The sequence below is a fragment of the Lathyrus oleraceus genome, chromosome 7 (assembly GCF_024323335.1).
Source record: "Lathyrus oleraceus cultivar Zhongwan6 chromosome 7, CAAS_Psat_ZW6_1.0, whole genome shotgun sequence".
NCBI lineage: Eukaryota > Viridiplantae > Streptophyta > Magnoliopsida > Fabales > Fabaceae > Lathyrus > Lathyrus oleraceus.
This window is the reverse complement of record NC_066585.1, coordinates 183845041-183917129: the sequence shown is the minus strand read 5'-3', so window position 1 is coordinate 183917129 and position 72089 is coordinate 183845041. Positions and strand designations below refer to the sequence as shown.

The window sequence follows — 72089 nt, the reverse complement described above, 5'->3', positions numbered from 1 at the left end:
GGTATATGGGCTTGGACAGTGCGAACATCCGATCCTTCAACGACCTTGGCGAGGCCTTCGTCAAGCAGTACAAATACAATGTTGATATGGCTCCCGATATGGATCAATTGAAGGTCATGTCCCAGAAGGACAAGGAAACATTCAAAGAGTACGTCCAGAGGTGGCGAGAGTTAGCAGCACAGATAGTGCCCCCACTGGAAGAGAATGACCAAGATCTTTTTAAAGACCTTGAGTTATTCTTATTACGAGCGGATGACTTCCAACGCTCCTTCTGACTTCACCGAGATGGTGAACATGGGGATGCGACTGGAAGAGGGGGTCAGGGAAGGGCGTTTGACCAGAGAAGAAGGCTCTTCTACCAAACGGTATGGGACGTTTGGGAAGAAGAAAAATGGTGAGACACATGTTGTAACCTCCCATGTTAAACCAAGAAGACCCTCTGTGAGGAGGAAGACCACGCGTCCTGCCGGTAATCAGCACCAGGTGGCTCATATAGCACCTGTCTTCAGAGATAATCAGCAATTTCAACATCATAATAATCAGCAACAACATCCGCAATATCAACAACAACAGCATCGTCCTCAATAGCAGGCCTACCAGCCTCGAAACAGTAATCAAACCAGCACAAGTAAGAGAGGGAAAAGGTCACCTTCGATCCTATTCCGATGATGTATACAGAATTATATCCCTCTTTGATAGAGAGGAAGTTGATTACACCACGAGACCCAGCGGCTATACCTACTAACCCTCAGTGGTGGTACAAGCCTGAGCTTCATTGTGTTTATCATTCTGGTGCTCCCGGCCACGATGTGGAGAATTGCTACCCTTTGAAGACCAAGGTTCAAGACCTTGTGAGGTGTGGCATTCTGTGTTTTGAGGACGTAAGTCCTAACGTGAAGAAGAACCCGTTACCCGAGCATGGGAAATCTGTCAACATGGTCTAGGGCTGCCCTGGCAAGTACGAAGTCAAATACGTCAGTCATATTCGACAATCTCTGGTCGAGATGCATCATTTTCTGTGTGATTATAGTCATTATGAGCTTGACCACGATAGATGTCGAGTCTGTTCTGTTAATCAGAGAGGTTGTCGCCAGGTGCGCAAAGATGTTCAAGAAATGCTGGATGAGGGAGTCATTGAGATCCTTCAAAATAGAAATGTTGACGAAGATGCTGATGAGGTCAACGTTATTTCTCCAGTATTCCGAATACCCGAGCCTGTTATCATTAAGTATGATGGTAGCAAGCAGAAGGCTTCTCCTGCTTTGACCATTAAGCCAGTCGGCCCTGTACAGTATTCTTCTGAGAAGGTGGTCCCCTATCGCTACAACGCTGTAGCATTGGAGAAAGGGAAAGAGGTTCACTTGCCCTCTTCATCTATTGTTAATATCGCCGACGTCAGCGGCTTGACCCGCAGCGGTCGTGTTTTCTCGGCTCCTCCAAAGCCGCAAGCTGATGCTCGAAGGAATGATACCTCTGATTATGTTGAACGCCCGATTGGGAATGCTATGAATGCTCCGAATCCGGCACTTGTTGCTAAACCTGCCTCTACGTTGAAAACTTTTGTATCTGTTGGCCCAAGTGGCAATTCAAAAGAAGATTGTGATGAGATGTTGAGGCTCATCAAGAGAAGTGAGTACAGCGTGGTAGATCAACTTCTACAGACGCCATCCAAAATTTATGTACTATCATTGCTGATGAATTCAGAACCACACCGAGAAGCTCTGCAGAAGGTGTTGGATTTTGTGTATGTAGATCACGACATCACAATTGAACAATTCGACAGTATTGTTGCAAACATTACCGCTTGTAACAATTTGAGCTTTTGTGATGTTGATCTCCCCGAGGAGGGAAGAGACCACAACTTGGCATTACACATATCTATGAGTTGCAAAGATGACGCCATGTCCAATGTGCTGGTGGACACTGGGTCATCATTGAATGTATTGCCAAAGTCCACTCTTGCAAAGTTATCATATCAGGGGCCTCCCATGAGGCAGAGTGGAGTAGTTGTGAAGGCTTTCGATGGGTCGCATAAAACTCTGATTGGAGAGGTTGATCTCCCAGTCAAAATCGGACCAAGTGATTTCCAGATTACCTTCCAAGTTATGGACATTCACCCATCGTATAGCTGTCTTTTAGGCAGACCATGGATTCACGAGGCAGGCGCCGTGACATCCACCCTACACCAGAAACTGAAGTTTGTGAAAAACAAGAAGTTGGTGGTGGTAGGGGGAGAAAAGGCTCTCTTGGTTAGCCATTTGTCTTCCTTCTCTTATATAGATGTTGAGGATGAAGTTGGAACCCCGTTCCAAGCTTTATCTATTGCTGAACCTATTAAGAAGGGAACTTCTTCATTTGCTTCCTATAAAGATGCAAAGTTGGCCATTGAGCATGGTGCAACTACCGGATTAGGGCAAATGATCAAGTTGGAAGACAACAAATCCCGAGCTGGCATAGGTTACTCTTCTGGTGTCTTCAACAAGCAAGGGTTGTTCAAGAGTGGTGGATTCATCCACACTGGTCAAGATGAAGAGGCTGCTGCCATTCTGGAAGAGGATGAAGAGGAGTCTGGAAACTTCATCATCCCTAGAGGGATCTGCAATAATTGGGTCACTGTTGATATTCCAACAGTTATCAATAAGTCAAAGTAATGTTCATTGTGTTTGAAAACCCTTCTCCCATGCCAAAAGGAGAAGTGATGACATTGGTGGCGCATAAATACAATGATATTTTCATGTTAAATGTTTGTTTTTCCAATTATTTTCCCTTTTTGCTTTTTGCATGAAATTGGTGATCACATAAAACCCTAAAAATAAGAATAAAATCAATCTTTTCATCTGCATAATGATTTGCCTTGTTTGAATTCTAAAATCTTTTATATCCAAAATCATTATGCAGGATGATCAAACCCATTGAACATAATGATCCAACACCATCTCCCAACTTTGAATTCCCTGTATTTGAGGCGGAAGAAGATGATGTTGAAGAGATTCCTAACGAGATTACCCGTCTACTTGAGCATGAAGAGAAGGTCATTCAGCCGAATCTTGAGAATCTGGAAACAGTCAACTTGGGGTCTGAAGATTGTGTGCGAGAAGTGAAGATTGGGGCACTCCTGGAAGAGTCTGTTAAGAAGGGGTTGAATGAGTTGCTACGAGAGTATGTTGATGTCTTTGCCTGGTCATATGAAGACATGCCTGGTTTGGATACAGATATTGTGCAATATTTCTTACCTTTGAAGCCTGAGTGCACGCCTGCGAAGTAGAAGCTCAGAAGAACTCATCCCGATATGGCAGTGAAGATCAAAGAGGAAGTTCATAAGCAAATTGATGCGGGGTTTCTGGTGACTTCTACATATCCTCAATGGGTGGCCAATATTGTGCCCATGCCTAAGAAAGATGGAAAAGTTTGAATGTGTGTGGACTATAGCGACTTGAATAAAGCTAGTCCAAAAGATGATTTCCCTTTACCACATATTGATATGTTGGTAGATAATACAGCTAAATTCAATGTCTTCTCATTTATGGACGGATTTTCCGGATATTATCAGATTAAAATGGCACCCCAGGATATGGAGGAGACAACATTCATCACACCTTGGGGAACATTCTGTTATCGAGTGATGCCCTTCGGTTTGAAGAACGTCGGAGCCACGTATCAACGAGCTATTACTACCTTGTTTCATGATATGATGCACAAGGAGATCGAAGTGTATGTTGATGATATGATCGCAAACTCAAGAACGGAAGTTGAACATGTAGAACACTTGTTGAAGCTTTTTCAGCGCTTGAGGAAGTATAAGCTTCGTTTGAATCCTAACAAGTGTACATTTGGAGTCCGTTCCGGCAAGTTATTGGGTTTTATTGTCAGCGAAAGAGGTATTGAGGTTGATCCTGCAAAAGTCAAGGCAATACAAGAGATGCCTGCGCCCAAAACTGAGAAGCAAGTCCGAGGTTTTCTTGGTCGCTTGAATTATATTTCCAAATTTATATCCCACATGATCGCCACATGTGCGCCGATATTCAAGCTCCTCCGAAAAGATCAGTCTCATGGTTGGACCGAGGATTGCCAAAAAGCTTTTGACAGTATTAAAAAGTATTTGTCTGAGCCTCCGATTCTGTCTCTGCCTGTGGAAGGGAGACCGTTGATTATGTATCTGACAGTTCTTGAAGACTCAATGGGTTGTGTCCTTGGTCAGCAAGACGAATCAGGGAAGAAAGAGTATCCTATCTACTACCTGAGTAAGAGGTTCACTGATTGTGAGTCTCGATACTCAATGCTTGAGAAGACATGATGTGCTTTGGCTTGGGCTGCTAAGCGCTTACGCCAGTATATGTTGAATCATACGACTTGGTTGATATCCAAAATGGATCCAATCAAGTATATCTTTGAGAAGCCTGCTTTAACTGGGAGGATTGCCCGTTGGCAGATGTTGCTATCCGAGTATGATATGGAGTATCGAGCCCAGAAGGCGATTAAAGGTAGTATTTTGGCTAACCACTTGGCACATCAACCAATTGAGGATTATCAGTCAGTTCAGTACGATTTCCCGGATGAGGAGATTCTGTATTTGAAAATGAAAGATTGTGATGAGCCTACGCTCGATGAAGGGCTAGAGCCTGGTTCCCGATGGAGTATAGTGTTTGATGGTGCTGTGAATCAATATGGAAATGGTATTGGGGAAGTGATCATTACCTCTCAGGGCACACATTTCCCTTTTACAGCAAGGCTAACTTTCAAATGCACGAATAATATGGCTGAGTATGAGGCCTGCATAATGGGATTGGAAGAGTGTATTGATCTTAGGATCAAGCATCTCGATGTTTATGGTGATTCGGCCCTTGTTGTTAATCTGATTAATGGTGAATGGGAGACGAATCAGCCTGGCCTCATCCCATATAGAGATTACGCGAGGAGGATTTCAACGTTCTTTACTGAGGTTGACTTCCATCATATTCCTCGAGATGAGAATCGGATAGCAGATGGTCTTGCTACACTTGCTTCGATGATTATGGTCAATCTTTGGAATGAAGTTCCCAATATCACTGTGATGCGCTTGGACAGACCAGCCCATGTATTTGCAGTAGAGGAGGTGCAAGATGATAAGCCATGGTATTATGATATCAAGTGTTTTCTTCAAAGCCAAATCTACCCGACTGGGGCATCTGTGAAAGATAGGAAGACTTTGAGGAGATTGTCAGGCAGTTTCTACCTCAATGGCGATGTGCTTTATAAGAGGAATTTTGACATGGTTCTGCTCAGATGCGTGGATAGACACGAAGTAGACCTGTTAATGACTGAGGTCCATGAGGGTTCATTTGGTACTCATTCCAATGGACATGCCATGTGTCGCAACCTAAAAAATATAGTATGCGAAAAAACAACCGGCGAGGAAGAAAGACATGACAGAAGAGTCGCCACCGTGCGTTATTTATCCCAAAAGGAGGGAAAGGAAACGCTCGAAGTAAACCATGGAAAAAAGGAAAGGAAAAGACAAGGTCTCGCAACCAAATCTTGGGTTCGAGAGTCGATTATGCGAAGGGAAGGTATTAGCACCCCTACGCATCCGTAGTACTCTACGGGATCCACTCTTGTTGTTCTTGTCTAAAGGGTGTGTGTTTATTTAATGTACTATTTACTAAAAGAGGGGTCAAAAGGAAATGACTCGCACGGATGTTGCATCCACTGCATACGTATCTCATCTGAATATGAGAATTAGAGTCTTCGTAGCTCGGTTGACCTATGGGTTAAAGATAAGTGTGCTCGCTAAGACATCGCGTCTTATGCCTACGTATCTCATCTGGAATGAGAATCAGAGAAAACCGTAGTTCGGCTAACTACGGGTTAAGGGTTGTGTTTTTTGGGTGAACGACGTTACTACGCAATCTACCGGATGCTCGACCTTTGGAGACTTACTCTCCTGTAGTAGAATGAGTTAACGTGTTCTTAGGAGAAGGAAAATCAATGAGTTTGTTTGTGTTTTAGGGATGCTCATGCAAAAAGGAAGTCCTAGACGAAGGAACCGTGCTACCTTAATTGACATGCAAACGAGAGACTATACGAAGCCTAGCAATCCTATGGGGGGACGATCACACCATACAAAACAAACATGCATAAAGTAAACGCGCCAACGAGGGGGCTCAAACATACGTGGGTAGGGCTTTAGTCAAGAGGGGTCATATCAACCTCGACAAACAAGCCATGGAAAGGTAATCAAACGGGCTCTTAACCACTGACATTGACCGTCAGGGTGAGCAGATCAAAAGGGTAATGAGGATAAGACCTCATAGCTCTTAACCCTGAACAGGGTGAGCTCATGACAAAAAGTGGGGATTCAGAAAGATGGAACCCTCTCCACTGACTGACCGGACAAAAGATCTTGGGCTTTTGTTTTGAAGCATCGACACATAGTGCGAGCATAAAGAACGACACACTAAATAACGGGGGATTGACTACTAATCCCTTTTATCCGTCAATTTCCTCTTCACGGAGGTCTTTAGGCACAAAAGTAAACAAACAAAAGAAAACATTGCCTCCTATTGAGGTCTTCCAGCTAATAAGGAGGTAAAATGCGGGAAAGATGTAAAAGGATCAAGAGATCTACCACACGGATAAAAACCCGAAGTAATAACAACTAGAGAAGCAAGAAACCCGGTGATCTCTCAAGCTAGCATCATCAAAGAAAGCAAGTCAGCAAAGAAATCAGAATGAATCTCCAAATGGTATCCCACAAATAAAGTGGAATACCAAGCAAGCTATCTCTTCAAAAGTCATGTGAGCCCTCACAAAAACTCAACAAACAAGTTAGGATAACCAAAACATAAGACAGATTAGAGAGCAAAACGCAGCGACTGTCGCGATCGCTACTGCATCGCTTAGCGAAGGCTTAGCGAAGCTTCGCTGAAGATTCGCCTAGCGAAGGTGCTAGCGAGTGCCTGCGGGATTTGGGTTCTTCTTTGATAACAGTACGATTTCAGCAACCCCAAACCCTATGGTTCACATTCCAGAAACTAAACGATTAAACATTCAAGGCATTGTTTCACACATTCATGCATATCTAAACTCGTGGGCAAAACCTAACGATACCCACTCTTCCCAATTCACCATAATACCTCATACATTTAGAAATTTCAAATTGACAGGGTAAAGTATTGAGAATAAGGCAAACCTGATTGGAGAGATCGAACGAAATTGATTTTCCTGGTTGGGTTTGCAGAACAATCTTAGGGTTTATTTGAGATGGAATTGGTTCTTTGCAGATGAGTTCCCTTCAGTGTGTACGGAGGTTGCTCTGAATTCCGTTAGCTCTTCTCTGACTATTTTTATTCCAGAGTTTCTTTGGGAGATGGAAGTCTAGTATTTATAACCTGATTTTCGTGGCTTTGTGGGCTCAAATGAGAGAGGTCCAAGTCCAAGATTTTTGTTATATTTTGAAAACGTGTGCGCTTCGCCTAGCGAAGAATTTGCTCGCCTAGCGAGCATGACAGTTCAGATTCGCTAAGCGAACCACGTTGCTCGCCTAACGAGCATGACAGCTCAGGAACAGGCTTTTGCTTCTTCAAGATTAATGTTTTGCATGATGAATAGACCCCATTTGAACATGTTGGAAGTAACTCAAGTCATTCCCTTGTGTTGACTGATCACTCGGATAGAACCCACAGAGTGTCTTAGATGATATTCAAGGTTCTTGGAGCCAATTCTGATGCAATATGAAATGTTAAATGACCTAACAATGAATGCATGAATGAGGTGTAAATCATAATCCCATGCCTCCAGGAAAATGAAGGGTAAATTTTGGGGTATTACAGCTGCCCCTATTCAATCAACTGGAGACCCGAAAAGAAGATAACAATGTCTCACTTTCGAGGTATCAAGGGGATTGAATACAATAAAAGCCTGAAAATTTACACTGAAGTGAAGGTAAGAATACCTGTCAGAATCGGCAAAGAGGTGGTCTTGCAAGAAGAATCCGTCTGGTACGGTGAGAGTCGGTATGAATACCGAAAAAGATTGTTAACCTGGATACCAAAATAAATGGTAACACAGAAATGACCACGGCCTGAATGCCGCTCATCAGTCTGAATATTGGAAATGACTTCGATCTGAGCATCGGGAAATATGAGATTATTAACATCGGTCTGAATACCGGGAAATTGGCTTGAATGCCACTTCGGTCTGAATACCGGAAACCTGGCCTGAATGCCACAAGTTGCATCGACCTGAATGTCGGAAACTTCTTCGATCTGAACATCGAAAAATTGGCCTGAATGCCACTTCGGTCTGAATACCGGAAATTTGGCCTGAATGCCACTTCGGTCTGAATACCGGAAATTTAGCCTGAATGCCACTTCGGTCTGAATACCGGAAACTTGGCCTGAATGCCACAAGTTGCGTCGACCTGAACGTCGGAGACTTCTTCGATCTGAACATCGGAAACCTGGCCTGAATGCCACTTCGGTCTGAATACCGGAAACACTGGCCTGAATGCCACTTCGGTCTGAATACCGGAAATTTTCATGCCTGTCAGCATCGGCAGAAATAGGGAAAATGATAATTGAGGCGGTGCGCGGGCCAACGACCTATGCTGGGGATAATAGGTCACGAACGACCTTCAGTCTGAGCACTGGAAACGACTTTTGGCTTATCACTTAGGATACCGAGAATGTTTTATGCTTTACATGCGTATGTTTGAATTTTCCAATGGCGTAATGCTCCATGAAAATGGAAATGCTACACAATTTGGGAGGATGCAATGCAATATGATTCTACATGCAGGGATGCGAAATGCTTGATTAGAGAGAATGCCAAGCCGAGGCAAGGAATTCTGCTGGGGAAATGATCACCATCTTCTGGACCCTGGCAGGGCTGTTGGAGATGCACAACACAAAGAGCTCCGTGGGGAAATGACCCGCCACACGGTGCTCTAACAAAATACCGAGGTTCTGACTGGGAAGAGAATGGCACTGAAAACATGCTGCTGAGGAAAGCGATAGTGGTTCTGGCAACCATACTCTGCGAGAGAGCCGACTCAGCAGGGGAAGCAAACACCGATACGGTACCGAGATTCTGCTTCAAGGAAAGAGATCATGGATCTAGCGTCGAGATCATCGATCTGGCATCGAACTCTGAGGAGCGGTCGCTTCTGCTGGGAAGATATGGTCTGTCACTGTCAACTCTACTAGGGATATACAGTCTGGCACTGTCAACCCTACTGGGGAGTGTATAACCTGAAACAAAAGCTTGGGGAAGTACAATAGTGAGAGTCTGCTGGGGATTGAAGAATCCAACGCTTGGACCAGCTCTGCAGGGATAATATACCAAATTCCCACTGTTGAGGAAAAACATCCGTGATTATTTGATGGGGACCTTAAGGAAATGCCCCGAGTGTACCTGTTCTGAATAGAAGATCCAAAGCACTTAACATTTACAACAATTTTAAATGTTTATTGAGCACGTACCTGTAAAGCTCTTATGTTTCATGATGCAATGTTTATCAAAAATTCGGACGTCATTTTTGCAAACAAAACAGTAAAATGAAAATGAACACAGAGATGTACTGAATAACATGATTTTATTGATTGAGTGGCCTCTGAATAGGAATTTACATCAGGAAGCAATCCCTGGAAAGAGGTAATTGCATAACGGATAAAAACAGAAATTAATCTAATGGCAATGTGAAATGGATTTCTATCGGGTTCCAATTCTGTTATGATTCGCTCGTCTTCAAGATACTCCAGATGATCAACTTTCCGGAAAAGGTAAGTGGACTGTTTCCTATCCTTCGGAAGTTTCCGGTTATCGACACGAGATGATATTCAGAACTACTCATAACGCAGTCATTCGCTTAATCCCTAACTTTTGCCTGGATCGCCCTTTTTGGGTTTTCAATCCACCGGGATACCCATTTTTTCCTAAGTTGTCTTTTCAGATTTTCAACTTACCGGGTGTACGATCTTTTCATTTTTTTAATCCCTAACTTTTGCCCGAACCTTTTCATTTTCTTGGTTCATCGGGATGCCCATTTTTTTCCTGGACTATTCTTTTTATCGTCCAGCGGGTCTATTTTATGCGAAGTATTTTTTAACTGCGTCTGAGTTCACAGGGGAAATGAAATTTTCACCATCCATAGTTGCAAGCATTAAGGCTCCATCATCAAAAACCTTGGTGACAATATACGGTCCATCATAGTTAGGAGTCCACTTGCCCCTGTGATCTGTTTGAGGAGGAAGGATCCTTTTCAACACTAAATCTCCAACTTGGAAACATCGAGGACGCACTTTTCGATCAAAGGCTCTCTTCATCCAACTCTGATACAACTGCCCATGACAAATGGCCGCCATTCGCTTCTCTTCGATAAAACTCAACTCATTGAACCTTTTCCGAATCCATTCAGCTTCGTCTAACTTGACATCCAATAGGACTCTTAGAGAAGGAATCTCCACTTCAACAGGTAGGACTGCTTCCATACCATACACAAGGGAATAAGGGGTTGCCCCGGTCGATGTACGTACTGAAGTACGGTACCCATGCAAGGCGAAGGGTAGCGTCTCATGCCAATCTTTGTACGTAACGACCATCTTCTGCACAATCTTCTTTATGTTCTTATTTGCTGCCTCAACAGCACCATTCATCTTAGGACGATAAAAGGGAAGAATTGTGATGTTGAATGTTGAAGCTCTGGCACAACTCCTTCATCATTTTGTTATTGAGATTAGAACCATTATCAGTAATGATTCTTTCGGGAATCCCATAGCGACAAATGATTTCTTTCTTGATGAATCGGGCAACCACATGTCTAGTGACATTCGCGAATGATGCTGCTTCGACCCACTTGGTGAAATAGTCGATGGCAACAAGGATGAAGCGATGCCCATTGGAGGCGGTCGGCTCAATCTTTCCAATCATATCAATGCCCCACATAGCAAAAGGCCACGGCGAAGACATCAAATTCAGAGGGTTTGGCGGCACATACACCTTATCGGCATAAATCTGGCATTTATGGTACTTCCGAGCATATTTGAAACAATCAGATTCCATGGTCATCCAGTAATAACCTGCTCTTAACAATTTCTTAGTCATTGCATGTCCGCCGGCATGAGTACCGAAAGAGACTTCATGAACTTCCTGCATTAACATGTCTGCTTTGTGTCTATCCACGCATCTGAGCAAAACCATGTCGAAGTTCCTCTTATACAGAACATCGTCTTTGTTCAAGAAGAAACTGCCTGCCAATCTTCTCAAAGTCTTTCTATCATTGTTGGATGCCCCTGCAGGGTACTCTTGACTCTTCAGAAAGCATTTGATGTCGTGATACCAGGGCTTGTCGTCAACTACCAGTTCAGCAGCAAACACATACGCGGCTCTATCAAGGCGCATAACATCAATCCTGGGAACATAGTTCCACCTAGTCACCTTGATCATGGAGGATAGAGTAGAAAGAGCATCTGCCATCTGATTCTCATCACGAGGTATATGATACAGCCTTACTGTTGTGAAGAAAGTCAATAGTCTTCTCGTGTAGTCTCTGTAGGGGACCAAATTAGGTTGGAGGGTGTTCCAATCACCATTCACTTGATTGATCACTAGAGCTGAATCTCCGAAAATGTCCAGGTTCTTGATTCTCAAATCAATGGCTTGCTCAATACCCAAGATACAAGCCTCATACTCAGCTTTATTATTGGTGCACTCAAAAGTCAGACGAGCGGTGAAAGGCATGTGGGCACCTTTCGGGATAGTAATGACAGCACCAATCCCACTTCCTCTGGCATTGACAGCCCCATCAAACAACAAAATCCACTTTTCATCTGGATCTGGTCCCTCCTCAACAACTGGCTCTTCACAGTCTTTCATCTTGAGGAACATGATGTCTTCATCTGGAAAATCAAACTTCATCGGCTCATAATCATTAATTGGCTGCTGAGCAAGATAGTCTGACTGGATACTCCCCTTGATGGCTTTCTGGGATGTATACTGGATGTCGTACTCTGTCAGTACCATTTGCCAACGAGCAACCCTTCCGGTGAGAGTTGGCTTCTCGAATATATACTTGACTGGATCCATCTTGGAGATCAATAAGGTTGTGTGAGTCAGCATGTATTGTCTCAATCGCTTAGCAGCCCGTGCAAGTGCACAACATGTCTTTTCAAGCATTGAGTATCTCGACTCGCAGTTTGTAAATTTCTTACTCAGGTAGTAGATGGCATGCTCATTCCTACCTGTCTCGTCGTGTTGACCGAGAACACAACCCATGGAATTATCGAGTACTGTCAAATACATAATCAGCGGTCTCCCTGGGGCAGGAGGCATAAGGATTGGAGGATTCTGCAAATACTCTTTTATCTTTTCAAAAGCCCTTTGACAATCGTCATTCCACCTGATAGCCTGATCTTTTCTTAGCAACTTGAAAATTGGCTCACACGTGGCTGTTAGGTGGGAGATGAACCTTGCAATGTAGTTCAACCTCCCTAAGAAACCACGGACTTGTTTCTCTGTTCTTGGCTCAGGCATTTCCTGTATCGCTTTTACTTTGTCAGGATCCACCTCAATCCCTTTTTCACTAACAATAAAACCCAACAGTTTTCCAGATCTCACCCCGAAAGTACACTTGTTCGGGTTAAGCCTCAGCTTGAATTTCCTCAAACGCTTAAACAATTTCTGCAAATTTACCAAATGTTCTTCTTCTGTCTGAGATTTGGCAATCATATCATCAACATAAACCTCGATTTCATGATGAATCATATCATGGAAAAGAGTCACCATCGCTCGTTGATATGTGGCCCCGGCATTTTTCATACCAAACGGCATCACCTTGTAGCAGAAGGTGCCCCATGGGGTTATGAATGTTTTCTTCTCCATGTCTTCTGGTGCCATCTTGATTTGATTATAACTAGAAAAGCCATCCATGAAGGAGAATACCGAGAATTGAGCTGTGTTATCCACCAAAACGTCGATGTGAGGTAATGGGAAATCATCTTTAGGGCTAGCTCTGTTCAGATCCCGGTAGTCGACACACATTCGTACCTTTTCATCCTTCTTAGGTACCAGAACGATATTTGCAACCCATGGCGGATAATCGGTGACCGCTAGAAACCATGCGTCCAACTGTTTTTGCACTTCTTCCTTTATCTTGACAGCCATCTCTGGTCTTGTTCTTCTGAGCTTCTGCTTGACTGGAGGACAACCCTCTTTGAAAGGCAAGCGGTGTACCACGATGTCTGTGTCAAGCCCGGGCATGTCCTGATAAGACCAGGCGAAGATGTCAACATACTCTTGCAGCAATTCAATCAACCCCTTCTTTACATCGTCTTTCAAAGCAGCCCCTATCTTGATTTCTTTCTTGATGTCCTCGGTGCCAAGATTAATCACTTCAGTAGACTCTTGATGCAGTTGAATGGCCCTTTCCTCTTGCTTTAATAGCCTGGCAAGCTCTTCAGGGAGTTCACAGTCTTCATCACCCTCTTCTTCAGTCTGAAAGATTGGATTTTCAAAGTCGAAGTGAGCCATAGCAGAACCATTATCGATAGGATCCGGTGATGTGCATCTGCATGAGTGATGGTATGTGCTTATGAGTGTGAACAAGAAGTGGAAACTAACCAAATATTGCCAAATGTATATTTTTTAAAACTGCAAAAATAAAAAGACAGTGAACAAAATATTTGAATGCAAAAAGATGTCCTTTATTTAAGATAAAAAAATGCAAGTATCCACATAGATGAGCCCTACAATGAGTCATTACGCCCTGGGCGGAACGTAAGACTTGGATATGCATGAATAAACAAAGAAAATTACTCCTTCAGAAAAGTGACTTGGACAATCTCCTCAGAAGACCAATTGCGGAGAACTTCACCCGGGATCCTCGGACGCACCTAGTTATCGATGTCGCAATCACTATCCCCATCTTCTTCGTTGACCGCAGAGACCTGGCCAATATCCTTGACAGATTCGACTTCTCCTTCAACCATGTTAACATTCGCACTACCATGCTGCGGCATGGGATTGTTGACGACATTAGGAGCCGGTGCAAGGTCGATGGCCTTTGAATCTATGAGGTCCTGAACTACGTGCTTAAAAGCTTTGCAGTTCTCAATATTGTGGCCAGGTGCCCCAGAGTGGAAGCTACACCTAGCGTTGGCGTCGTAACCCACCGGAAGTCTACCAACGGGAGGAGCCAGAGTGCGTAACTGCACAAGTTGTAATTGTTGAAGACTAGAAAGCAACTGAGCGTACGACATTGGAAGAGTGTCGAAACGCCGGTCCATCATCCTTTGCCTCTGTTGATAGGCGGGCCTGCTACCTGGTTGTTGTTGTTGGTACTGAGTTTGCTGACGTTGTGGTTGTTGTTGTAGTGGTGCTGCAGCCGGAATGGTCACAGCCGCAACATACGGTTGTTGATGATAGTTCTGAAAGTTATTCCTCCGGTTACCCTTGTTCTAATAAGAAGATACGGCATTTACATCCCCTTTTCTCCTCTTCTGTCCCTGAATGAACGGCTTCTTCACCCCTGATGAAGATCCACCTCCACTTTGGATCTTGTAGGTCTTCAAATAGTTCTCCACCCTCTCGCCGATAGAGACTACATCAGCAAAGTTGGAGGCATTGCAACCCACCAGGCGCTCCAAGTAAGGTCCGGGCAGAGTATTCATGATCATGTTAGCCATTTCCTTCTCCAACATAGGAGGTTGGACACGGGAAGCTGTCTTCCTCCAGCGTTGGGCGTATTCCCTGAAGCACTCATTGCTTTTAAGAGACAGATTCTGAAGTTGAGTTCTGTCCGGAGCCATGCCTGCATTATACTGATACTGCTTCACGAAAGCCTCAGCCAAATCCCTCCAATAGCGGATGTGGGCTCTGTCCAGCCTCATATACCATTCCAGGGATGCCCTAGCTAGGCTGTCCTAGAAAAAGTACATAAGCAACTTTTCATCGTCAGAGTATGCAACCATTTTACGGAAATAGGCTTGCACATGGGTCTTTGGGCAAGAGTTGCCACTGTATTTGTCAAATATCGGGACCTTGAATTTCGGTGGCACCCTCACGCTTGGGACCAATCCCAAGTCAGCAACGTTTACTCCTAGAGGATTCTATCCTTCCACTACCTTCAACCTCTCTTCCAGTCTCCGAAACATAGGGTCCATACCATGACTCATACCAAAGTCCTCCTGAAGCAGGGGGAATTGATCGTCCTAATCATCATGAGTGGGTTGTTGACCGGAGGTGACATGTAGGATCGGGGTAGGCCCCAGTCCACTGGGTCCGTTAACCTCTCCAGCTGGAGGATTAGTCAACGTCTCTGGTTGAGTAGTGGCGGGATTCCTATGCATCATCTGTCTGAGCTCTTGTTGTCCCTGAGCCACCCCTTGAACCACATCCATGAACTGATTCATGCGAATCTTCATCTCGGCGAGCTCTGCTTGTAGGCTTTCCATTGCTCTCTAGTGGTTTCTGCGGGTACCATACCGGTGAATGCCTGAGTCAGCTATCCTGCTAGTGGAACACCAAATAATATGAGAACACCGCAGCGGTACCTGTTATGCAAGATATGCAAATGAATATGTAAATGCAATGGCATGTTTATCCATTCCAACGGGTATTCTACCCCCTTGATTCCAGTCTCACATCAGACAGAAAGCGCAAGAAAACCGAGTTATGGATAAGCTTCTGAGATCAAGGAAAACCATCATATAAATGAGTTCAAGAAGGGAAAGGCCTTAGCCAACAGTACATCAAAAAATGATCTCCACAACAAGCCTGTGGATCATCACTACATACAATAAGTAAAGAAAGGAACAAAAATCAGGGATCAGCCTCCTGTATACAACCCATAAGGACTGCTCCTCACTTCAGCCAATAGTACCACTGTGTCAGGATGATCTGGAGATTCTGTCAAACGCCGGATAAGCAGATTCCTCTTGTGAATAACTCCATCCAACTCGTTGATGTGCTCTCTGTAGTCATTCCCATCATCTTCTCTGAATACCTCTTCAAGTCTGGACTTCTTCAAACCTGCCAGCACCTTGAGTTCTTCAATCTGTTCTTGAGCTTCGTTGAACTGATCTGTGATATAACCATTGGTTGAACGGGCGCATAGAAGTTCATTGTTCTTCTCCTTCAGCAAAATCTTCAACTTCTCCATTTGACCGGTCAATTCAGCCACCATCTCTTCCTCCTTTACCTTCCTAGAAGCTGAAAATGTATCCCATTGCTCTTGCCAACCAGCTAGCTTACCAAGAGCATCTGTTAACTGATGTTTGACTCGCCTCAACTCAGCACTGGATGATCTCAGGGCTTCGTCTGTCTTCCTGAAGAAATCCACCTCCCCAACTAATTTCCTCTCTGCTTCCTCTTGCAATCTGACAGCTTCCCTCTTCTGATATTCTGCCTCATGGAATTGATGCATACAGTCTTACAGCTTTACACTTAACTTTGGGTTTTTAGTTTGAAGCTCCTCCATGGCATTTTTCAATTTGTCATACTCCTCTCGGCTCACCATGGTTGACTGCTCAGGAGTAGGTGGATGCAAAGGTTCTTCAATAGGAAACGGCAGACCAAACTCTTCGACTCTTTCTTGAAGCCACTCTTCATACTGAGGATAAGTTCTACAATCTCCTTTTCCAAGCATAGTTCTTCCTCTCTTGATCACCTTGAGCCAAGCCTCAGCTGCCTTACGGGATACAGTCAAATCAGATGAAGAATGAAAAAACAGGGATTCTTCCACATCTTTTTCCAAAGGCGGAGTTCTTAAAGCATATCCAAACTGTCTGACTGCTAGAGAGGGATTGTAATTGATTCCTCTTCTTCTCCCTTCCAACGGTACATTCAGGAAGTTCCCACAACTATGAATAATATCTGCCCGAAGCAAGCTCTGGTCTGACCACCAAGAAATATCTTTAGCTCTTAACCCCATCAACCTCTTCGACCAACTCGACGATTCCTTGAAATTAATGAAGGCTCCTGACCTGGGTAGGTGAGAACTGAACCACTTATAAAACAAAGGCGCACAACAATTCAACAATCCTCCCTTTTTATTCTCATTCATGTGATGCACTGAATGAAAGAAATCTCCTAACAAGGTCGGCACTGGATTTCCCAACACAAAGAGGCGTATTGCGTCTACGTCTACAAATTTTGCAACATTAGGAAACAGGACAACCCTGTATATGCAAAGAGCCAACACAGCATTGAAACCCCTCTGATCACCATCCTCAAGCTTCTTCTTTGCTTCTCCCACTAAGAAACTCAAATGAAAACCACTGACTCCTCCCTTCTGACACATATTAGCCTTCAAGGCTGATTCCCCCAAATATGTGGCTGAAGCAACCATGTTGAGATCGGGCAGAAACTCGGAACTGTAGAATAGCAACTGCGGCTTGATAGGAACTCTGAGAAAACTAGCAACCTCCTCCAAAGTAGGGACCAGAATATAATCCGGGAATGTGAAACACCTCAATGGAGGGTCATAGAACTGCAGCAGTGTGAAGAGAGCATCATGTTGATCTTTGGAGAGAACCGTAACGAAGCTTAGAATCAAACCATAATCCTTCCGGAATCCTTCTAGAGAATCATGATCCATCAACTTCATCAGCTGTTGAATAGGCTCCAAACAAACCACAGGAAATTTGTAGGCGACATGTCTCTTTCTGCCAATATCCATCTTAAGAGAATCGGAGAAACCCGACCGGAATCAAAAGGAAGATGTAAACCCCTAGGAATAGATAAACATGTGTTAAATGATATGAATGCAAATGATGTGATGCAATGCAGTGACATACAAATCAAGGTCACTGTATCTGCTTGAATATTTGTTGGGTCGCACTGTCTGAAGAGAAACCCACTGAGGAATATAATACAAGATCAGAACTCTGCTCCAGAAAACCGGGTTGGTTGGAGGTTAAGGTTTTCTGAATTTAGCCCGCCCCTCACTGGTAGGTTCTAAGAATAGAAGTTCGTCAGCTTCAGCCCTTCAGTCGAGAATAATACGTTTACCACTGAAGGTTTAGCATTATTATGGGATAAAAGACCTCCACTGACTCCCCTCAACAGGACATCCTAATAGCAAGTTCCCAGTCTCGGGGTCCTCGGATTGATCAGCGAGAATGCGCCCACCAGAGCTAACATAAACGCGTCTCATAGGAGAGGCCTCAACTGAGTTCTCGGGAAATGGTCACCAGAGTCGACGATTTCTAGAGGAACATCATGCCGTTACGGAACACCCGTAGGACAGAATATATCCAAAAGAAACCTCGTCTGAAATGTGGGTCTTCATGAACGACTTAACGTAGCAACATGCCACGCAAGCCTCATGACTATCCACTCTAAAACCTGTGTGTACGCTCAAGCCTGGGTAATGGGCTTATCTCTCATAGAACATCCCATCCCAACAAACAAACAAACAAACCAACAGAGCCAACATACACAATAATGATATGTACACAATGCAATAAAGCAGGTAAATACTGAAAAATAAATAACTGTACAAAAGAATGAACACTCAATAAACAAGAAACCTACAAAAGCTAGGAGAGACTCGCATAGGGAAACTCACTCCCCAGCAGAGTCGCCAGCTGTCGCAGCCTAAAAAATATAGTATGCGAAAAAACAACCGGCGAGGAAGAAAGACATGACAGAAGAGTCGCCACCATGCGTTATTTATCCCAAAAGGAGGGAAAGGAAACGCTCGAAGTAAACCATGGAAAAAAGGAAAGGAAAAGCCAAGGTCTCGCAACCAAATCTTGGGTTCGGGAGTCGATTATGCGAAGGGAAGGTATTAGCACTCCTACGCATCCGTAGTACTCTACGGGATCCACTCTTGTTGTTCTTGTCTAAAGGGTGTGTGTTTATTTAATGTACTATTTACTAAAAGAGGGGTCAAAAGGAAATGACTCGCACGGATGTTGCATCCACTGCATACGTATCTCATCTGAATATGAGAATCAGAGTCTTCGTAGCTCGGCTGACCTATGGGTTAAAGATAAGTGTGCTCGCTAAGACATCACGTCTTATGCCTACGTGTCTCATCTGGAATGAGAATCAGAGCAAATCGTAGTTCGGCTAACTACGGGTTAAGGGTTGTGTTTTTTGGGTGAACGACGTTACTACGCAATCTACTGGATGCTCGACCTTTGGAGACTTACTCTCCTGTAGTAGAAGGAGTTCACGTGTTCTTAGGAGAAGGAAAATCAATGAGTTTGTTTGTGTTTTAGGGATGCTCATGCAAAAAGGAAGTCCTAGACGAAGGAACCGTGCTACCTTAATTGACATGCAAACGAGAGACTATACGAAGCATAGCAATCCTATGGGGGGACGATCACACCATACAAAACAAACATGCATAAAGTAAACGCGCCAACGAGGGGGCTCAAACATACGTGGGTAGGGCTTTAGTCAAGAGGGGTCATATCAACCTCGACAAACAAGCCATGGAAAGGTAATCAAACGGGCTCTTAACCACTGACATTGATCGTCAGGGTGAGCAGATCAAAAGGGTAATGAGGATAAGACCTCATAGCTCTTAACCCTGGACAGGGTGAGCTAATGACAAAAAGTGGGGATTCAGAAAGATGGAACCCTCTCCACTGACTGACCGGACAAAAGATCTTGGGCTTTTGTTCTGAAGCATCGACACATAGTGCGAGCATAAAGAACGACACACGAAACAACGGGGGATTGACTACTAATCCCTTTTATCCGTCAATTGCCTCTTCACGGAGGTCTTTAGGCACAAAAGTAAACAAACAAAAGAAAACATTGCCTCCTATTGAGGTCTTCCAGCTAATAAGGCAGTAAAATGCGGGAAAGATGTAAAAGGATCAAGAGATCTACCACACGGATAAAAATCCGAAGTAATAACAACTAGAGAAGCAAGAAACCCGGTGATCTCTCAAGCTAGCATCATCAAAGAAAGCAAGTCAGCAAAGAAATCAGAATGAATCTCCAAATGGTATCCCACAAATAAAGTGGAATACCAAGCAAGCTATCTCTTCAAAAGTCATGTGAGCCCTCACAAAAACTCAACAAACAAGTTAGGATAACCAAAACATAAGACAGATTAGAGAGCAAAAAGCAGCGACTGTCGCGATCGCTACTACATCGCTTAGCGAAGCTTCGCTGAAGATTCGCCTAGCGAAGGTGCTAGCGAGTGCCTGCGGGATTTGGGTTCTTCTTTGATAACAATACGATTTCAGCAACCCCAAACCCTATGGCACACATTCCAGAAACTAAACGATTAAACATTCAAGGCATTGTTTCACACATTCATGCATATCTAAACCCGTGGGCAAAACCTAACGATACCCACTCTTCCCAATTCACCATAATACCTCATACATTTAGAAATTTCAAATTGACAGGGTAAAGTATTGGGAATAAGGCAAACCTGATTGGAGAGATCGAACGAAATTGAATTTCCTGGTTGGGTTTGCAAACAATCTTAGGGTTTATATGAGATGGAATTGGTTCTTTGCATATGAGTTCCCTTAAGTGTGTACGGTGGCTGCTTTGAATTCCGTTAGCTCTTCTCTGACTATTTTTATTCCAGGGTTTCTTTGGGAGATAGAAGTCTAGTATTTATAACCTGATTTTCGTGGCTTTGTGGGCTCAAATGAGAGAGGTCCAAGTCCAAGATTTTTGTTATATTTTGAAAATGCGTGCGCTTCGCCTAGCGAAGAATTTGCTCGCCTAGCGAGCATGACAGTTCAGATTCGCTAAGCGAACCACGCTGCTCGCCTAGCGAGCATGACAGCTCAGGAACAGGCTTTTGCTTCTTCAAGATTAATGTTTTGCATGATGAATAGACCCCATTTGAATATGTTGGAAGTAACTCAAGTCATTCCCTTGTGTTGACTGATCACTCAGATAGAATCCACAGAGTGTCTTAGATGATATTCAAGCTTCTTGGAGCCAATTCTGATGCAATATGAAATGTTAAATGACCTAACAACGAATGCATGAATGAGGTGTAAAGCATAATCCCATGCCTCCAGGAAAATGAAGGGTAAATTTTGGGGTATTACACCATGGCTAGAAAGATGTTGAGAGCAGGCTACTATTGGCTGACAATGGAGTCTGACTGCTGCAAATATGTGAAGAAATGCCACAAGTGTCAGATTTATGCGGATAAGATTCATATTCCCCCGACACTTCTGATGTGATTTCATCACCATGGCCTTTCTTCATGTGGGGAATTGACATGATCGGCATGATAGAACCGAAAGCGTCCAACGGTCACAGATTTATTCTCATAGCAATTGATTACTTCACCAAGTGGATTGAAGTGACATCGTATGCTAATGTGACCAGGAAGGTGGTCGTGAAGTTTATCAAGAATCAACTCGTATGTCGTTATGGTGTGCCAGATAAGATCATTACTGACAATGGATCTAATTTGAACAACAGATGATGAAAAAGCTGTGTAGCGAGTTCAAGATCGCACATCATAATTCTTCTCCCTACAGACCCAAGATGAATGGGGTTGTTGAAGTTGCCAATAAGAACATTAAGAAGATTATCCAGAAGATGGTTGTTACGTATAAGGATTGGCATGAGATGCTGCCATTTGCTTTGCATGGATATCACACATATGTCCGCACTTCAACAGGGGCAACCCCTTTCTCTCTTGTTTATGGCATGGAGGTTGTGCTCCCATTAGAGGTGGAGATCCCAACAATGATAATCTTGATGGAAGCCAAGTTGACTGATGCTGAATGGGTTCAGAGTCGTTATGAACAGCTGAATTTGATTGAAGAGAAGAGATTGACTGCCATGTGCCATGGTCAGTTATATCAGCAAAGGATGAAGAAAGCCATTGATAAGTAGGTCAAGCCTCGTGTGTTCCGAGAGGGTGACCTTGTGCTCAAGAAAGTTTTGTCTTTCGCGCCCGATTCCAGGGGCAAGTGGACTCCAAACTATGAAGGTCCATATGTTGTTAAGAGAGCCTTTTCAGGCGGTGCTTTAATACTTACAACTATGGATGGGGAGGATTTCACTCGTCCTGTGAATTCAGATGCAATCAAGAAATACTTCGCCTAAAAATAAAAACATAATAGCTCGCTAAGTTGAAAACCCGAAAGGGCGGCTTAGGAAAAAATGAGCGTCTCGGTGGATTGAAAACCCGAAAGGGTGATTCAGGCAAAAGTTAGGGACATAAAAAAATGAATATATATCCCGCTAGATTGAGTACCTCACCCTGGGGAAATCTAGGCAAAAATTAGGAATTTTGCAAGTAACAGCATCCTGACAAGACTTTGTTCCACAGAATGTCATCTGTCAGAGCTTCTCGCTCAGTCATTATCAACTGAAGCTTCAAATACATCGGATTCAGAATTGGTGGAGAAATGGTCATTATATTCAATGTAGCCCTTTTCCAATATATATCACCAATTTCAAATTTGTAAAGATCTATGGAGTCTTGCCATTTGCAGACTACCATTCCATCAAATAAACTTGAGCCTTTATCCAATTATTTGCACTCTTATTTGTTTTTCATTCAACAAATATATTGCATATTTTAATTGAGAAATATCATTGTTTTAAATTTTTTCTAACTTGTTTTTAAACAAAGTGAGCATTCACAATGATAAAAGGACACTGGGGATGTCTTCCTCCGGAGCCTTTTATGGTTTTTCTCCCAAGCAAGGTGTTTGGTAAAGATATTCAGCCCTCCTTCCTCTTCAGCAGATGTGATCTCTTTGGTAGGGAAATATTTGATGATCTCTGGAAGTTTCTGATTGATGGTTGTTCCCCAGAGATCCATCCCCTCCTCTGATAATTCCCCCCGGTAGAGTTGCTTCTACAACGGAGTTCATCTGTGCGATGATCCTGTCCCTAGTTGGAATGGTTGATATTCATTACCCTGCAAAGATCTTTATTTCCTGGTATCTCTTGGCCCTCATCAGATTGGATATTTTTCCACTGGGCCTGGATTTCTCTCTTGAGATGTAGTACCGGATGTTTGTTCATCGTTCGTTGAACCTGGTTGTGTTAAAAATGGCTGTTTGTCAGCATTCATCATACATAAACCATGCATATATGCATAATTTTAACATTCAAATATTCATGTTGCATTCTTTGCCATATATCTTTGTTTGTTATCTCCTGCTGGTTGGTAATGTTTCCCCAAAGCAGATGTTTGTGTCTGATCTCCCCCTATAGAGTCAGCCCCATAAGCAGAAAGTGTTTATCCTTTCTTCCATAGTCCCCACCGAGTTATGTCCTCGTGGATGATAGTTGTTTCTGTTTCCTCCCAACACATATATTGGGATGGAATTCCCCATTGAGTTATATCCTCATAGGGACAAGTCTTGTTTCATCGTGCCTCTCTAGTTTGATCCTAGATCGGATTCTCGTGTCTTTTTCCTGCGATTCCCTGTAGTTCAGATGAATGATTGCTCAGTAACCAGTAATTATCCATCTTTTCCACGAAGGAGTCTGTTGGTTTTCTACCTTTATACCGGTAGTCATAAACCCGATTTTATCCCCTTGCAGAGTTAACCTTATTTTCATTCATCCTAACCGATGACGACTACTCTTCCGTGGTTTTCTACCCAGTATCTGGTAGATGTAATCCCCCTTGACGATTATCTTTATCCAATATTCGGTATTGATAGTCCTTCACTCTTTTTGAGTATATCTCCTGGTAACCGGTGATATATCTCCCGGATCATTGCATTTGTCAATGTATCCCCAGCGAGTCATCTTTCATTTACTGTTTGACGGTAATGATCGTTTCTCCCTTTGATTGGCCATCATTTTATACCTGGTTTTCGGTATCCCCGATGTCTTTTCTTTTCGGTCGATTTATCCTTTATTAACCCAGTAACCGGTTGTGGATAATCTTCCATGCGAGTATGTTATCTACGTTTTGACGGTAATAGATAATATATCTCATTCACTCTTTGGTCGAAGTCTTCTGTTCTTCCCCAGTCGAGTAAGATTCGTATCCCCTTTCGTAGAATCGAATGCCCATCCTGTAATCGAGTTTTCTTTTTAGCCCTCTTATTGGATGATGAGTGTCTTGGGTTGGTTGGTCACCTTTTATATGCCCAGTAACCGGTATCCCTGGTGTTCCTTCCCTTCTGCTCCCTATTATGACTTTTTGTCCCCCTGTGGAGTCAGACCTTCCTGAGTTGAAGTATACCTTGTTAGGTTATCCTCAGATGTTTTCGGATGTTTGATATCTCTCACCTTTATACCGGTCTTAGATATTCATTCTCCCCGAGCGTGTTGTTCTCTCACCCTTATACCGGTGTTTCGATCACATGTCTCCTTGAGCTTATTACCCAGTAACCGGTAATACCTCATCCTGGTGCTTCCCCCAGAGGAGTCCTGTTTGGATATTTCCCTAGCGAAATTCCTTGTGGGATTCCCCCAGTCTGAGTCCAGATTTTTTATCCGAGGTATCCTTTGTGGATAATTCCGCTGTATTGGCATATTCCCCAATACATGCATCTCTGAGTCTGCTCGAGTCCTTCCATTGATTTATTTTCATGGAATCTCTCTCGTGTCTCAGCAAGTTCTAAGTCGTGACCTGCTCACGCATTTTATCTCCTTTTCTATCCCTATAAGAGTCCCAGAGTCTCTGTCCCATGGAGTGAATTACTCAAATGGATTGCCAGTTTCTCCGGATTTCTTTTCTTCTTTGCGGACACATATCCCCACAAAGTATTACCCTTTTGCATACATACATCTGCATCATGAGGTCTCTTAGGGACAAAAATTTTATCTGCTTTTCTATCCCTATAAGAGTCCCAGAGTCTCTGTTATTATTTTAAGCCCATTCTACCTCGTCGAGAAGAAGATTTTAACCTTCACTTCTCCGGCTAGAATGACCTTAAATAGGGGCATCTGTAAGACCATAATTTTGGCCCTAAGATCCCTCATGGCATCATGACATTGCATTTGCATAGCCTCAAGGATCATAAGTATCTTAGTTCCCTTTGCCTTTGGGTGGGATCTCTCTTGTGAGTGGTTTGAGATCACCAAGCATGCTTGAATTGTATATCATTGTTTTTCTCATTTTTATCAACTAACCAAAAGCACAAAAATATGTCACTAACATTTGTAGCTTGAGCAGTCACAAGGTCAAAAAGCTTCTAGGAGATACTTTGTGCAATGATATGGTCAAGAGAAGATGAAATCAAGCATGGTAATGGTTCCCAAAGCTCTAATCCATCAAATAGGCCTCCCAAGTATCTCAATTCATCATTTTGATCAAAGCAAGACAAGGGGTTTGAAGTTTGTTTCCCAAGGAAACCCTAATTCATCTGATTATCAATAATGCCTTGCCCATTAAGCAACCTCAACCCATGGTCAAATACAATCAAGGGAAGTTCTTTATTCATCATTTAATTAATATTTGAACTTATTTGAGTGCCCTCAATCATCAACTCATCAAGATATGAGTTGTGGACTTGAGAAGTTGATCAGTCAATTCATCTGACTATTTTGAAATGCATTGAGACCTAACGTTTTATGTAGGTCAAATGGAGATGACCCCAAGAGAAAAAATGTTCTTAAGGACAATATGAACAACTTTCATGTTCATCAAAATTTTATTTGAAGCTTGGAAGGTCATCATCCATTCCAAAACATTATAGGTCATTTTGACTGAAACCCTAATTTTGGATCAACTTCCCAAGAACATAACTCATTCATTTTTCATGATTTTGAAGTGAGACTTAATGCATTGGAAAGATTATTGTGTCTAATTCAAATGTTATGTTTAGAAAAATTCCAAACTCTCAAAATAAATACATGTGATAATGCAAAAATTATAGGTCACTTTGGGCCAAATGCATTGAAATGTGAAAAAGTCCAACTTTAAGTGCCCATAACTTCTTCATTAAAAATCCAAATGATGCAAAATTTAAGTCCAAATTGATTGTCTTGAAAAGATATACAACTTTCATGTTGAAGATCTTATCATTTAGAGCTTGCATAATCGAAATAGAAGGGCCTTAACGTTGGCCAAATTTGGAAACTTCACATATGCATGCTTTGCACCCTACACTTCAAGCTCAAATTTCACTAATTTCCAAGGACCAATTGGAGTTTTTATCAACATAGCATTTGTTCTATATGCAACAAGCTTTATAACCATTACTCATAAGGTTGCATTTGGAGTTTGGAAGCATCATTTTCGAAGACATGAAGAATTAGGTGCATTTTTGAAAACTTGATTCAATTGCCATGCATGAGCTGATTACACCTAAACTGCACGTCTATTTCATTCATTCATGATCTCATCTTGCCAAGCCATGTGGAATTGGACCCTCCATGCGCCTGTACAGGCCCATGCATGGAGGCCCTTTCCATTCATGCAAATTTGAAGTCACACATTCAGCATTGCTTACAGCTCTTTCCATCTATAAATACCATGCCATAGCTCTTCAATTCTTCTACCTAATGGCGCCTAAATCCCTGCTGAATTGAATCCCCACACATACCAAAGGAACAAATTTCATTTTTCTCTAAAAATTTCAGATCTGAAATTCAATTGCATTGGTTGATTTTTAAGATCTAAAGTTCCTAGACCTTCTTCATTTGATCCATTGAAGCTTCTATTTGCAAAAGGAACCAAAGAGAGTGACTCAATTCTTCATAATCCAAATGTTTTGCTCAACTGAATTTTTCTTCGAATCTCATCATACATTTCTCCATTTGCCTTGATCTTGTGTTGTCTGAAGTCCTCTCTATAGAGGCATCATTATTGTGTGCTTAATTGTTGGAATCGAGCAAGTTCAGTTGAACACCACCAAAGTTCCATCTCTGATTTCTCTCTTAATAGGAATTTAGAATGGAATTGAGTGGCATAGGAGTAATGTACATCACTCCACCTTTCGAATGGTGCCTAGATCTTGCATTTTAGTTAACATTTTTTGACCTGTAAATTTTGGCCTTCGCCGGAGCTAGCCGGAGAAGACGGTGGCGCTGGCCACCATCTGGTCTCCAGATCAGATCAGGACCGTCCATGTGCGTGTCCAGATTAGATCTAGGCCTCTCATTGTTATGACTTTTTATTAAGTAGTGTGTGGTTGCATTGACCTTGGAACACATTGGACGCGCGCTTCTGGATGCTTGAATCTGCCAGCTCAATTAATGAGCTCAGATCCAAGGGCTCACGCTTTTCCGTTTATTTTAATTCTGATTTTATTTCCATTTTATTTTTTAATTCCATTTCATTTTCTAAAATCCATAACTCTTTTATTATTGGTCCAAAAATTATGGGACCAATTGCATTATTTCTCTTCTAATTTCTAGTTTCTAAATATGATTTTTAATATTTTTTATTTTATCATTTGCTATTTTTTAGTAATTTTCTCTTTTTTGGTTATTTTTAATTCATTTTAAATAGTTTTTGATATTCAAAAAATACAAAAATATTTTCTCAACCTCTTTGAATGATGATAGATCTATGAAAAATATTCTCATCAATTTATTAATTGATTTGAGATTTATTTGAGATTTTAGTTCAATTAGGTTAGTTTTAATTCATTTTTAATTGCTTAAAAATAGTTTTTGACTTTTAAAAATGCTGAAATTTTTTGTCAAACTTTGTTTGACCTTGTTGAACTTGGGATAATTCACTTGGACTTTTCAAAGTTGATTTGAAGTGAATTTGAGGTTTGACCTTTCTTTAATATTTTAATTCAAGTTTATTTTCAAATATTAAAAATGGCAAAAATATTTTGTTTATTTCTTGACTTCCAATCTTCATCTTACTTTTGTTTTCTATTGTTTGACCTTGATCTTCCCTATTTTTGATCAACATTTGTTGATTGGTACATTCCATTTCATTTAATGCACTTATTTCTTCATTTCCATTATTCATCTTCTTTTTCTTCTTCTTTTCTTTTTGATCAATGAGTTAAAGGTTGATAGTTAGCATTGATTAGGGAGGTTTAATCTTCCTTGATTCAAATCTAATTCATCTTGATCAAATGATCAAGTGAATGGCTTTGCATTAAGGATAGATTGCTTTCTAAATCATGCAAAGGACTTAAACCAATACAAGATCATTTCTCATCCTTCTTTTTGGCATGGCAAGTTGTTGGAGTTTGATTCACTAATCAAGACCTCTAACTTGTGTAGTTTCCTACATTATTATTGATCGGCCTCAGATAGTTGTGAATTCTACATAAGTCCAATTAAGATTGCTTAACATAGCGCTAAATTTGCCTTATGACACACTAACTACTAACACTAATCATTAACTATTAACATTTACATTTTGCTCTTTACTATTCTTGTACATATTATTCATTTGATTTTTCCTTTGCTAATTTGAGTACAAGTTTATGTTAATGCAATTTTCCTTTTGCTCGCTTGAGCACATAATTGTGTATATGTTTTTGTGTGCTTGTGTTTTGTTTTGATTGTTGTGGACCAAATGCAAGAAATGGACAATTGGACTTAGATCTTAGGACTTTCCCTATGCAAATTTGGAGTCAAAGAGCAACTAGGCATTTGGGCCTTTAGAATGCTATAAATGTTGAAGATGGATTAGAAGGACCAAATCTCTAAACCCACTATTGTCCATTCTTGATTTACTTCATGGAACTTTTGATGTGTGTGCTTTTGTGCTACGGAATTCCATGAGAGATCAAATTGAAGAACCATTGCCATGTTCATCCAAAAGTGAAAGATACAAGATACATTGGGGATCTTCTAAGGAGCTTGTTTGATTATGTTGATTGTTTGAGCTTACTATCATTTTGCTTGCATATTCCAAAGGATGGGAGAAACTTGGATCATCAATATGATCTCAAGAGAGGAACTCCATTTGTGGTTTTGTTTCTTATCCCTTATCTCTTGTATGATTAGGACCTTAGCCATTCTTCTTCTTCCCTCCACTCTAACCCAATCCAAAAACTCTTTGTGCAAACATTTAACACTTTTTTTCAAACATTAGAAACCTAAGCCTTATGCTTTTGATTTTCAAACTTTCTTTTCATAACACTTATTTTGAATTGAACTTCTAAGTCAACTTTGACCATATTTTGTACATACTTTTCATTGGTAAATATAACTCATTCAAATACTTTTGTGGTTTCAATGGCCACCCTCTTATTAAAACTTTTCATAACCATTAGCTATTAGGTTTGAGTTCTCCTTGAGGTAGATATAATACTCACCTATATCCTTAGTGATGGAAAATGAGTCTTCCATGCTTATTATAGGGTTAACCCCTCACTAGCATGCTAAAGCTATCCTCACATGGTGGATTTGTGGTTTTTAGGTTGAGTTTTCTCCCTTGGATAACAAAAGACCTTAAGGCTTTTGGACCAACTAATTCACCAATTCATTTTTGAGATTTTTTACCCCGAACTACGAGGTTTTGATCCTAATCTTTTTTTAAGATGGTATGTAGGCAATGGGTATATCCATCCAAACACAAAATGTAAATAAACTTGTATATTGTTTTCTCACCTCTTCAATCATGTTTGCACAAACAATTTTTCACAAAATACCAACCTTACAACAAGTATGAAAAGGGCTCCCTAGGAGTACCTAGGATGTTTTGGGTGCTTGAAACTTTCCCATTGCATAACCAACCCCCTTACCCCGATCTCTGACATTTTTATTAGTTTTTGATTCGATAAAACTTTTAGGTTTTTGTTCGCTTTCTAACCATTCCTTTGGATAAATAGAAGTGCGGTGGCGACTCGACTTGTATGGTTTACCTTGGATTTAGTCAATATCTCTAATGGTAACGAATACCCCGCTACAAGTCAGTATCAGCAAGAAGAGTGGGAATCAGATTCTGAGCCAGGAAGATGTGAATAGTAGCCAAGTTTAAGCACTCCTCCATATTCAGAAACAAGACAATCCCATAGATAAGTAAAGATAGATTGGCGTTGAAGTTCGTCCATCTCCCAGCTTTAGCGAAGGTAATAACTTTGTCTATGAGAAACTTAGAGGTGAAGCCATGGATTCCACCTTTTGGTTTCAGGTTCAGTTCTATTTCCTTCTTTCCCATATGCAGAGCTTCAGCAAGATCTTGGTATTTAGGAAGTTCCTTAGTGCGGGTGCAGGGCACTTGGTTCTTGATCCTAATACCCAGAATATGAGAGTACTCTTCCAATGTCGGCGCTAGCTGGTAATCATGGAAAGTAAAGCACCTTAGTGGTGGATCGTAGAACTGCACCAAGGTGTGCACAGCGGTGATGTTGACCTAGGTGTTCAGAATACCCAGAAGGTTACCATAAGCTTCCTTGAAAGCATCTTTGTGAGTCAGATTTAAACGTGCCCCAAGTCCTCTCAATACAGCCAACTGAGGTTCCACAAACTTGTAATTATGGATGCTCTTTCTCTCAGGATTCATACTTCGCTTCAATTGCTTGGTAAATAGTCTGGACTCTTGGATTCCTGGAAAAGACATGCATATGCAAAAATTTGTCATGATGAATGATAATGTAATGATGAGATGATAATAAGTCACATGGATTCGAAACTCTGGAAAGTTCTGGACAATCTGTAAGTTCCACATGTTTCAAGCCCAAAAGTTCGACGTAACATGAGTATCAAGGTAGGTATAGTCTATGGTTTCCTGCAATAAAAACCCATATCCCCCTCACAGGTGTGGATTATGCTCCAAGGTGGTCCCTAGAAGGTCTCCCAGAGTCATCGACTCGAAATGGTAATACCCTGTTGTAGTGAATACTCACAGGACAAAATTACTTCCAATTTAATCTAGTCTGAGTGTGGTTCTCGTGACACCCCACGCACGAAACACAGGTGTACATAACTATCCATTAGTCTAACCTATATGTATACTAAGCTCGGTTACAGAGCTTTCCTCTCATGTAGTCTAACCCATCCCAACAACAATGTAACAGATATATCCATAATATAAAGTGAATAAGAAATGCGATAAATAAAAGCGAGTAAAGCTATAAAGGTAAACACCTAAAACTAGCAAGGGAACAACCTAAACTAGGCTCGACTCCTTTTAGCGACTAGGAATCACTCCAAGTAGCGAAGTATCCCCAACAGAGCCGCCAACTAAAGCTAGCGGAAATATACCCGAACGTATCACACGCTCGAACATATAACAGAGTCTCCATCGGACTTTATTTATCCCCAAAGGGAAGGGAAAACATCGATAAAACCCGGGGGAAAGAGATATACTAGGTAAGGAAGTCGGTTATGTAAGGGGAAGATATTAGCACCCCAAACATCCCTGGTACTCCATGGGAACCGTTTTGATTGTTCTCGCTTGAATATGTGTTATCTAGAGATTACTCGCAAAAGAATAAGGGGAAAGGAAGGGAAATAGATAAAGTGCTCGGTGAGGATTAGGGCCCTCATGCCTACGTATCCTCATAGTGCAATAAGGAATTCAGAGCTCTGTAGTTCGAAGAACTAGTGATGGAAGATGAAAAGGAGTGTGATAGAAAATTGGTATGAACTAAAAGATTGTGTTGTTTGAACTCCAACAAGGGGTGAAGACGTGAACCCAAGAGTAAACAGGTATGAACCGACAAGTGAGGGCGTAGAGCACTTATATCACTATACTGGAACAACCGGAAAGAGAGGAATTAGGTGTTTGGGATGAGAGTCAAACAAATCTTGGTTCACAAGGAGGTACAAGATGGAGCACAAAGATATAGTGTATTTGGCTCAAAGATGACTTTTATGAGCATGTGATATGAGGATACATTATAGGTCATTTTTTACCTATACCTTTGAACAAGTGATTTTTCCAAACTTTCAAAATGCATAACTTTATCATTCTAAATCCAAATTACATGATATTTGGTTACCATTTTGAATTTATTTGAAATAGCTACAACTTTGATGAAGACACTTTTCTCATTTGAAGCTCACATAAAAAGTTAAGCAAGGTGGAATATTGAGATATATGGCTTGACACTTAGAAAAAATTTTAACATGTTGAAATTTCTAAACTTCCACCTTCAAATTCACCATGATCCAAGTTCCAAATGAAAAAGTGTTCAACATCAAACCTTTTCCCCTTTGTCTATGCTTTCTAAACAACACAAGTTCATGCATTTTGGATGAAGTTTTCTATATCTGGGCATGGCTTTAATAGAGCTACATCATTGGAGAAAATCAAATGTCCAAAACTCCACATATCATTGCCTTGCCACTCAAGCCTCATTTGAACTTCAGAACAGTTGGATATGGATCAAATTGGATTGCTTCATGGGCCTGTACACACCCATACAAGCTTGTGCATGAAATGTCCAAATTTAGCAATTTTTCAAGTGTGTAAATATCAGTCCCAATTGCTATAAATACAGCCCCTTGGAGCTCAATTAAAACACATCTTGCGCGCCAGCTTTGCCCCCCAATTCAAACCCTCACATTTCAAAGGAAAACTTGAGAATTTTCGACTTGAAAACTGAGTTTGAATCTCACTGCTTGGAGATTCTCGAGTGTGATCAGATCAAGTTTGAAGCAAGCAACATCAAGTTCTGCATAGAATTGAAGGTAATTTTCAAAAAACTTCATCTCTTCGATTCTCACTCAATTCTTATCAATTCTCTTGGATCTTTGGTTATCATAAGTCCTACCAATGTAGGCAAGAAGATTGAGTTGCCTAGAGGTCAAATCGAAGCAACTCAGTTGATACACCTCAAAATTCAACTCCTCATATCTTTCTATATATGTGGAGTTAGTTAAAATTGAGGTCAGATTCGTGCTCTACGCCATTTTTTCTTTCAGATCATGTCCTCCTTTTTCATTTTCTTGATGGTGATGACTGAACCAGTCCGGTGGACCTCGCCTGAGAAGGTGACCGGAGGTCCAGCGCCGGTGGTGTGCTGGACAGGTTCTAAGCCATTGCAATCTTTCAGATTGTTTTAATCTCACGTGTTGGTTTTAATTACCATCCCTGCAGCGCATTGACTTAGGTCTATTATGGAACGCGTGCGCTGATCCACTTGATCTGCCACCTCAATTAATGAGGGAGTTCAAGTGGTCCACATTTTTTTTTATTATTTGAATTTCATTTTAATTTGTTTTATATTTATTAATTCATATTAATTTTAATATTGATCCATAAAATATGAGAGTTTCACCAAAAAAATTCAAATATTTTCCTCTTTCATATTTTGAATTAAAATTATTTTTTGGATCATTATTAATATTTTTCATAATTTAATTGATTTTTTGAATATTTTTAATTGTTTAAAAATACTTTTAAGACTTTAAAAATTCTATAAAAAAATCTCCAAGGTCCTTTGACCTATGAAAAAATCTCATGGCCATTTCTTTGGTGTTTTGATGAGGTTTTAGGAATTCGACAAACCATATTTAAATTAAATGCCTTATTTTAGTATTTTTAATTTGAATAAATGTCAAATAATTGTGCTGACCTCTTGTGATGATTTGTGCAAGTTTGACTTATGTTGTTGAGCCTTGGTCAAGGTTGATTTGACTTTGTTAAGTTAATATAGTTGCATTTAGGGGATTGATGGAATGTACATTCCATCTCCCAAAATGAATGAATGATATTAATTTGGTAAAAGTACTCCTTTGACCAATTTGAGTTTTGATCCATTCCGCTCCCTCTTCATCTATTTCCCATTCTTTATGCATTTATCTCATTTGGTCTATGATGTGTCTAAATCCTAACGCTAGTTGATTGCAAAATCAACATAAGTATGGATGAGATTACGCCACCTCTTTTGCATATTTTGTGTGTGGTATGTTTCATGAGCATAGTCCATTATACTATGTCTCTAACATGCATTAACACCAAAATTCTATTGCCCGACCTCAAATAGTTGTGACTTCTACATAAGTCCAATTACGATTGCTTAACATAGCGCTAAATTTTGACACAAAAGGCATATCATTATAGTTAGTGAGATTGTAAGTCTCCCCTCTTTCATGGTATTGTGTGGAAACTTGGCCTTTTTTCCTTCCTTTGGAAGATATCTTGGCTCAAGGATCCATGCTTGTGATAAGTGGGTTGAGTGTTCTCCAAAGAATAACTTAAAAATGAAAAGCAAAAGAAAAACAATACTAACTTCTAACTCATTAACAACTAACTTTTAATTTCAATCCATTTACTTTAATGTCATTTAATTTTTTTTTAGTCTTTTATTCATTTGCTATTATTCATACCATTCTAATTGTTTATGTTAATGCCATTTTTCACTTTGTCCACTTGGACCATATTGTGTGATATATCTTGCTTGTGTATATTTTGTTTGTTTGTGTGGTCTTTGACCATTAATGTACATAATAAGAACGAAAGCCCTAAAAAACTTTTGTGTGGACTGTTGGCTTTATCTTGGACAAATTGGACTTAGAATTTAGGCAACATTCCTATGCTAAAGGACTTGGCCAATGCCAACTTTTGTGAAACCAAGTGCTTGCAATTTGAAACTTCATATGTTACATCTTTGAAGACCCCTTTTTGAGTTTATCTACAACATGATCATTGTGAAGTTGTTATTTTGAACATGTGACTTGTGGAATTCATCTGCTACATGGGCTAATTGAACAAGATTATGGAGTGGCTAAGCTTGGATGTGGCTATCTTTATTTGATGCCTTGCTCTTCAAGATTGATATAATTGTGCATTGTGTATTGCTTAATTCTAAATGTCCAAGGGAATTTGGGTTTCTATATGACATTCTTGTCTATTGGATTACTATCCATTGGTCAGGTCTTTTCAACTCTTAACTTTTAATTTTGTGCATAGGATTAGTCTCTTCATCTCCTCCCCCATTCCTTTAATTTAAAAATCTCTCCCTCTTTTTTAAAAATCTTCTTTGTTTGAACTATTTTTGTTCTAAACTTTGACCACTTTGCAAACTAGAAACTTTGGCCTTATGCCATTGCATTTTTTAAACTTCTTTTCTTAATCAAACTTGTAAATAAACTTAATTATACTTGACTTAAACTTTAAAAAAGCCAAAAAGAACTAATTCATTCAAACCATTTTTAGGCCTTTGTGCCTTTCAAACTTAACTTTTTTGTTAAAAGCAACGCATCCATTTTGAAATTTGTATAACAAACTATGAGACTTTGATCCCTCATTTTATGTTGGTACGTACGCACAAGTATGAAGGTCTTGTCAAACACAAAAATATAATTAATGAATTATTTTCTTATCCCCCCATTCTATTTGTTTGTATACATCCATTTTTACAAAATACATATGCACACAAAAAAGGGCTCCCTAGGAGTACCTAGGACACTTTGGGTGCTAACACCTTCCCTCTGTGTAACCAACCCCTTTACCTGTAATCTCTGACTTTTTATTAGTTTTGATTTGAAAACTTCTTACTTTCGGGTTTGGTTGGTACTTTTCCCTTTTCCCTTAGAAACAATAAAAGCGCAATGGCGACTCTGGTTTTATTGATCTCTAGCTTATCCATAGCTTGATGATCATGAATTTACCGCTACAACTACCTCAGTCGAATTTTGATAGATGTTGCAACTAGGTACAATATTATTGAAAAACTATGCATATGCCTGTACTCCTCATGTATGAAATTAAAGCAATATATAAAACCAGTTGATGTTTATGTTTTGTCTCATTATTATGTTATTAAACATATGTTGTCTAAACCCATTCTGCATAGTCGCATTGGGAAATGGGCACTAGCATTAACATAATTTTGTTTTACGTATAAGCCTTTGAGGGCTATGAAGGGCCAGATAGTAGCAGATTTTCTCGTGGATCATGCCATAGTCGCACCTTCACTAAATATGGTTGACACGAACCCTTGGCGGTTATATTTCGATGGGTCAAGCCATAATAATGGAACAAGAGTTGGGGTATTAATATTATCCCCACAAGACATTCCGACGAAGTTCAAATGTAAAGTCAATGGAAAAAGTTCCAATAACGAAGCAGAATACGAAGCCCTAATAACTGGTCTTAAAATCCTGAGAGATTTAGGGGCCAAGAAAGTAGAGGTTAAGGGAGACTCGGAATTGGTGATTAGATAAATCACGTAAGAATACAAGTGCATTAAAGAAAATCTGTTGATTTATTTCGCAATGGTGACACAACTATTAGAATGCTTCGAGGTCATCAGCATTAGGCATGTGTCAAGGATAGAGAACCAAGAAGCCAACGAATTAGCACAAATCACCTATGGGTATAAGGTATAGAAAGCAAAACTCAAGGATTTTATTGAGATACAGGAAAAGGTGGTGTCGAACGTCCCGCCGTCACCTAATATGGCAATCCCAAAAACTAGGGGGGTAGGGGACTCTGACAACAGCTTCAGCTGCGACAGCAGTTTCAGCTGCGACGAATGTCTCGAAATTTTTTGGAATTTTTGCAAGAAAAAAATTTTTCCATTGAAAATTTGTCGCAATCATATTGGAGAAGACCAATCATAGAGTACTTGGAAAATCCAGTCGGGAATACTGACAGGAAAATCAAGTACAAGGATTTAAGTTATGTACCCTGGGAAATGAGTTGTTGAAGAAAACTCCAGAAGGAATATTGCTCAAGTGTTTTGGAAATACAGAAGCTTACTTGGCCGTATCTGAAGTACACAGTGGAGCCTATGGGGCACACCAAGTAGGCCATAAGATGAAATGGTTGTTATTCCAACAAGACGTTTATTGGCCCAGTATGTTAAAAGATCGTATCGAGTTTTCAAAAGGGTGCAAAGAATGTTAGATCCATGCGAGTGTCCAACACATACCAGCAAGTGAGCTGCATGCAATTATCAAGCATTGGCCTTTTCGGGGGTGGGCATTAGATGTCATCGGTAAAATTCTATCGGCCTCATTGAAACAACAAAAGTTTATTCTGGTCGAAATAGACTACTTTACAAAATGGATAGAAGCTATCCCTTTGGTAAAAGTAGATCAAGAGGATATGATCGAATTCATTCAAAAGCACATCGTATATAGGTTTGGCATTCCCGAAACCATTACCACATATCAAGGTTCAATTTTTGTGGGACAAATAATGCAAGAATATGTTATCGAAATAGGCTTCAAGTTGGTGACTTTTACACCTTATTACGCCCAAGAAAATGGCCAAGTCGAGGCAGCCAACAAAGTAATAATTAGTTTAATTAGAAAACATGTTGCAAAAAAACATAAGAATTGACACAAGACACTAGACCAAATTTTGTGGGCTTGTCGAACATCCCCAAAAGAGGCGACGAATTCAACGCCTTTTCGTCTGACATTTGGGCACGATGTTGTGTTACTAATAGAGATCTATTTACAATCAGTCAGGGTGCAACGCCAGAATAATATCCAGGCGGAACAATATTGGGATTCGACGAACAGACTGATTTAGACAAAGACGGGTTGGCCGCAATAGACGTATTGATACGATAAAAGGCGTGTGTGGCCAGAGTGTACAACCAAAGGGTTAAAACGAAAACCTTTGCAGTAAATGATTACATTTGGAAAGTAATTCTACCTATGGATCAAAGAGATCGAACCTTAGGAAAATGGCCTCCAAAATGGGAGGGACCGTTTCAAATAATCTGAATGTTTACGAACAATGCCTACGAAATTCAAGAATTGGGCATGGATCGAAGGATCTTAAGGGTAAATGGGAAATATTTGAAAAAATATAAATCTATGGTACAAGAGATTCAAATCCAAACATAGTGAAAATATTCATTAAATTGTTTAAAAAAGCCAAGATGGCATACAAAGTGGTCAACCGACCTTACAAGGACTACTACAAAAAGAAAAGTCAAGTGGGAAATCTAGATTTAAAATCCTCAAAAAAGGTCGTCTCATGACCGATTCGACTGTCAAGAAGGCTATTCTTCCCCCACAGCTGCTTAATATTGTCCTCGATCTTAAGGGCCTTTTTGTCATGTGAAATCCCTTTCAGAACTCATGGTCGACGACATCATGAGTAGGAAGCGGTTCGGTCGTATCTAAAGAAGATTTTTGTGCTTCTACTTCAATAATATTCTTGTTAAGTTCGGCTATTTGAGCTTGATAGTCAAAAATTTGTTGATCGAAGGCTTGTTGGTGGCTGAGATGTTCTTGTTTCTTGGCCTCAAAGTCACTGAGTTTCTTCTCACACGCTTCACTGAAATCCCACTCAAGCCTTATCTCGTTGATCTTGGTCTTGATCTGAAAATCAACATTTCAACAAAGGGCAAGATCCTTGACCAATTGGGTGAAGAAGGCTTCGAACTCAATCAAGTATTTGACAGCCAGGGCAGGAAGCTCATGAAGGGAAAGTTTGTTGAGAAGCTTAGAGATGTCGCGTGCCAGACTTTCTTCTTCTTCGAGGACAATTAAGAATTTGCGCTCAAATAAATGATCTTTTAGCTGCTGAAGTTTGAGTGTGGCGGTGGCGTCTATCCCTGATGAAGGTACAAAAGTCGAAGAAGAAGGCTAGGTCTCAATTGAAACTTGAAAAAGTTGCTGCAACTTCCTTAAAGCTTCTGCCGAATTTTGTTGCTTCATAACCAGAACCTCTTCCGGAGTCAAAGTATTGGTAGAGATTCCTTTTCTAGCAACAATCAGAGGGGATTGAGTTTGTTGTGCAGCGAGATGTTATTGAGCCTCAGGAGACACGCTTTGAAACTCGTCTTGTCTTTGAGAACTCAAGATAGCCTAAGCTGCTTGATTGTCGACCCTTGCTTCAACTACGGGCTCAACTAGAGTCGAATCGGTCACATGTTCCTAGAATCAAGAAGTCAGAACCCACGTCAGAGAGTAAGTTCGTGAGTTAGTAAAACAAAGAGAGACAAATACCTAAGAAGCCACATGTGATGGAGATACATGAGGACTTCTTTCTGGACCATGAGGGGCAAAGACCTCACTAAGATCATCTAGAACTACGGGCTTCGTGGTCGAAGGAGCGAACCTTGAATGGGGGTTTCTTAGCTTCGACTTTCTTTTTTCGTGCCAGAGTAGGTGGAGTCGCTGGTGACACCTTCGATATTGGGAAAATGTGCGAATGCACACTGCCATCGAAATCTTCATTATCGACCAAACGGACCTCTTCAGGAACCTGAGTCGTAAGACAAGTGATAGGGTAACGAAATTATTAAAAGATAAAGCCTCATGAAACATTGACACTAAGTACCTTCGACTTTGGAGTCGACGGCGCCCTTTGCCTTTTGGAAGGTTTGTCAAGGGTTGGTTCAGTTGTTGGAACCCTTTTTCGACCCTAACAATAGAGAAAAGGAGTGGTTATTTTTGCTCTTTATAAATAAAGGAAAGGCGAGAGAATAGTGGTTACCTTTTTTGTTGGGACTTCGTCGGCGTTGGTAATTTGGGTTGTTGCATCGGAAGCATCAGTAGACGGTGGTGGAGGCGGCATTCCGCTAGTGATAGCGGAAAAGGCATCAATCATGTGTTGAAGAAAGAGATCACTAGAAAAGGCTTGACGTTGGCAGTTGTAGCGGTAAATTCATGATCATCAAGCTATGGATAAGCTAGAGATCAATAAAACCAAAGTTGCCACCGCACTTTTATTGTTTCCAAGGGAAAAGGGAAAAAGTACAAACAAAACCCAAAAGTAAGAAGTTTTCAAATCAAAACTAATAAAATGTCAGAGATTACAGGTAAGGGGGTCGGTTACACGGAGGGAAGGTGTTAGCTCCCAAAGTGTCATAGGTACTCCTAGGGAGCCCTTTTTATGTGCATATGTATTTTGTACAAAATGATGTTTACAAACAAATAGAATGGGGGATGATAAGAGAATTCATTAATTATATTTTTGTGTTTGACAAGACCTTCGGGCTTGTGCCTACGTACCAACATAAAAATGAGGGATCAAAACCTCGTAGTTCGTGATACAAATTTCAAAGTGGATGCATTGCTTTTAACAAAAATTAAGTTTGAAAGGAACAAAAGGCCTGAAAACGGTTTGAATGAGTTAGTTCTTTTTGGCTTTTTGAAAGTTTAAGTCAAGTATAATTAAGTCTCTTTACAAGTTTGATTTAAGAAAAGAAGTTTTAAAAATTCAATGGCATAAGGCCAAAGTTTCTATCTTTTTACAAAGTGGTCAAAGTTTAGAACAAAACTAGTTCAAACAAAGAAGATTTTTTAAAAATGAGGGAGAGATTTTGAAATTAAAGAAATGAGGAGGAGATGAAGAGACTAATCCTATGCACGAAATTAAAAGTTAAGAGTTGAAAATATCTGGCCAATGGGTAGCAACCCAATAGACAAGAATGTCAATAGAAATCCAAATTCCCTTGGACATTTAGAATCAAGCAACACACAAATGCACAATTATATCAATCTTGAAGAGCAAAGGCATCAAATAAATATAGCCACATCCAAGCTTAGCCACTCCATGATCTTCTTCAAATTAGCCCATGTAACAGATGAATTCCACAAGTCACAGGTTCAAAATAACATCTTCACAATGACCATGTTGTAGATGAACTCAAAGGGATCTTCAAAGATGTATCAGATGAAGTTTCAAATTGCAAGCACTTGGTTTCACAAAAGTTGGCATTGGCCAAGTCCTTTAGCATAGGAATGTTGCCTAAATTCTAAGTCCATTTGTCCAAGATCAAGCCAACAGTCCGCACAAAAGTTATTTAGGGTTTTTGTTGTTATTATGTACATTAATGGTCAAAGACCACATAAACAAGCAAAGTATACACAAACAAGATATATCACACAATATGGTCCAAATGGACAAAGTGAAAATTGTGTTAACATAAATAATTAGAATGGTATGAATAATGGCAAATGAATAAAGACTAAAATTAAATGACATTAAAGTAAATGGATTGAAATTAAAAGTTAGTTGTTAATGAGTTAGAAGTTAGTATTGTTTTTCTTTTGCTTTTCATTTTTAAGTTATTCTTTGGAGAATACTCAACCCACTTATCACAAGCATGGATCCTTGAGCCAAGACATCTTCCAAAGGAAGGAAAAAAGGCCAAGTTTCCACATAATACCATGAAAGAGGGGAGACTTACAATCTCACTAACTAGAATGCTATGCCTTTTGTGTCACAAATTTAGCGCTATGTTAAGCAATCATAATTGGACTTATGTAGAAGTCACAACTATTTGAGGTCGGACAATAGAATTTTGGTGTTAATGCATGTTAGAGACATAGTATAATGGACTATGCTCATGAAACATACCACACACAAAAAGAATATGCAAAAGAGGTGGCCTACTCTCATCCATACTTATGTGGATTTTTCAATCAACTAGCCTTAGGACTTTGAGATATCATAGGCCAAATGAGATGAATGCATAAAGAATGGGAATGAGACGAAGAGGGATCATAATGGATCAAAACTCAAATTGGTCAAAGGAGGACTTTTACCAAATTAATATCATCCATTCATTTTGGGAGATGGAATGTACATTCCATCAATCCCCTAAATGCAATGATATTCACTTGACAAAGTCAAATCAACCTTGACCAAGGTCCAACAACAAGAGTCAAACTCAAACAAGTCATCACTATTGGTCAACACAATTAATTGACATTTATTAAAATTAAAATACAAAAATAATACATTTAAATCAAATATGGTTTGTCAAATTTCTAAAACCTCATCAAAACACCAAAGAAATGGCCATGAGATTTATCATAGGTCAAACAAGGTCAAAGGACCTTGGAGAAAAATTTTCAGAATTTTTAAAGACTTAAAAGTATTTTTAAACAACTAAAAATAATCACAAAATCAATTAAATCATGACAAATATTAATAATGATCCAAAAAATAATTTTAATTCCAAATATGAAAGAGGAAATTATTTGAATTTTTTTGGTGAAACTCTCATATTTTTTGGATGAATTTTAAAATTAATATGAATTAATGAAAATAAAAGGATTAAAATGAAAATTAAAAAATAGAAAAAAAATGTGGACCACTTGATCTGCCTCATTAATTGAGGTGGCAGATCAAGTGGTGGAAAGCACGCGTTCCATGGTACACGCTAGTCAACTCATCCACACACCTGGTATTCACAATAAACGCTCCAGATTAAAACGCTTTAAAACAAATCAATGGCTCTGAACACTTCCAACTCATCGCCGGAGTCCGAAGGCCGGTCATCTTCTCCGATGACCCAGTCCAGACTGGTTCGATCATCACCACATCAAAAATGACAAAAAAGGACATGATCTGAAAGATAAAATGGTGTAGATCACGAATACCACCTCAATTTTAACTAACTCCGCATATATAGAAAGATATGAGGAGTTGAATTTTGAGGTGCATCAACTGAGTTGCTTCAATTTGACCTATAAGCAACTCAATCTTCTTGCCTACATTGGTAGGACTTCATACAACCAAAGATCCAAGAGAATTGAGTAGAATTGAGTGAGAATCGAAGAGATGAAGTTTTCTAAAAATTACATTCAATACTATGCAGTTCTTGATGTTGCTTACTCCAAACACGATCTGATCACACTTGAGAAGCTAGCAGGAAATGATTAGAGAGGTTGTAAGGCTTTGGATCCTGGAGTTCTTGAATCTCCAACAGTTGAGATTCAAACTCAAATTTTAAATTGAAATTTCTAAGGTTTTCCTTTAGAATGAGAGGGTTTCAATGGGGGGTAAAGTTGGCGCGCAAAGTCTTGTTCAAATGAGCTCAGAGGCCTTCTATTTATAGCCAAAGGGAATGATATTTGCACACTTTAAAATCTGTCCAAAATTGGCAATGTGGATGGCACAAGTGCATGGGCATGTACAGGCCCATGATGCAATGCATTAAGGTCCAAAATGATTCCAATTGAAGTCTGAATGAAGCTTGAATGGCAAGGCAATGTGAACTGAAGTCTGTACAATTGATTCTTTCCAATGATGCAACCCTGTTAAATCCATGCGCAGACCTAGAAATATTTATCCAAAATGCATGAACTTGGGTTCTTTGGAAAGCTTGGATCAAGGGGAACAAGTTTTATGTTCAACACTTTTTCGTTTGGAGCTTGGAACATGGAGAATTTTGAGGTGGAAGTTTGAAAATTTCAACATGTTGAAATTTTTTCTAAGTGTCAACCCATATACCTCAATATTCCACCTTACTTAACTTTTTATGTGAGCTTCAAATGAGAAAAGTGTCTTCATCAAAGTTGTATCTATTTCAAAGAAATTCAAAATGGTCACCAATTTCATGTAATTCGGATTTATAATGATAGATTTATGCATTTTTGAAGTTTGGAAAAATCACTTGTTCAATGGTATAGGTCAAAAATGACCTATAATGTAACCTCATATCACATGCTCATAAAAGTTGAATTAGCTCTCACTCCAAACATAAAAGTTGAATTAGACATCTTGAATTTGATTTTGCAGCTTGGAAATATTTCATCTCATAAAAAATGAGCAAGTTATGGCCTTGGGAAGTTGACTTTCAAATTAGGGATTAGACAAAATGACCTATAATGTTTCAACATAGAAAATGATTTACCAAGAAAAACTAGCTCTAGGTCTCAACATAAAAGTTGTTTAGAATGTCATTTAGAGTAACGTTTCTCTTGGAATCATTTTCATATGGTGAATATTGTAGGAGATAGGGTCTAGGGAGACCCAGTTTTGATTAGATGAATTCATCTGGCCAACCACCATCAACCAACTTGCTAACCTCCAATTCTTTTGACTTTCTTGGATCATGGTAGATCATATATGCATAAGATAATGAATTTTTAAGTGTACCTTGAGAAACTTGATCAATTGGTGAGTTATCTTGTTGGAGAAGTCACTCAAGATACCCAATCAAACTAGGGTTTCCAAGGCAAATCACCTTCAAATTTTTGAAGAATACTTGATTAATATGACATGTAGAAATCACGGGGACTCATATATGATTCTTATAACCATTATTGGATCAATTCATGGTTGTGCTCTTTGTCATGAGGGTCTCAAACCCTATATATGAATTTGATAGATCAATGGAGATCATGCCCCACCTACAAAAGAGTTTGGCAAATGAAAAGACATATTTTGGTATTTTGGTTAGTAAAATGATGATATACAGGTATGATACAATCACATAGTGCTTGGTGATCTCTCCCAAAACAAACCCAATGAAAGAGGGGTAAGGAGGATGACAAGGTATGATCTCAATGCTAATGCTTATGATGAAATTGCATGAGGGATCTTAGGGTCAAAATCGGGGTCTTACAGTAGTCAGCCCACCATTCATCAAAATCGACGGTTGTGAAAAACGATTATTGGAACTTAAACACGGGTAGTTCAAGGCGTTGAGTGGATTTGTGGAAACATGTGCAAGCTTTATGGTCATCAACGTTTAATGATTGACCAGACCATCCAATGTCATACCAAGGGTTTTGGAAGCATTTGACTAAGGTCGAATTGGCGAGCCACCCAGTTGGGTTGGTAACTCATGAAGCCATACCCCTTCGACCCCGCTTTAATCCTAAAGGATAGCAGCGTGGGGGTCGAAAACGCACTCTACACGGTACTTAAGTGCGCTGTAGATTGAGGGGAGTCACCTGGGAATGGATTCTTAAACCATTTCGAGCAAAAGCTTCGATCCATGAATGAAGCCATACCTGGAGCAAAGTTGTCAGCCTCGATGAACATGTTGAGGTAATTCATGAAAAGATGTTTGTTAGGGGTTTCTTGGCATGTCATCAGGGAAAGTCTTGCTCCTTCAACTGGTCGGTTCTCATTTAAACGCATGATGCGCTCCGACACTAGGGAGTGGTACAAAGAAGCCAGCAAAAGCTTACCTAGAGAGACTTGTCGACCCTCATGGATTTGGATCGCCAGACTTATGTAACTTTTGGCTATCTGTATTGAGCCAGAACAGAAAACATAATATGAAATCCATAATGTTAGAAAAGCGATATGCTCTTCGTTAGAAACTTCAACAAAATCCTTGTTGTGATAATCTTCGATGTAGTTTTGGAGGTTAGCACGATTGAACGAAAATGTGGTCTCCGTCAGAAGTGTGGGGTCGAAAGTTTCGCCCAGTGGCGATAAGCCTGTAATAGCCGTCACATCAAAGAGAGTTAGCGTCAACATGCCACATGGAAGTTGGAAAGTATTAGTCGAACCTTCCCAGAAGTACATCGAAGCCAGCAACATGCAGGGTTGATTCGGTGAGCATGCCTTGAAATCTGGATAGTGTCGAAGATCTTCGCGCTTCTCCACTGATCTTGGCGTTTTTGTTGGACTTTGTTAGGCCAAGCTAAATACTCTTTTTTTCCTGGGGTAAGCATCGATCTGAAGACTCTTTCCTTTGGGTCCATGAATCTGACGTCGATAATTCCATCTTTGTCAAAAGCTGGAGGAGCAGCAGGAGCGTAACCAGAAAAATAGCCTTGAACCATTTTTGGTTTAGATTTTGTGTCTGGGTAAGGTCCGTGAAATGCAACCAATTTGTCGTCAACAACAAATGGAATGAGCATCTGGCGTTGCCGTATTTTTACCACTGCCTCAACAGTAGAAGTAGGTTGAGGAATACGTTGCGTACTTACCATTGCAGTAAGTTGAAATGCAATGGGGTTGTTGCCAGTGTTGAAGGTGGTAACGTTTTTGGTACGAGTGGAGGAAGCCATTGCTATGAAAGATGAAGAAAATTTTGGTAAGACTAAGATTGCTATGAGAAGTTGCAAAAAGGATGCGCTGATGAAGAAGCAGGAAGAGAATTATGAGGGTGAAAATGGTTACTTATAGGCGAACCAAGTGATAATGAAGCGTCATTCGATTGACAACTGTCCGACTAGGGGGTAGTGGGAAAGTTAGTAGCTTTAGTTGAAATCCCACGACCTAGGAAGTATCTCATAATGATGACAGTTTATCTGGGAAATCGTAGTGTAGGAAAATCATCATTGCACACAAAAAACATCATTAACGATTAGATGGTCAGTCGAAATTTGGAAAGTCAAAAGTCAAGCTTCTTGGTCGAAGCTCCTAAGTTGAAACCAACCTTTTCGGGGGGTAATTTGTTAGCTGGCAAATTTTGACTTGAACAATATGCAGCCCGGTCGACCAATGGGAGGTCGGAAGTAGGATCGACGAAGGGAAAACCAAGAGAGTTGGGTCGACGAAGGAGACGAGTCTGTCGAAGTCGAAGGTCAGCTTACCATGGGGGAATTGATCGTGGAAAGCGGAGAGTGGGAAGTTACCAGCAACGTGGATGACAGACTTCGACACGTGGCACATAATGAATGGGTTATAACCTCATAGTAGTTATTTCTTACTATTATTTAAGTAGATGCATTTTCATTTCAAAAGGTGGCATTTTTAGCATTGCAATAGGAATACACTTGAAGTATCAAGTGTTAGAGAGAAAAAAGTTAACTTCCTGAAAAATGTACTTTTGCTTCCACCTTTATTTTCAAGTCATTTAACTTGTCAAGTTATTTTCATTTGCTTCATTCATTTACATTTGTATCTTGTCTTTTATCTTTCCTTACTTTTACTGCATTTCTAGTTTGCAAAGCATTTCACTTATTGTTCAAATATTCCAAACACTTTACCAACAAAACCACCATATACTTAACACGCATCGGTCTAGGACTTTGTAGTCGGCCCTGTAAGTAAACCTCTATATGAAGGTTAGAGATTGTTGCATAAACAGACTGGTAGTGTTTTCTCGTATGTAGGAGTAGTCACCAAGTAGTGATAAGAACCAGGTAACGAGTACAACAAGATAATTGTTTTATCTTCATCATCAATCTTCACCCCAAGTCTTACTAGATCGGTGATTATGTTGTTAATGACATTGTCATGTTGTTGCAAATTGGATATTTTCTGCATCTTCAAAATATATAGTCGCTGTTTCACAAACAATTTGTTCATTTACGTCTTTGATATATAATGACTCTTTAATAAAAAATGATCACATTCATTATCTTTTATTTTCGTTTCTCTTATCTTATAATTAGTCTACAATAATACGTCTAAAACTCTCATACTTCTCGATTACCTATCCACAACATACAATTGACCCTAAAATCCGTTTGAAATTTCTACCTAATTTCGTATAATAACAATATTATCATTAATGTATGAATTTATATTGAGAGTGAGACCTATGTCATGTATAATTATCTCAAGTGAAAAAAAGCATAAGGGAAACGAATAATTAAAAAATAGTCTCATATTTAAAGTTGCTAGCCAACCACATCTATCTATCTATGATGGTACATTTCTCGTATTCTTGTACTTACTAAAGGTAAGAAAAATAAGATCTTTTATCTACCAAGAAGAAATGCATTGATATTTATTGGGTTACGTGGCTTTGTATGGTTGCATACAGCTAATATATTTCCAGAAGATTACGGTCACACTCACCCGGAAAATGATGCTTGAAACCATGATAGCTTGAAAGTTAACTTCAAATGTAACATGACACAAAATTTTCAAAAGGATGTGAAACAAAACAACATATATGTACACAAACAACGTAGAGAAATTTAACTAGATAATGATATGCACAAAAAAGAGGGACACGTAGCAACAGTGACAACCAAAGGACGGTACCAAATCCATTTGACTTCATCTATTTCTCACTCTTAATTTCTATTTATACATCAACAAGAAAGTGCACTCATTCCATTGAGTTCAGTTGAGTCTCATCTCATACAATACAAAATCTAACTTTATTTTTCTTTCTTTTCTCACGTCTCAAAAACTTCTCCCTCTTTTCTAACATATCATATTCTTGACGCAAACTCTCATTGACCAATTATCACACACTGCCATGGGAAGAATACCTTGTTGTGATAAGAATGGTCTCAAGAGAGGACCATGGACACAAGAGGAAGACCAAAAACTCATTGATTACATCCACAAACATGGCTATGGAAACTGGAGATTACTCCCAAAGAATGCTGGTAAATATACTTACATATGCAACATGTCATGAATCTTCATCTTAATTATTTTCTACCAAAAAATGGACATTATTGAACTAAAGTGTTTGATTATTTTTGTTTGAGCTATAGGGTTACAAAGATGTGGAAAGAGTTGTCGTCTTCGTTGGACAAACTATCTACGACCGGATATAAAGCGAGGTCGATTCTCTTTTGAAGAAGAAGAAACCATAATTCAACTACATAGCATCCTCGGCAACAAGTAATAATCAAACTCACTAGATTTTAATTCATATGCACTGAAATAACACCGACATAAAATAAATTATATAGCATGAGTGAAATATATATATTATTATTCATTATGATTAAGATATTATATACTATACTTATGATATATATATATATATATATATATATGATTTTTGTGACTAAACTATATGTTATTGGAATGTGTAGATGGTCTGCAATTGCTTCTAGGCTACCGGGAAGAACAGACAATGAAATCAAGAATTATTGGAACACTCACATTAGAAAAAGACTCTTGAGGATGGGAATTGATCCAGTGACACATAATCCAAGACTTGATCTTTTGGACCTTTCTTCTATCCTAAACTCATCTTTTTATGCTTCTGCTTCACTGATGAACCCTGAGATTCTAAAGTTGGCTGCATCACTCTTCTCCTCTCAAAATGGACAAGAGAATCATCATCAAATTGATCAGAATCAACAAATTATCTCACACTTGGTTCAAACTCAAATTCAGGACTCCATTCATCAAGAAGCTTACAACAAATTGTTGAATCCAAATCCACCTTGTGATAGTTCAATGCTTTTCAATCAATCACACTTGGTTGAATCCAATGAGAATCTATATTCGTCACCAGTTTTACCTGAGTTTGGCTTCCAACAACAACATGAACATGCTCAATTAAGTGATTTGCATTGCAATGGAATTGCTTCAAGTACTATAACAGATGATTTTGTTCATCAAATACCAAGCTATGGAAATGATCTAATTATGGAACCTCACATATCAGAAACCTCAACATTTCATTCCAATAACATCAACGAAAGCTTCAACTTCGCTTCGGTTCTATCTACGCCTTCGTCAAGTCCGGTACGGTTGAATTCGAATTCGACGTATATCAATGGAACCAGCATTGAAGATGAGACAGAAAGCTATGTTAGCAACAACATGTTTGAATTTCAAATTTCAAACATCTTAGGTGTGAATGAGTTCATGTAATGTGGATAACTATGGATTGATGTTGATTGATACATGTAACATTTGTCTAAACCTTTTTCAGAGTTGATACTTTGACATTGTTGATTTAGGCTTTGGCTGTATTAGGAAGTATAAGAAAGTCTTCATCACTTTCAAATTATTGAACTACATTTAAAGTTTCAATTATTGCTATGTTACTGTATGCATCTGTTTTTTTCTCATAAATTTAGAAATTGGACTCCTTTGAATAATTAGTTTACTTAAATAAAGCAATGAACCAATTATATACATTACATCAGATCAAGACATGAGTATCTTTACCAAACAAAAAAACAGCCTATATAAAAATCCAAATTTGTAGTGTCTAATTAATCCATAAGTAAATTAGTATATGTTCGGATTGTTTAAATGAATTTGGATTAAGGGGGCGCAAAAATATGTTTAGCTAAACTATACTATTCATTTAATTTATATTAAGAAAAAATATATAATTTTCCCGTATATTAAAAACAATAGTTAAATATATTTAATTTTTTTATTTCATGTAAAAGATATAACACAGTTTATTAATACATCTATATCTTTAACTAAATCAAAGATAATAATAAAATAATAATTTTATAATAAAGACATTAAATACAACTAGATTCGTCAACATTTATATTTTAAATAAAAAAAATTAAGATTTTTTGGTTAAGATTGAAGAAAGTATTATTAAATTGAACTGTATTGCATAAGAAAAAACCAAATCATTTTAAGGATTGATAAGCTAAATTATTTATTTTAAATAGTTTAATTAATTAAATAAATTTTCAATTTAAGTTTGAACCATTTTAACCTCTCTAGTCAAAATTATTTTTCAATTATTTCAGATAAATACTCTCTCTCTCAATTATTTGTTAAATGAAGTTTAAATGAGTTTGAAGACCCTCGTTTTTTGAAGTAGGTTTCGAAATTAGATTAAAGCTTATTTAACAAATTTGATATTAAACATTGTATTTACAGCACATTTCATATATTTATACTGTATTAAAAATTTGAATACGTAATTAATTCCTACAAATTAAATATTCAACTTAATTCTCATATCGTGATTATTAGTTTTAGGTGATTTTAAAAAGCTCTGAATACATTCAAACATTCAAACAATACCAAACATGCACTAATTTTTCCTCTCATATTGGAATACATTCAAACTTCATGTCTTTTGTAGGGTTTATAAATATATTGTTGGCTCAATGCTTGACAACAAGGTGTATGTCATTTATATATTAATATTCAATAAAGTGTCTGCTATTTTATTCTATTCTATACAATTAAGACTCATTTTTCTGTTTAGTTTTTCCTTGTGAATTGTGATGCTACTGTTATAGATATTCCGACAGCAAAACCGGCTGGGAGTAGGTGGTGAAACGCCGGCGGGTGGACACGTCATGTGGACACCTGTCCAAGAAATCTGTAATAACTCTCTTTTTTCACGTACTACTGATAACTGATAAGGAATAAAGTATTATTAAAGTCAACGATTTTGCATGGGAGGCTTTGACCAAAAACATTGTGTGCATACGTGGCCATGCACCAGTGCTGACACAACTGTCTGTGGGGACCCTCATACAAGCCAAGATGCTTTTCGTATTAAAAATCATGGCGTACTTCTTGTGTGGTTTTTGTCTTTTGTTTTTTAATTTTGCCTAGGTTGATCGGTTTCTTTTTGGGGAGTTAGAATTCAATGGGTTGTGATAATTCGCCAACGAGGCATCAATAATACACCAAAAGTGGACCCCGCATGGGATACTAAAAATCAAATACACAAAAAAAATCAATCATATTACTTTTAAGATATTAATTGAGATTGAGTGTATAATATATATTTATGGGCTCAAATAAGGGTGACGTCAAAGGTGATAAAAAATTAAAGTACAATAATAGATTAGTATGCAGTGGACATGAATATTTTAAAATTTGTAAAAAAATTTAGGATCAACAACAAAAATAAGACGGTAAATCAAACAAATAAAAACATAAGAACACTGATATTTTTAATATGAAAAACTCCTTAATATGAGAGTAAAAATCATGAGTTGTCCAGACCAAGGAAATAATTCCACTATAATCAATTAGGGGCACTAGAGAGTCTTAAGGTGATTCACAAACAAGTGCTAACAATTGCAAATCACAAAGAAAACTAACTTACAAATAATAATCAAAAAGTTGAAAATTTTCTCAAATCTGCAGCTTCAGTGGGAAGCAGATAACTCTCATCTCAGGCATAGTTTTAAAATTTTGAATTGTCAAAAGTTAGACACATGTGATACGAATATGGCCTCGCAATTTGAGTTCGATCTGACAGTTAACGAATCGGGGATCGTCAATTTAGTGAGACTGGTTGCAGAAAAACGGGAATGAGTTTCTCTCCTCTTTTATCTCTTTTGAATCTTTATTTTCTCTATATCTCTCTCTCAATCATAAATTGATCTTCTCCCTTTAAATAAGTGAGACAAATGGACTAATCATATTTGAGTATTTCTCCACATAGCAAGAGAGCTCAAACCCAACAAATATCCCCCCTCACAACTATGTGGAGAAAATCGTCAAATTGACGATATCACAACAAGCTTCAAATTTCTCTCTTGGTAATATTTTAGTCATCATATCAGAACCATTATCATCTATATGAATTTTAGTTAACTCCAACAACTTAGCATTAAAAAGATGACATATCCAATGATATCTCACATCAATGTGTTTTGACCTATTATGAAAATTCGGATTCTTACCAAGATGAATAGTGCTTTGAGTATCAACAAATAACACATAATTATCTTGAACAAAACCAAGATCCTGAAAACATTTCTTCAACCATAGTAACTATTTTCATGCTTTGGTAATTGCAATGACTCAGCCTCTGTAACAGACTGTGATATACACTTTTGAAATATATACTGCCAAGTCACAACTTCCCCTGCAAATTTAATCGTGTAGCCCGAAGTGGACTTTCTAGAATTAATGTCTCCAGCCATATTAGAGTCAAAGTACCCCACTATAGTAGGCTTATCTCCTCCAAAACAAAACCTCACAGAAGTAGTACCGGGAAGATACCTTAAAATTCATTTTACAACATTCCAATGCTCTCTACCTGGATTTAACAAAAAATTATTGATTGTACCAACACCGTGTGTTATATCTGGTCTAGTACACACCATTGCATACATCAAACTACCCACAACAGACACATAACTAACACATTTCATGTCAAACGCTTCATATTCACTTGAAGGACTTTGATTAGAACTCAACTTGAAATGACTAGCGCGAGGAGTGTTTACCGCCTTAGAACTTCCCATTTTGAATCTTTGCATCACTCTTTCGACATAATGTTACTGTAACATCCAAAGTTTCTTCTCTTTTCTGCATGCATGATTCGAATGCCAAGAATTTGTTTAGCTGCTTCCATGTCTTTCACGGCAAATGGGTCTCTCAATTGCTTCTTTAACCTATTAATGTTAGAAAATATATTTCCCTATAATAAGCATATCATCAACATATAAGAACAGGATAATGAAGTCATCATTAGAAAATGTTCTAACCAAGATGCAATGATCTGAAGTAGTCTTGTGGTATCCTCAATCACAGATAACAAACTCAAACTTCTTGTACCACTGCCTTAGAGCTTGCTTCAACCCATATAAACTCTTTCTCAATATACAAACATGCTCTTCTTTACCTTTAACTTAAAAACTAACGGGTTGTTTAATGTAGATCTCTTCCTCCAAATCACCATGAAGGAAAGTCATTTTCACATCCATTTGCTCAACTTATAAATCAAGAGTAGCAGTCAAACTCAACACGATTTTAATTGATGACATTGTTACAATAGTTGAGAAAATATCATTAAAAATCAACACCTTTTCTTTGACGAAAAACTTTCACTACTAATCAGGCTTTATATCTTGGAGACTTAAGAGTTTCTCTCATGTTTAACTCTATAAACTCTTTTGCTTCACAAAGCCCTTTTGCCTTTAGGCAGTTTCACTAAATCATAAGTGTGATTATCATGCAATGATTTCATCTCATCATGAATTACATCCATCCACTTTCGATTTTCATCACTTTCCATGGCCTCTTGAAAACACTCGAGCTCACCCTCATCAGTCAAGGTCACATACTCATCATAATTATATCTTTTAAAAGGTTGTCTCTGCTTGTTAGACCTCATAAGTTGAACTTGAGATGATTCTGGAGCTTCACCAATATTCTCATCATGTGACATATCACTCTCCCCTTCACCATAATTAGTTGGAATATTTGCCTCATCTCCAAGTTGTTGATCATCAACATAATCATATGGCTCACCATTGTGATCATCACCACCATTAGCATCCAGATTATGACTAGGTAACCGAACTAGATCAACATTAGACAAACTTATATATTTCTTAGGTGTAGTATTCTCTAACTTATCAATGTCTTCAATAGTTATGTCTTCCATAAACACCACATTGCGGCTTCGAATAAGCTTTTTCCCTGCAGGATCATATAACCTATAACCAAACTCATCTTGCCCATAGCCGATGAAGATACATTGTTTTGACTTTGCATTCTACTTAGATCTTTCATCCTTTAGAATATGCACAAAATCCTTACAACTAAAGACTCTCAAATGATCATACTTGGCATTATTTCCAAACCAAATTTTGTCTAGAGCTTCATTGTTCAAAGCAACAGTAGGATTGAGATTAAGAACATGCACTTCCGTGAAAAGTATATCTCCTCAATAAAGATTAGGAAACTTAGCTTCAGAGAGAATACACCTTACTCCCAATTAGTGTTTGATTCACCCTCTCTGTTAAACCATTCAATTAAGGAGGTTTATGAGGAGTCTTTTCATGTGCAATACCATGTTGCTTGCAATAGGAATCCAATGGTCCACAATACTCTCCACCATTGTCTGAATTAACACATTTTAGCTTCTTGCGTGTCTGCCTCTCAACCAAAGCATGAAATTCTTTGAACTTTTACAACACTTGGTCTTTTGTCTTCAAGGCGTAAACCTATAGTTTCTTGCAACAATCAGCAATTAAGGTAACAAAATGAAGTGCACCACTAAAGGATTTTACCTTTAATGGATCACAAACATTAAAATGTACCAATTGAAGCAACTTTGACTTCCTTGAGGGAGGATGTCTCTTGAAAGATACTCTAGTCTGTTTACCAGCCATGTAATGAGAACACTTCTCCAAATCTACATTATTTAATCCAGGAAGAACATCCTTTTTGGCCAAAACATTCATCCCCTTTTCACTAATATGACTAAGTCTTCGGTGCCACAAAGATGTTTTCATGTCGATAGCATTCACATGGTCCCTAGCAACCAAAGATTTTGTCCAATATGGTTTAGAAAGCTTTTCCCCTCTAGCCACAACCAAGTTACCTTTGTTGATTTTCCACTTTCCAGAACCAAAGTGATTATCATAACCACAATCATCTAGAATATGCACATATATCAAATTAAAGCGGACATCTAGAGCATGGTTGACACCTCTAAGCAACAATTTCATTCCAATGTTGGTTTTCAAGCAAACATCTTCAACACCAATCACCTTAGATACACCATCATTACCCATCTTCAACACTCTAAAATCACCAGAAGTATAAGATGTGAAGAAATAATTCCTTGGTGTAGCACGCAATGTAGCACCACTGTCAATTATCCACATGCTCTCGTCTGATACAAGATTAACAGACTCATGATCATAGAGAATAACAAGATCATCACTAGTAGCAGTAGTAACACGATCATTATCATAATCTACATGGTATATTTGTTTAAACTTACCCTTCTTGACTTTGTTATCTCTTTTCCACTAATAGTAATACTTTTGTATGTGTCCTGTTTTGTGACACTAATGATAGTTCAGATTCTTGTATCACGACTTGGACTTGCTTTTGTTATTCTCTATACCACCCTCCAGTTATTTTTAAGAACTTCTCCCCCTATTTTCAGTGACAAGTACCTCGGGTTGAGATGAAGAACCATGTGCTTTCCTTCTGATCTCCTCATTAAGAATACCACCCTTATCAATTTCCAAAGAAACAACACCTCTAGGAGCAGAACTTGTGATAGAAACCCGAAACATCTCCCAAGACTCTGGTAAAAATAACAATAGAAATATTCCTAAAAGTTCACCATCAAATTTAATACTTATTCCTAACATCTGATCAAGGAGTCCATGAAATTAACTCAAGTGATCTGAAATAGAAGTCTCTTCCTTATACTTCAAACTTATGAAGGTATTCAACAAGAACAAATTATTATTCCCTAATTTAGAGGCATACAAGGACTTTATCTTCTCTCGCAAATTTTTTTCATGTGTCTCATTAGCAATATGATTATAAACATTATATTTTATATATTGTCGAATCAAACCACATACCTGTTGATGTCCAAACTCTCATTCTTCATCAGACACAAAATTTGGCTTTGCAGAACTAAAAACGGGTAAATACAATTTCTTCACAAATAGTTAGTATTTCATCTTGCCCTTCCATAAATGGTAATTATAACCATTCAACATTCATCTTTGTATCTGACTCCATCAGTAAAACAAGTAAAAGAGCCCTTAACTAAGAGTTATGATGCCACTCTGATGGAAAATTAAGACATAATAATAGGCTAATACGCAGCGGATATAAAATTCTCCAGACTTGTAGGAACCTTGAGGATCAACAACAAATATAAGACGACAAATCGAACAAATAAAGGCACAAAAGAAAACTGATATTTTAACGTGGAAACCCCCTCAATATGAGAGTAAAAACCACGAGTCATACAAACCAAAGAAATAACTCCATTATAATCAATTAAGGATACATAAGAGTGTTAAAATGATTCACAAACTAGTGCTAACAACAGCAAATCACAAAGCAAACTAGCTAACAAGTAAGAATAAAAAAGCTGGAAAATTTTCAAAAATCTCCAGCTTCAGTGTGAAGCAGATAACTCTAATCTCAGACGTTGTTTTGAAATTTTGAATGTTCAAAAGTTAGATACATATTTTATAAACATTGACTTCCTTGAGGGAGGATGTCTCTTGAAAGATACTATAGTCTGTTTACCAGCCATGCAATGAGAACACTTCTCCAAATCTACATTATTTAATCCAGGAAGAACATCCTTTTTGGCCAAAACATTCATCCCCTTTTCACTAATATGACTAAGTCTTCGGTGCCACAAGATGCTTTCATGTCGATAGCATTCACATGGTCCCTAGCAACCAAAGATTTTGTCCAATACGGTTTAGAAAGCTTTTCCCCTCTAGCCACAACCAAGTTACCTTTGTTGATTTTCCACTTTCCAGAACCAAAGTGATTATCATAACCACAATCATCTAGAATATGCACATATATCAAATTAAAGCGGACATCTAGAGCATGGTTGACACCTCTAAGCAATAATTTTATTCCAATGTTGGTTTTCAAGCAAACATCTTCAACACCAATCACCTTAGATACACCATCATTACCCATCTTCAACACTCTAAAATCACCAGAAGTATAAGATGTGAGGAAATAATTCCTTGGTGTAGCACGCAATGTAGCACCACTGTCAATTATCCACATGCTCTCGTCTGATACAAGATTAACAGACTCATTATCATAGAGAATAACAATTGAAGCAACTTTGACTTCCTTGAGGGAGGATAAAAAAGCTGGAAAATTTTCAAAAATCTCCAGCTTCAGTGTGAAGCAAATAACTCTAATCTCAGACGTTGTTTTGAAATTTTGAATGTTCAAAAGTTAGATACATATTTTATAAACATTGACTTCCAAATTTGAGCTTGATCCGATGGTTAACAAATCGAGGATCATCGATTTAGTGAGACTGGTTGCAAAATAACGGGAATGAGTTTCTATCATATTTTGTCTCTTTTAAATCCTTATTTTCTCTTTATCTCTCTCAAACCTAAATTGATTATCTCTCTACTTAAATAAGTGAGACAAATGGGCTAATCATTGTGTCGTTGTTAGAAAATTTTCTAATGATGACTTCATTATCATGTTGTTATATGTCGATGATATGCTTATTGTAGGGAAAGGTATTTCTAACATTAACAAGTTAAAGAAGCAATTGGGGGAGTCATTTTCCATGAAAGACATGGGAGAAGCTAAACAGATTCTTGGCATTAGAATCATGTGTGACAGAAAAAAGAAGAAACTTTGGATGTCACAAGAACACTATATCAAAAGAGTACTACAAAGATTCAAAATGGAAAGTTCTAAGGCAGTAAGCACTCCTCACGCTACTCATTTCAAGTTGAATTATAATCAAAGTCCTTCAAGTGAAGATGAATCATTTGATATGAAATGTGTTCTTTATATGTCTGTTGTGGGTATTTTGATGTATGCAATGATGTGTACAAGACGAGATATAGCATATGTTATTGGTACAGTCAGTAGGGTTTAGGTCCAAACACAATGATGTGAGATATCATTGGATATGTGTTGTTTTGGATGCTAAGTTGTTAGAGTTAGCTAAAGTTCATACAGATGATAATGGTTATGATATGATGATTAAAGCATTACCAATAGGGAAATTTGAAGCTTGTTTTGATATTATGATTAAAGAATTACCAATTGGGCTCCCTTCTTATATGGAGAAAGGCCTAGGAAACTAGGACTAACAAGAAAAATAACTTCAAGGGCATGATTGCAGTGATGAATAATAATTTGCACCAATAGAATGGTAACAAGGGAACCCACAAATGAGATTGAACTTTGAACCAAAGAGTAAACTGGCGTCTTGGACGAAAAAGAATGAATTAAATGTATGGGTACGATCCAAACAACTCTTGGTTCACAAGGTAGACTGCCATTATATCGTCCTAAAAGGGTATATACGGGGCCCAAAAGAAAGTAAGATTGGGTACAAGGAAAGTATATCACTTGTTGGGGAACAAATAGTTCGAGATCAAAGAAGAATGGTATCTTGGATCCATGAAGGAATATACTCTGAACCGAAGAGTAACCAGGCGTCTTAGCCAAAAAAGAATGAATTAAATGTATGGATACGATCCAAACAACTCTTGGTTCACAAGGTGGACTGCCGTTATATCGTCCTAAAAGGGTGTACATGGAGTCCATGTAGAAGTGATATTTGATCTCAAGAAGATGGTATTGATTGATGAATGAAGAAAGAAGGATTAATAAATAAGATAACTCACGAAGAATATGAATTCTCCTGCCTACGTATTCTCATTGTGCAATGAGAAAGTCAGAGCTTTTGTAGTTCATCCTACTAGTGGTGTCAGCAAGATGAGGCAAGATAAGTGATTGATTGATAATAGAATGAAAAGAAGACTTGTAAGTCATTGGATATGAACCACACTAAAGTTTATGAGTAAAGGTGAATACGATGAGCAACTGGGTCATGTGTCTCGTACCCAAAGATATCTAGAATGAGTTAATGGAATTCTCCACTCTCATCCATTCTTTACTACTGAAGGCTCGTGGAATGTAATTCTTATCCTAACTTTTAAGTTGCTTGGGAATAATATTTGTTGCTCCCTGTGATGATGAATGCCTTATCAATCATTCAATTCGTGCTGCATTAAATTCTATGAACAAAGGCGAATACCTTGAGCAACTGGGTCATTCCTCTCGTACCCAAGGATACCCTGGACAAGGATAGGAATTCTCCAATCTCATCATTCTTTGTTGCTTAAGTCTCATGGCATATAACTTGAATTATGATTGATATTTGTTGATAGAGTCTTCTGCTTGTTGCACTACTTGTTTTGTGAAAGGAGATACTTGTCAATCATATGATTTGAATTGTGTTAAAGTCTATGAATAGAGGCGAATATGATGAGCAATTGGGTCATATGTCCCGTACTCAAAGATATTCAGAATGAGTTAATAGAATTTTCCAATCTCATTCCTTATTTATTGCTTAAGGCTCATGCCACACAATTTTAACCTTGATTAACAAGCTCTTGAAGAACCACATTTGATGTGCCTTGTATGATCAACTACTTGATATGACTGGGGATGGCTTGATTGAGAGTCTGACTTGAGGCTTCGAGCTCCACAGCTTACAGAAAGAGTCTTATTAAGTGATCAAGGGTCTTTTGATCACTTGAATAGATTGTGGGATTATACAAGATCAAAGGATTTAGTTGATCAAAATTGCTTTTGATCAACTTGAATTGAGGGTTTGAATTAGCTTGAAAATTATGACTAATCCTAATCTAAGGTAGAATTAAATTCGCAGGCTATTCCTAAGGGGAACATGCATTTGTTAGTCAAAACTTGATTTAAAACTATTTAATTCTAAGTCTAAATCCATCCTAAAGGAGCGTGTATTCACATGGCTAAAATGGAAAAACAAACCCTAAAGGGGGGCAAAATGATAAATTCACAAATTATTAACATTGAATTAAAATTCTAATCATGAAAATTCTAATTATTCCTAATATTCTAACCTTCTAGAAGATTTTCTAATTATCTAATTACTTCTAATTCCTACCAAAATCTAATTAACTGAAAGCTAAACAAAGCTAAAAATTCATTATTTTCTAACATTTCTAACAGATTTCTATTAAACTAGTCAAATTTATTATTCTAATAAAACCTATTAGACTAATCAAGGCTCTAATTAATAATGAAACATAATTGAACTAATATCTAATTAACCTAAAAATAAATTGAATTCTAATAATCTAATTACTACTAATTACACTCTTCATTTCTAATTGACAACATAAAAAACAGCAAAGCCCAAAGCACAACTAAACAAAGGCCCACACAACAATGCCAACAGGGGGTGTGGATATGAACCTGAACGTGGGCCTCAAAGAAGAGGCCCACTCATTACTACCATCATATGGAGGGGGTGTAGGACTGAATGGTATGGTGCAAGAATGAAAATCCATGGGCCAAAGTGTAACAGGGGCACAAATCCAAGCATAAGCGAGATAGGGCAAGGATTCACCTCAAGCAAACTACAATCCGAAGCTGCAAGCGCGCGGATTTTAAACCTTGACCTGAGACACTCTTCCGCCGCATCAGAAATCTCCTCCGGCGGCGGAGGAGGTTCAATCACCAAAAACAACATACCAAAAGAAATGTCTTAACTCACTGATCCTTAATCTAAACCAAGATATTACCAATTCCTCTCTAAATGCACGAATCGAGAGAAACAAGATAAGAACCCTAGATCTCAAATTCAAAATCAAATGCCATGGAGTAATGAAATGGAGTCCAAACCATAGGGGTTTGACTCATCATACAAAGGTCTACATCATAGCAAATAGAAATGAGCAAGAATAAAGACTTTCCCCAAACTTCGAAGCGGAGATATGCTTCGGTGTTTGTTGTAACTGAAGAAGATGAAGCTCAAGGAAATATCGGAGAATGAAGAGTATCCAGGTACTGTGATTCAAATTATCATCTTGTGTATAATTCCCCTTTTTCTACCTCTTTTGTAGGATCTGTAATGGCTTGGTGTGCTCTATTCAATGCGGGAGAGGATAGTGATGGTGAATTGAGAGGATTAAGAGTTATGATGATTATGCAAGGATTCGTTTGCAGAGAGAAAACAAAGATGATTGAGAGAGTTATGAGAGAATTTCAAGGTGATTTTTTGGAGAATCATTGGTGAAACAAAAAATGGTGATTGAAGATGGATTTATAGGCATCAATATTAATAGAGCTTAACTCTGTTAAGTTGGTCTATGAGTAAATCAGTTGGATAATTAACTTCGTTAACTTTGGAGATTTGTGCAAAGTTAGTTAGTTGTTAATCTCTTGACTTGTCAGTTTTCAATTCTGTTATGCCAGTTGGGTGTTAGCTAGTTAATTTTAGGTTAGTTTCTAATCAGTTTTGAAAACAGTTAGGCGGTTAGGTTAGTTAAAAAACTCTATTATGATTCAGTTAGAGAGTTATTTGTGAGGTTAGTTAATGGTTGTTCAGTAAATGGAATATGCTAGCAAATAGTTAGAATGCCAACTGTTAGTGGATGTTAGTTTGGTTAATCGAATTTTAAGTGAGAAATGAGTTTTGTTGTTTAACTAAAATTTTGTTGAAGAGTTAATTGAATCACGTTTGTTTTATTTCCAAACTTTGTTAGTGTTAAGTGACTGCAGGTTCATTGTGTTTGCTGCTGTAGCGGGGTATTCGTTACCATTAGAGATATTGACTAAATCCAAGGTAAATCATACAAGTCGAGTCGCCACCGCACTTCTATTTATCCAAAGGAATGGTTAGAAAGCGAACAAAAACCTAAAAGTTTTAACAAAAACTAGTAAAAGAGAACAGAGATCTGGGTAAGGGGGTTGGTTATGCAATGGGAAGGTGTTAGGCACCCAAAACATCCTAGGTACTCCTAGGGAGCCCTTTTCATACTTGTTGCAAAGGTTGTTGTTTTTGTGAAAAAAATTGTTTGTGCAAACATGATTGAAGAGATGAGAAGAGAATATACAAGTTATTTACATTTTGTGTTTGGATGGATAAACCCATTGCCTACGTACTATCTTATAAAAAGATTAGGATCAAAACCTCGTAGTTCGGGGTAAAAGATCTCAAAACAAATGGGTGAATTGATTGGTCCAAAAGCCTTAAGGTCTTTTGTTATCAAAGGGATAAAACTCAACCAAACCACAAATCCACCATGTGAGGATAGCTTCAACATGCTAGTGAGGGGTTAACCCTATAATAAGCATGGAAGACTTATTGTCCATCACTAAGGATATAGGTGAGTATTACATCTACCACAAGGATAACTCAAACCTAATAGCTAAAGGTTATGAAAGATTTTTGATTAAGAAAGTGGCCATTGGAACCACAAAAGGCATTTGAATGGGTTATATTTACCAATTAGGAGTATATACAAAAATGGTCAAAGTTGACTTAAAGGTTCAATTCAAAATAAGTGTTATGAAAAGAAAGTTTGAAAATTAGAAGCATAAGGCTTAGGTTTCTAATGTTTGAAAACAATGGTTAAATGTTTGCACAAAAAGTTTTGGCTTGGGTTAGAATGGGAGAAGAAGAATAAGGGCTAAGTCCTAAGTAAAACAAAAAGAGAATGGATGAAGAAATCAAAACCACAATGGAGTCCCTCTCTTGAGATCATATTGATGATCCAAGTAGCTCCCATCCTTTGGAATAAGCAACCACAAAGCATAAGCAATCAAACAAGTCTCTTAAAAGATCCTCAATGTATCTTGTATCTTCCACTTGGATGAAAATGGCAATGGTCCTCCAATTAAGCTCAAATGGAAACTCCTAGCACAAAAGCACACACATCAAAAGTTCCATGAAGTAAAACAAGAATGGACAAGAGCGAGTTTAGAGATTTGGTCCTTCCAATCCATCTTCATCATTAAGATCCTTTTACTCCAATTTTGCATAAGGAAAGGTCCTAGAATCTAAGTCCAATTCTCCATTTCTTTGCATAGGGAAAGTCTTAGAAACTAAGTCCATTTCTTTGCATTTGGTCCACAACAATCAAAACAAAAACACAAGCACAATAATATATACACAATTATGTGCTCAAGTGAGCAAAAGGCAAATGGCATTAACATAAACATGTGCTCAAGTGAGCAAAGAGAAAAACAAATGGATAATATATGCAAGAATAGTAAATTGCATAAAAGTAAATTGCATAAAGTAAATGTTAATTGTCAATAGTTAGTGTTAGTAGTTAGTGTGCCATAAGGCAAATTTAGCGCTATGTTAAGCAATCGTAATTGGACTTATGTAGAAGTCACAACTATCTGAGGCCGGTCAATAATAATGTAGGCAACAACACAAGTTAGAAGTCTTGATTAGAGAACCAAGTTCCAACAACTTGCCATGCCAAAAAGAAAATGAGAATTGATCTTGTATTGGTTTAAGCCTTTTGCATGATTTAGAAGACAACCTATCCTTAATGCAAAGCCATTCACTTGATCAATTGATCAAGATGAATTAGATTTGAATCAAGGAAGACTAAATCTTCCTAACCAATGCTAACTTATCAACCTTCAACTCATTGATCAAGAAGAAAAGAAGTAGAAGAAGAAGAAGGAGAAGATGGATAAGAGAAATGGAAATGGCAAAATTAAAGTGCATTAAATGAAATACAATGTACCAATCCTTATATGTTGACCAATAACATTGAAAGTCAAGGTCAAACAATCAAAAACAGAAGTGAGATGAAGATTGAGAGTCAAGAAATGAATAAACTATTTTTGGCATTTTTTAATATTTAAAATTAAACTTGAATTAAAAATAAAGGAAAAGTCAAACTTCAAAATCACTTCAAATCAACCTTGAAAGGTCCAAGTAATTTATCCTAAGTTCAACAAGGTCAAACAAAGTTTGACAAAAAATTTCAGCATTTTTAAAAGTCAGAAACTATTTTTAATCAATTAAAAATAAATAAAAATAACCTAATTGAACTAAAATCTCTAATAAATCTAAATCAATTTAAAAACTGATGAGAATATTTTTCATAGATCTATCATCATTCAAATAGGTTAGGAAAATATTTTTGTATTTTTTGAATATCAAAAACTATTTAAAATAAATTAAAAATAACCAGAAAAGAGAAAATTCATAAAAAATATCAAATGATGAAATAAAAAATATTAAAAATCAGAAATAAAAACTAGAAATTATTTGGGAAATAATGCAATTGGTCCCATAATTTTTGGATTAAAAATGAAAGAGATATTGATTTTTGAAATAAAATGGAATTTAAGAAAATAAAAACAGAAATTAGAAATTGGAAAAAACGAGAGCCCTTGGATCTGAGCTCATTAATTGAGCTGGCAGATCTAAGGATCCAGAGGCGCACGCTCATGGTAATCCACGGTCAATGCAATTACATGGAAACCAAAGAAAAGTCATAATAAACAATGGTCAAGATTCGATCTGGGAAACACATCCAATGGCCAGAATTCAAACTGGCAACAGGCGGCCACCGAAGCCACCTTCTTCTCCGGTGAGCCTCCAGATTCCGGTCAATTTTGCAGGTTTTCAAACCTTATTAAAAATGCACAATCCTTATACCAAAATGAAGCTGGGGTGATGTACATCACCCCTGTAACCTTGAATCACACTCAAGATTCCTATAAATGGAGAAATCTGAGGTGGAAGATTCAGGTATGCAAAATGCAGATCAAGGAAAAGCAAAATTGAAGCTACCACTAGCTTGCCTCTCAAGTGAGGACTTCAGAAAACATTTTGGCCAAGCAAATAGATCACAGAAATGAGAGATTCGAAGAAAATACCAGTTGAAGAGTAAGCTTGATTTCTGGAGAATTGGACTTGATTCTTTGCTTGCTTTACCAAAACAGAAGTTCAATGAGATGAATGATGAAGGTTTAGAAGCATTAGATATGAGAATTCAACCAGATGAAGTTGAATTTTAGATTTGAAAAATTTAAGAAAAATGAAATTGCTTCTTTAGTGATGGCTATGGAGAGAATTCTGCAGCATTTTAGGTTGAATCAGGTGTGTCAAATGAATGGAATGAGGTCTCTATTTATAGAGGAAGTGGCAAGGAGAATGTGATCAATCCGTGTGCATGGCATGTGGAGCTTCATTGTATGGGCTTGCATGATCATGCACAAGGCCCAAAAACAATGCCAAATGAATTTTGAGCATCAGCCAAATGAAATTGGACGTGTGACTTGCAAGGCAATTGCTTATGTACCAAGATTTCAAGTGAATTCCTCATTTGTACCTAAACATTCATCTCTTCTAAAGTCCCAATGAAAAAATCCAAACATGATCATGTGAGTAATGGTTGGAAAGGTCTTGATGTAAGGAACAATTGTTATGTTGGGCAAAAATCCATTTGAAGTGTGGAAATTTATGAAATTTGAGTTTAAAGTGCAAGGTGCATGACATGTCAAGGCAAGGTTTCTAAAATTGGCCAATTTTCAAGCCCCTATGTCTTAATGATGAAAGCCTCAAATGTGAAAACCTCCAACATCAAAGTTGTAGATATTTTTAAGACAATCAAAATGGACTTAAATTTTGCATAATTTGGATTTTGGATGAAAGAGTTATGGGCACTTGAAGTTGGACTTTTTTGACTTTCAATGCATTTGGTCAAAAAGGACCTATAATGTCTTGCATTATCACATGTATTTCCTTTGAGATTTTGAAAATTTTCTCAATATAAAATTTTAATTATACATCTTAAGCTTTCCAATGCATTTGATCCCACCTCAAAATCATAAAAAATGAATGCGTTATGTCCTTGGGAAGTTGACCCAAAATTAGGGTTTCAGTCAAAATGACCTATAATGTATTGGAATGACAGATGGCCTTCCAAGCTTCAAATAAATTTTTTATGAACATGAACGTTGTTCATATTGTTCGTAAGAACACTTTTGCTTTTGGAACCATCTCCATTTGACCAACACATAAAAAGTTAGGTCTTAGTGCATTTCAAAATAGTCAGATGAATTGACTGATCAACTTCTCAAGTCCATGACTCACATCTTGATGAATTGATGATTGAGGACACTCAAATAAGTTCAAATATGCATGAAATGATGAATTAAATAACTTACCTTGATTTTATTTGATCATGGGCTGAGGTTGCTTCAGGAGCAAGGCATTGTGGTGCACAGATGAATTAGGGTTTCCTTGAAGGACAAAACCTCAAACCCTTTGACTTGCTTTGATCAAAATGATGCATTGAGGTACTAGGGAGGCATATTTGATGGATGATAGCTTTGGGAACCATTGCCATGCTTGTTTTCATCTCCTCTTGACCATGTCTTTGTACCAATGATCTCCTAGAAGCTTTGGACCTTGTGATTGCTCAAGCTACAAACAAAAAATGTTAGTGACATATTTTTGTGATTTTGATTAGTAAATAAAATGAGAAAAACAATTATATACAATTCAAGCATGCTTGGTGATCTCAAACCACTCACAAGGAGTCTCACCCAAAGGCAAAGGGAACCAAGATGCTAATGATCCTTGAGGCAATGCCAAATGCAATATTATGATGCCATGAGGGATCTTAGGGACAAAATTGGGGTCTTACAGCTGCCAGATCCTGTTAGTTGTGGTTAGCATTATGGAAAAAATTTGAATAATTAAATGTTGACATTGATTAAAAACTAATGACTGAATTGTTATGCTATCATGCCATGTCAATGGACTAATAGGATGATGGTTTGTAATGCATATGACATCTGCTTGAATTAACAATGCCAAGAATTTGAGTCATGCACTTGAAGTCATCTTAGAATATGTATGTTGAATATTGCTTAGCTCTCAGGTCAAGATGGTGTTTGGATTTTAATTGTTATCATAATTGAACAATGGTGTTTGATTATTCAATTTGTGATGCTAACTTTTATTTTGGTGGTACTATCAAGGCAGTTTGAGTAGCATGTTCCTCCATTTATTGCAGTCTGTCAAAATAGTTGCAGGTTGCACTCTTGTGCTTACACGATTGTTTCCTCATGCACCCTGAAGAATGGTTTTGGAAAATAGGAAATGTGGTAGTGCTCTTGTAACTGCCATACCTGCTACACACTGCAGAATCCATACTGCCTATGCTTGATAATGTTGATATGTTTATGTATACAATGTTTGAACGTGAATGTATAATGTTGTTGCTATATGTTGATTATTATATTATATTGTGGTTATTATGCATTGATTGCTTTGCCTTGTTAGTGTCTTGTTGGATGTATTGTGCATGACCTGTTAGCTTGATTTTGTGACAACATCAACATGCTATGGTGAAATATTTCTTGGTGAATGGTTGCTTTGGACTATTTTGGTGATGTTGTTAAGATTTGATTGTTGATGATTGTGAATTATAGGGCAGGCATAACATGATTTCAAGGCAAGGTTCTATGCAAATTTACAAGATATGGTTGTAAGACCCCAATTTTTAACCTAAGATCCCTTATGCTATCTCATCATTTGCATTGACTTTGGGATCACACCTTGGCATCCTCCTTACCCCTCATTCATTAGGTTTGCATTGGGAGAGATCATCAAGCACATTTGATTGTATCATACCTTGTTTTTCATTATTTACTAACCAAAATGCCAAAAATATGTATATGTATAGCTTGACTTCTTTTGCAGGTAGTGTATGCATCCACCCATGCTCTATCAAGCTCACATCCAGGGTTTGAGACCCTCAATGCAAGGGGATCAATCAAGAGATGATTCACATTGGTTCTAGAAATCATATATGTACCCCCATTCTCTTCACTTATCATTTTTATCAAGAAATCATCAAGAGTTTAAAGCTTGTTTGCCTTGGAAGCCCTAATTCATCTGGGTATCTTGTGTGACTTCCTCAGCAAGTTTCTTCAATATTTGATCAAACATTTCAAGGGATACTTCATATGACATCATCTTATACATATGTGATCCTCCATGAGTCCCATATATCAAGAGAACTTTAATTTTGCAAGTTGGTTCAAAGAGGTTGACCAGAGAAAGTCAACTGATCAAAATTGGGGTTCCCTAGACATTGTCTCCTACAATATTTGTCATATGAAAATGATTCCAAGATAAAAGTTACTCTTTATGACACTCCAAACAACCTTCATGTTGACATCAAGATCTAGTTTTTCTTGGAAAGTCATTTTTTATGGTGAAAGATTATAGGTCATTTTGTCTGTGCCCTAGTTATGAGGTCAACTTCCAAGGACCATAACTTGCCCAATGTTTATGATAATAAGTCCATCCAAGTTTCATGATCAAATTTAAGATGTCTTATCCAACTTTTATTCTTTGATAAACTTAAAACTCAATTTTCAAGGGCATGTGCCAAGAGGAAACATTATAGGTAATTTTGGGCCATCATCATTGAACAAGCAATTTTCCTCAACTTTTAAAATGCATAACTCCTTCATGACAAGTCCAAATGAGATCAAATTTATGACAAAATTTAAGAGGATTGAAAGATATACAACTTTGATGAAGGAACATTTTTTATTTAAATCTCATAGCAAAAGTTATTCAAGGTGGAAGAAGTTAATATTTGACTTGGTACTTAGAAACTTTTCAATTGTGTTTGATTTCTCAAACTTACACCTCAAACTTCATCATGATCCAAGCTTCAAATGGAAAAGTGTTCAACATGAAAGTTGTTCCCTTTGGTGTCACTTTTCAAAAAAGTCTTGGATCACCTCATTTGGATAATATTTGAATGACTTGTGTATGGTTACTCTTCAGGGTTCCATTTGGATGGATCACATGATCATTTCCCAATTACAAATGCATGGTCTCATGTTAGACTTTCAGCATCATTCATGATCATTTTTGGACCTGATTACATCATATCATGGGCCTATCACACGCCCATGCAAGCATGTACTTCACATTACAATTTTGGCCAATTTTTGAAGTGTGTGAAAAGCAATGAACGTGGCTATAAATACATGACTTTGGTGATCAGAATGAGGATCCTCTTGCCCAAGCTTCGACCTCATTCTTCCCCAAACCTCATTGAAAGGATAATCTTGAAGATTTCTTGAGAAATCGAGTTTCAATTCTCATTCTGTTTTGGAATTGAAACTCCAAGAGTCCAAGCTTTTTAATCATCAATATCATCTCCTACAAGCTTTTAGAGTCAAGCCAAGCCAAATTGGAAGCAAGATCAAGCTGATTTGAAGCTCCCCAAATTTGAGATTTCAGAAACTTCTCCTCTTAGATTCTCCCTCATTTCTCATCCATTTTGATTGATTGTTGGTTTGCTAAAGTCCTACCAATGTAGGCAACAAGATTGAGTTGCTTTGAGGTCAAATCGAAGCAACTCAGTTCATGATCCTCAAAATTCAAATCCCTGTATCTTTCAATATACTTGGAATTGGAGAAAATTGAGGCCATATTCGAGCTTCTGAGCATTGTTCTTTAAATCCATGTCCTTGTTTTTCATTTTGGTGAAGGTTTGTGGTGGACCAGTCCTGTGAGGTCCACCAGAGAAGAAGACCGGAGTTAGGGCTCCGGAGGTGCGTTAGCACTCTCTCAACCTTTTGATCCATTTGAAATGATCTAATCATGGCCCTTTCTTTTGATTACCATGTGTGTGGCGCAGTTGAATGAGGTGTTTGTGGAACGCGCGTGCTTGGCCATCAGATCTATCACCTCAATTAATGAGGGAGATTAGATGGGCCCTGATTTTCCATATTTTCTGATTTTCCATTTAATTATGTTTTTTTGTTTAATTCATAATAAATCCAGTTTAAAGAGGTTTACTTTTTTGACGCATTTGCAAAATCCATGACCTTCCCAACTTCATGAATCCAAAAAAGTAAACCTAATGAATAAGGGGTAAGGAGGATGCCAAAGTGTGATCCCAAAGCCAATCCAAATGATGAGATAGCATGAAGAATCTTAGGGTCAAAATTAGGGTCTTACAGCTACCCCTATTTAAGGGCATTCTAACTGAGGATGTGAAGGTTAAAATCTTCATATCAACTCAGTAGAATGGACTTAAATAACAACATCTAGAAACAAATTTTGGTCTCTAAGAGACCTCATGATGCATATGATATGAATGTTAAAATAATATTTGTGGGGAATATATTGCCACAAAGGAAAAGAATAAGGAAGAGACTGAAGATCCACAAAACTATAATGCATTCCATAAGGAAAAACTCACTGGGAAGACAGAGACTCTAGGGGATAAGAAGTTATTCGTAGGTCAGACTACGACTTAAAAACTGCTGGACACGCGAGGGGGAATTTCCATGAAAATAAATCAATGGAAAAGAATTGATTGGGGAACCAGGGAAAAATCTACATGGGAAATGGGTAGGTCAGAGCAAAGCTGAAATACTCAAACCAAACAGGGGATGTCGATTTCATAGAGGAAATACGCACTCAAACTCAACAGGGGAAGAATGAACTTCAACACAGGAGTAAATGAGATATGTTATCTATTACCAGTTACTGGGTAGAGAGATAATACACTCTGACATGGGGACATCCATTACCGGTTAGGGTAAACATATCAAGGATGACTGGCTGAGGGAAAAGAGGTGTATCCATTACCGGTTACTGGGTAAGAATTACCTACTAGGGAGAGAAATCAAATAGGATTTATAACTATCGGTTACTGGGCAGAAGACCTAAAAGAGAGTATCTGTCACTGGTTAAAGTGAACATATCAAGGATAAACTCAAAGGAAGAATATTCGTCATCGGTTAGGATGAACATATCAAGGATAAAACACTTGGGGAAAATAGGAATTATATCTACCAGTTACTGGGCAAAATACCAAAGAGAGAATATTCGTCATTGGTTGGGATGGACATATCAAGGATAGACTCAGCTGGGGAAAGTAGGAATTACAACTACCGGTTACTGGGTAGAATACCACAAAGAAGAGAAAATTTGTCACCGGTTAAAATGAACATATCAAGGATAGACTTGGGAATAAAATAGGGATTACAACTACCTTTTTACTGGGTAGAAAACCAAAAAGGAAGATTATCTGTCACCGGTTAGGATGATCATATCAAGGATAAACTTACCAGGGAAATGTGAAAAAGAATCCGCTGTGGAAGACAAAGGAACCGGGTATTGGAAAAAGTAATGTACTCAACATCAAGAAGAATATTACCGGTTATTGGGTAATATACTCTCGAAGACCAAAAGATCTATCTAGGTAAAAACTAGAAAGAAACAGTCAAACAAGGACTCAACCCAATGAGGATATAACTCAAGGGGAGTGGTTCCATCCAAATAATTAACTGGGGGCGACTAAAATAATCGTCATCCACGAGGAAATAACTTCGTATGGAATGAGAAAGGATAAACTATTTTTGCTTAAAGGGGTTGACACTCTACAATTAAAGGAGGACAAACACACCAAATCTGCATGGGAAAATAGTATCACCAAAGCAAGGGATCAGAAGAAAAATTGATGCGATAAAATGCACAATGAAATATCTGATGTCATGCTTATGTGTGAATATGCATGTATATGATTATGATAATGCTGACAAACAATGCAAATATACAAATAACAAAGATTTGAATCATCGCTACAACACTCGACTAATCTCAACAAGATGGAAACACCAACTAGAGAATATGCTAGGGATGAAAATAAATCATCTAGCTATAAGTGAATCAACTCTGGTTGGGGAAAGACATGGGAAAACATTTTCCCGATCAATCACGACAAACTCTGAGGGGAGAAAACGCTGCTGAAAGATAATCGAACAATCATGCCAAGGATAGAGAAGGATCTGCTGAGGATCCTAAGTTGTCAGTACTGCGGGGAATTTTAATTCAACAACATATAAAATGGGAGAAACCTTGCAGGGGAAAATCAAATACTTCTCAGATTCAAACACTGTCGGGGAAAAGGGAACTTCTATCTGAAGATGAACTCTGCAAGAGAACACATGAGATAACACTCTGAGTGAGGAATCGAGCAAAATGTTGGGGATGCTGAGATTCGTTGGAGTAAACCAAAAACCAATATAGTAATCATCAAATTCTTCTTGGAAATTACGAAATAGACCAATTCCAAGGTAAAGATAACCGGAACTGACTCACACATGGGAGACACTGCCATGGTTATGCAACACAGACAAATGCAAATGGGGATCTAGAAACTAAATAAAAGTTCCGGATATCTAGGGTTCAATCACAAGTCATAAATTAGGGGATATAAAATATGAGCATCTCAGCTGGGAAATATGGATTTGCAAAGGGGACCAATCATCAGCTCACCTGGAGATGAGACCCACCAATCCTACTGGGTATAAGAAATCACTCGGGGAGAAACTCATCGACCAAGCCGGGATGAATGATGAACTGTTGGGGAAGAAAAAGTTACCAAACCCAACTGCTTGGGGAAGAACAACAATGCTTCACACTTCCAAACTTACTTGGTCTTAGATTGCCGTTGACATTCCTTGTTGAAACCGATTATTCTTAAAGTGAATGTTTTTATTATTTTAAGAAAAATAATTATTCATTGATTTATTTAAAAATTATCATCATAAAAATTCAATTTTATTTAACATAAGTAAATAAGAGTATAAATAATTGGATAAAAAGCTCAACTTTATTTAATAGAATGGTAGTCCGTAAATGACAGGACTCCATGGATCTTTACAAAGTTTGAGAATGGTAATTTACATGGAAAATGGCTACATTGAATACAATGAT

The 72089-nt window shown here is 38.2% G+C and overlaps 1 protein-coding gene across 1 annotated transcript; it reads left to right on the top strand.

Annotated features, from left to right (window-relative positions):
* Positions 1-47434: 47434 nt before the first annotated feature.
* On the top strand, positions 47435-49102 carry LOC127101826 (transcription factor MYB74). Its single transcript, XM_051039268.1, has 3 exons — positions 47435-47718; positions 47830-47959; positions 48157-49102. Exons 1-3 carry the CDS (start codon positions 47586-47588, stop codon positions 48944-48946), a joined length of 1053 nt encoding a protein of 350 aa, XP_050895225.1. The 5' UTR covers positions 47435-47585; the 3' UTR covers positions 48947-49102.
* The last annotated feature ends 22987 nt before the right edge of the window (positions 49103-72089 follow it).

What these genes read in the sequence shown, in the direction of transcription:
- LOC127101826 (XM_051039268.1), top strand. Translation starts at nt 47,586, where the DNA reads ATGGGAAGAATACCTTGTTGTGATAAGAATGGTCTCAAGAGAGGACCA. An exon ending in ATTACTCCCAAAGAATGCTG is followed by an intron (nt 47,719 to 47,829) that starts GTAAATATACTT and finishes TTTGAGCTATAG; the next exon opens with GGTTACAAAGATGTGGAAAG. An exon ending in CATAGCATCCTCGGCAACAA is followed by an intron (nt 47,960 to 48,156) that starts GTAATAATCAAA and finishes TGGAATGTGTAG; the next exon opens with ATGGTCTGCAATTGCTTCTA.